Source organism: Hydractinia symbiolongicarpus, chromosome 14 (assembly GCF_029227915.1).
Source record: "Hydractinia symbiolongicarpus strain clone_291-10 chromosome 14, HSymV2.1, whole genome shotgun sequence".
Classification (NCBI taxonomy): domain Eukaryota; kingdom Metazoa; phylum Cnidaria; class Hydrozoa; order Anthoathecata; family Hydractiniidae; genus Hydractinia; species Hydractinia symbiolongicarpus.
The window spans coordinates 21,837,055-21,909,143 of NC_079888.1; positions in this window are offsets into that span (position 1 = coordinate 21,837,055).

Here is a 72,089-nt window from a genome sequence, read left to right on the forward strand (position 1 = left end):
ATACGGGACAAGCCCGGGATTTACGGGAAATCGCGGGTTTTCGTTTGCCGGCGATTAAACCTCTTTCATTAAGCGTCTCATTAAAAATGAAAACATTTTTGAAAACTACAAGTCTCATTCGTTCTAGTGGTGCAGAAATAATTTGAAAAATCGTTCGGGAAATCAGTTTACTCCCTGGGTACTTTTTTTATATACATTCAACTATACGGGCCAAGCCCGGGATATACGGGAAATTGCGGTTATTCGTTTGCCAGCGATTAAACTTCTTTTATTCAGCGTCTCATCAAAAATGAAAACATTTTTAAAAACTACAACTCTCATGGGTTTAGTGGTGAAATAATAATTTAAAAAATCGTTTGGGAAATGAGTTTACTCCCTGGGTACTTTCTTTGTATTTTTTTTACTATACGGGCCAAGCCCGGGACTTACGGGAAATCGCGGGTTTTCGTTTGCCGGCGATTAAACTTCTTTTATTCAGCGTCTCATCAAAAATGAAAAAAATTCGGGAAATCGCGGGTTTTCGTTTGCCGGCGATTAAACCTCTTTCATTAAGCGTCTCATCAAAAATGAAAACATTTTTGAAAACTACAAGTCTCATGCGTTTTAGTGGTGAAAAAATAATTTAAAAAAATCGTTCGGTAAATGAGTTTACTCCCTGTGTACTTTCTTTGTATACATTCGACTATACGGCCAAGCCCGGGATTTACGGGAAATTGCAGGTTTGCGTTTGCCGGCGATTAAACTTCTTTTATTCAGCGTCTCATCAAAAATGAAAACACTTTTGAAAACTACAAGTCTCATGCGTTTTAGTGGTGACAAAATAGTTTAAAAAATTGTTCGGGAAATGAGTTTACTTCCTGGGTACTTTCTTTGTATTTTTTTTACTATACGGGCCAAGCCCGGGACTTACGGGAAATCGCGGGTTTTCGTTTGCCGGCGATTAAACTTCTTTTATTCAGCGTCTCATCAAAAATGAAAAAAATTCGGGAAATCGCGGGTTTTCGTTTGCCGGCGATTAAACCTCTTTCATTAAGCGTCTCATCAAAAATGAAAACATTTTTGAAAACTACAAGTCTCATGGGCTTTAGTGGTGAAATAATAATTTAAAAAATCGTTCGGGAAATGAGTTTACTCCCTGGGTACTTTCTTTGTATACTTTTGACTATACGGGACAAGCCCGGGATTTACGGGAAATCGCGGGTTTTCGTTTGCCGGCGATTAAAGCTCTTTCAATAAGCGTCTCATTAAAAATGAAAACATTTTTGAAAACTACAAGTCTCATTCGTTCTAGTGGTACAGAAATAATTTGAAAAATCGTTCGGGAAATCAGTTTAATCCCTGGGTACTTTCTTTATATACATTCAACTATACGGGCCAAGCCCGGGATATACGGGAAATTGCGGTTTTTCGTTTGCCAGCGATTAAACATCTTTTATTCAGCGTCTCATCAAAAATGAAAATATTTTTAAAAACTACAACTCTCATGGGTTTAGTGGTGAAATAATAATTTAAAAAATGGTTTGGGAAATGAGTTTACTCCCTGGGTACTTTCTTTGTATACTTTTGACTATACGGGCTGAGTCTGGGATTTACGGGAAATCGCGGGTTTTCGTTTGCCGCCGATTAAACTTCTTTTATCCAGCGTCTCATCAAAAATAAAAACATTTTTAAAAACTACAAGTCTCATGCGTTTTAGTGGTGAAAAAATAATTTAAAAAATCGTTCGGGAAATGAGTTTACTCCCTAGGTACTTTCTTTCTATACTTTTGACTATACGGGCCGAGTCCTGGGTTTACGGGAAATGGCGGGTTTTCGTTTGCCGGCGATTAAACTCCCTTTATTCAGCGTCTCATCAAAAATGAAAACATTTTTAAAAACTACAAGTCTCATGGGCTTTAGTGGTGAAATAGTAATTTAAAAAATCGTTCGGGAAATGAGTTTACTCCCTGGGTACTTTCTTTGTATACTTTTGACTATACGGGACAAGCCCGGGATTTACGGGAAATCGCGGGTTTTCGTTTACCGGCGATTAAACCTCTTTCATTAAGCGTCTCATTAAAAATGAAAACATTTTTGAAAACTACAAGTCTCATTCGTTCTAGTGGTGCAGAAATAATTTGAAAAATCGTTCGGGAAATCAGTTTACTCCCTGGGTACTTTCTTTATATACATTCAACTATACGGGCCAAGCCCGGGATATACGGGAAATTGCGGTTATTCGTTTGCCAGCGATTAAACTTCTTTTATTCAGCGTCTCATCAAAAATGAAAACATTTTTAAAAACTACAACTCTCATGGGTTTAGTGGTGAAATAATAATTTAAAAAATCGTTTGGGAAATGAGTTTACTCCCTGGGTACTTTCTTTGTATACTTTTGACTATACGGGCCGAGTCCGGGATTTACGGGAAATCGCGGGTTTTCGTTTGCCGGCGATTAAACTTCTTTTATCCAGCGTCTCATCAAAAATGAAAACATTTTTAAAAACTACAAGTCTCATGGGCTTTAGTGGTGAAATAATAATTTAAAAAATCGTTCGGCAAATGAGTTTACTCCCTGGGTACTTTCTTTGTATACTTTTGACTATACGGGACAAGCCCGGGATTTACGGGAAATCGCGGGTTTTCGTTTACCGGCGATTAAACCTCTTTCATTAAGCGTCTCATTAAAAATGAAAACATTTTTGAAAACTACAAGTCTCATTCGTTCTAGTGGTGCAGAAATAATTTGAAAAATCGTTCGGGAAATCAGTTTACTCCCTGGGTACTTTCTTTATATACATTCAACTATACGGGCCAAGCCCGGGATATACGGGAAATTGCGGTTATTCGTTTGCCAGCGATTAAACTTCTTTTATTCAGCGTCTCATCAAAAATGAAAACATTTTTAAAAACTACAACTCTCATGGGTTTAGTGGTGAAATAATAATTTAAAAAATCGTTTGGGAAATGAGTTTACTCCCTGGGTACTTTCTTTGTATACTTTTGACTATACGGGCCGAGTCCGGGATTTACGGGAAATCGCGGGTTTTCGTTTGCCGGCGATTAAACTTCTTTTATCCAGCGTCTCATCAAAAATGAAAACATTTTTAAAAACTACAAGTCTCATGCGTTTTAGTGGTGAAAAAATAATTTAAAAAATCGTTCGGGAAATGAGTTTACTCCCTAGGTACTTTCTTTCTATACTTTTGACTATACGGGCCGAGTCCTGGGTTTACGGGAAATGGCGGGTTTTCGTTTGCCGGCGATTAAACTCCTTTTATTCAGCGTCTCATCAAAAATGAAAACATTTTTAAAAACTGCAAGTCTCATGGGCTTTAGTGGTGAAATAATAATTTGAAAAATCGTTCGGGAAATCAGTTTACTCCCTGGGTACTTTCTTTATATACATTCAACTATACGGGCCAAGCCCGGGATATACGGGAAATTGCGGTTTTTCGTTTGCCAGCGATTAAACTTCTTTTATTCAGCGTCTCATCAAAAATGAAAATATTTTTAAAAACTACAACTCTCATGGGTTTAATGGTGAAATAATAATTTAAAAAATCGTTTTGGAAATGAGTTTACTCCCTGGGTACTTTCTTTGTATACTTTTGACTATACGGGCCGAGTCTGGGATTTACGGGAAATCGCGGGTTTTCGTTTGCCGGCGATTAAACTTCTTTTATCCAGCGTCTCATCAAAAATGAAAACATTTTTAAAAACTACAAGTCTCATGCGTTTTAGTGGTGAAAAAATAATTTAAAAAATCGTTCGGGGAAATGAGTTTACTCCCTAGGTACTTTCTTTCTATGCTTTTGACTATACGGGCCGAGTCCTGGGTTTACGGGAAATGGCGGGTTTTCGTTTGCCGGCGATTAAACTCCTTTTATTCAGCGTCTCATCAAAAATGAAAACATTTTTAAAAACTACAAGTCTCATGGGCTTTAGTGGTGAAATAATAATTTAAAAAATCGTTCGGGAAATGAGTTTACTCCCTGGGCACTTTCTTTGTTTACTTTTGACTATACGGGACAAGCCCGGGATTTACGGGAAATCGCGGGTTTTCGTTTGCCGGCGATTAAACCTCTTTCATTAAGCGTCTTATTAAAAATGAAAACATTTCTGAAAACTACAAGTCTCATGCGTTTTAGTGGTGAAAAAATAATTTAAAAAATCGTTCGGGAAATGAGTTTACTCCCTGGGTACTTTCTATGTATACTTTTGAATATACGGGCCAAGCCCGGAATTTACGTGAAATCGCAGGTTTTCGTTTGCCGGCGATTAAACTTCTTTTATTCAACGTCTCATCAAAAATGAAAACATTTTTGAAAACTACAAGTCTTATGCGTTTTAGTGGTGGAAAAATAATTTAAAAAATTGTTCTGGAAATGAGTTTACTCCCTGGGTACTTTCTTTGTATACTTTTGACTATACGGGCAGAGTCTGGGGTTTACGGGAAATGGCGGGTTTTCGTTTGCCGGCGATTAAACTTCTTTTATTCAGCGTCTCATCGAAAATGAAAACATTTTTGAAAACTACAAGTCTCATGGGTTTTAGTGGTGAAAAGATAATTTAAAAAATCGTTTTGAAAATAAGTTTACTCCCTGGGTACTTTCTTTGTATACTTTTGACTATACGGGTCAAGCCCGGGATATACGGGAAATTGCGGTTATTCGTTTGCCAGCGATTAAACTTCTTTTATTCAGCGTCTCATCAAAAATGGAAACATTTTTAAAAACTACAACTCTCATGGGTTTAGTGGTGAAATAATAATTTAAAAAATCGTTTGGGAAATGAGTTTACTCCCTGGGTACTTTCTTTGTATTTTTTTTACTATACGGGCCAAGCCCGGGACTTACGGGAAATCGCGGGTTTTCGTTTGCCGGCGATTAAACTTCTTTTATTCAGCGTCTCATCAAAAATGAAAAAAATTCGGGAAATCGCGGGTTTTCGTTTGCCGGCGATTAAACCTCTTTTATTAAGCGTGTCATCAAAAATGAAAACATTTTTGAAAACTACAAGTCTCATGCGTTTTAGTGGTGAAAAAATAATTTAAAAAAATCGTTCGGTAAATGAGTTTACTCCCTGGGTACTTTCTTTGTATACATTCGACTATACGGCCAAGCCCGGGATTTACGGGAAATCGCAGGTTTGCGTTTGCCGGCGATTAAACTTCTTTTATTCAGCGTCTCATCGAAAATGAAAACATTTTTGAAAACTACAAGTCTCATGGGTTTTAGTGGTGAAAAGATAATTTAAAAAATCGTTTTGAAAATGAGTTTACTCCCTGGGTACTTTCTTTGTATACTTTTGACTATACGGGCCAAGCCCGGGATATACGGGAAATTGCGGTTATTCGTTTGCCAGCGATTAAACTTCTTTTATTCAGCGTCTCATCAAAAATGAAAACACTTTTGAAAACTACAAGTCTCATGCGTTTTAGTGGTGACAAAATAGTTTAAAAAATTGTTCGGGAAATGAGTTTACTCCCTGGGTACTTTCTTTGTATTTTTTTTACTATACGGGCCAAGCCCGAGACTTACGGGAAATCGCGGGTTTTCGTTTGCCGGCGATTAAACTTCTTTTCTTCAGCGTCTTATCAAAAATGAAAAAAATTCGGGAAATCGCGGGTTTTCGTTTGCCGGCGATTAAACCTCTTTCATTAAGCGTCTCATCAAAAATGAAAACATTTTTGAAAACTACAAGTCTCATGGGCTTTAGTGGTGAAATAATAATTTAAAAAATCGTTCGGGAAATGAGTTTACTCCCTGGGTACTTTCTTTGTATACTTTTGACTATACGGGACAAGCCCGGGATTTCCGGGAAATCGCGGGTTTTCGTTTGCCGGCGATTAAACCTCTTTCAATAAACGTCTCATTAAAAATGAAAACATTTTTGAAAACTACAAGTCTCATTCGTTCTAGTGGTGCAGAAATAATTTGAAAAATCGTTCGAAAGATCAGTTTAATCCCTGGGTACTTTCTTTATATACATTCAACTATACGGGCCAAGCCCGGGATATACGGGAAATTGCGGTTTTTCGTTTGCCAGCGATTAAACTTCTTTTATTCAGCGTCTCATCAAAAATGAAAATATTTTTAAAAACTACAACTCTCATGGGTTTAGTGGTGAAATAATAATTTAAAAAATCGTTTGGGAAATGAGTTTACTCCCTGGGTACTTTCTTTGTATACTTTTGACTATACGGGCTGAGTCCGGGATTTACGGGAAATCGCGGGTTTTCGTTTGCCGGCGATTAAATTTCTTTTATTCAGCGTCTCATCAAAAATGAAAACATTTTTAAAAACTACAAGTCTCATGCGTTTTAGTGGTGGAAAAATATTTTAAAAAATCGTTCGGGAAATGAGTTTACTCCCTAGGTACTTTCTTTCTATACTTTTGACTATACGGGCCGAGTCCTGGGTTTACGGGAAATGGCGGGTTTTCGTTTGCCGGCGATTAAACTCCCTTTATTCAGCGTCTCATCAAAAATGAAAACATTTTTAAAAACTACAAGTCTCATGGGCTTTAGTGGTGAAATAATAATTTAAAAAATCGTTCGGGAAATGAATTTACTCCCTGGGTACTTTCTTTATATACATTCAACTATACGGGCCAAGCCCGGGATATACGGGAAATTGCGGTTTTTCGTTTGCCGGCGATTAAACCTCTTTCAATAAGCGTCTCATTAAAAATGAAAACATTTTTGAAAACTACAAGTCTCATTCGTTCTAGTGGTGCAGAAATAATTTGAAAAATCGTTCGAAAAATCAGTTTACTCCCTGGGTACTTTCTTTATATACATTCAACTATACGGGCCAAGCCCGGGATTTACGGGAAATTGCGGTTTTTCGTTTGCCAGCGATTAAACTTTTTTTATTCAGCGTCTCATCAAAAATGAAAATATTTTTAAAAACTACAACTCTCATGGGTTTAGTGGTGAAATAATAAGTTAAAAAATCGTTTGGGAATGGAGTTTACTCCCTGGGTACTTTCTTTGTATACTTTTGACTATACGGGCTGAGTCCGGGATTTACGGGAAATCGCGGGTTTTCGTTTGCCGGCGATTAAATTTCTTTTATCCAGCGTCTCATCAAAAATGAAAACATTTTTAAAAACTACAAGTCTCATGCGTTTTAGTGGTGGAAAAATATTTTAAAAAATCGTTCGGGAAATGAGTTTACTCCCTAGGTACTTTCTTTCTATACTTTTGACTATACGGGCCGAGTCCTGGGTTTACGGGAAATGGCGGGTTTTCGTTTGCCGGCAATTAAACTCCCTTTATTCAGCGTCTCATCAAAAATGAAAACATTTTTAAAAACTACAAGTCTCATGGGCTTTAGTGGTGAAATAATAATTTAAAAAATCGTTCGGGAAATGAGTTTACTCCCTGGGTACTTTCTTTGTATACTTTTGACTATACGGGACAAGCCCGGGATTTACGGGAAATCGCGAATTTTTGTTTACCGGCGATTAAACCTCTTTCATTAAGCGTCTCATTAAAAATGAAAACATTTTTGAAAACTACAAGTCTCATTCGTTCTAGTGGTGCAGAAATAATTTGAAAAATCGTTCGGGAAATCAGTTTACTCCCTGGGTACTTTCTTTATATACATTCAACTATACGGGCCAAGCCCGGGATATACGGGAAATTGCGGTTATTCGTTTGCCAGCGATTAAACTTCTTTTATTCAGCGTCTCATCAAAAATGAAAACATTTTTAAAAACTACAACTCTCATGGGTTTAGTGGTGAAATAATAATTTAAAAAATCGTTTGGGAAATGAGTTTACTCCCTGGGTACTTTCTTTGTATACTTTTGACTATACGGGCCGAGTCCGGGATTTACGGGAAATCGCGATTAAACTCCTTTTATTCAGCGTCTCATCCAAAATGAAAACATTTTTAAAAACTACAAGTCTCATGGGCTTTAGTGGTGAAATAATAATTTAAAAAATCGTTTGGGAAAGGAGTTTACTCCCTGGGTACTTTCTTTGTATACTTTTGACTATACGGGCTGAGTCCGGGATTTACGGGAAATTGCGGTTTTTCGTTTGCCAGCGATTAAACTTCTTTTATTCAGCGTCTCATCAAAAATGAAAATATTTTTAAAAACTACAACTCTCATGGGTTTAGTGGTGAAATAATAATTTAAAAAATCGTTTGGGAATGGAGTTTACTCCCTGGGTACTTTCTTTGTATACTTTTGACTATACGGGCTGAGTCCGGGATTTACGGGAAATCGCGGGTTTTCGTTTGCCGGCGATTAAATTTCTTTTATCCAGCGTCTCATCAAAAATGAAAACATTTTTAAAAACTACAAGTCTCATGCGTTTTAGTGGTGGAAAAATATTTTAAAAAATCGTTCGGGAAATGAGTTTACTCCCTAGGTACTTTCTTTCTATACTTTTGACTATACGGGCCGAGTCCTGGGTTTACGGGAAATGGCGGGTTTTCGTTTGCCGGCGATTAAACTCCCTTTATTCAGCGTCTCATCAAAAATGAAAACATTTTTAAAAACTACAAGTCTCATGGGCTTTAGTGGTGAAATAATAATTTAAAAAATCGTTCGGGAAATGAGTTTACTCCCTGGGTACTTTCTTTGTATACTTTTGACTATACGGGACAAGCCCGGGATTTACGGGAAATCGCGAGTTTTCGTTTACCGGCGATTAAACCTCTTTCATTAAGCGTCTCATTAAAAATGAAAACATTTTTGAAAACTACAAGTCTCATTCGTTCTAGTGGTGCAGAAATAATTTGAAAAATCGTTCGGGAAATCAGTTTACTCCCTGGGTACTTTCTTTATATACATTCAACTATACGGGCCAAGCCCGGGATATACGGGAAATTGCGGTTATTCGTTTGCCAGCGATTAAACTTCTTTTATTCAGCGTCTTATCAAAAATGAAAACATTTTTAAAAACTACAACTCTCATGGGTTTAGTGGTGAAATAATAATTTAAAAAATCGTTTGGGAAATGAGTTTACTCCCTGGGTACTTTCTTTGTATACTTTTGACTATACGGGCCGAGTCCGGGATTTACGGGAAATCGCGATCAAACTCCTTTTATTCAGCGTCTCATCCAAAATGAAAACATTTTTAAAAACTACAAGTCTCATGGGCTTTAGTGGTGAAATAATAATTTAAAAAATCGTTTGGGAAAGGAGTTTACTCCCTGGGTACTTTCTTTGTATACTTTTGACTATACGGGCTGAGTCCGGGATTTACGGGAAATCGCGGGTTTTCGTTTGCCGGCGATTAAATTTCTTTTATCCAGCGTCTCATCAAAAATGAAAACATTTTTAAAAACTACAAGTCTCATGCGTTTTAGTGGTGGAAAAATATTTTAAAAAATCGTTCGGGAAATGAGTTTACTCCCTAGGTACTTTCTTTCTATACTTTTGACTATACGGGCCGAGTCCTGGGTTTACGGGAAATGGCGGGTTTTCGTTTGCCGGCGAATAAACTCCCTTTATTCAGCGTCTCATCAAAAATGAAAACATTTTTAAAAACTACAAGTCTCATGGGCTTTAGTGGTGAAATAATAATTTGAAAAATCGTTCGGGAAATCAGTTTACTCCCTGGGTACTTTCTTTATATACATTCAACTATACGCGCCAAGCCCGGGATATACGGGAAATTGCGGTTATTCGTTTGCCAGCGATTAAACTTCTTTTATTCAGCGTCTCATCAAAAATGAAAACATTTTTAAAAACTACAACTCTCATGGGTTTAGTGGTGAAATAATAATTTAAAAAATCGTTTGGGAAATGAGTTTACTCCCTGGGTACTTTCTTTGTATACTTTTGACTATACGGGCCGAGTCCGGGATTTACGGGAAATCGCGATTAAACTCCTTTTATTCAGCGTCTCATCCAAAATGAAAACATTTTTAAAAACTACAAGTCTCATGGGCTTTAGTGGTGAAATAATAATTTAAAAAATCGTTTGGGAAAGGAGTTTACTCCCTGGGTACTTTCTTTGTATACTTTTGACTATACGGGCTGAGTCCGGGATTTACGGGAAATTGCGGTTTTTCGTTTGCCAGCGATTAAACTTCTTTTATTCAGCGTCTCATCAAAAATGAAAATATTTTTAAAAACTGCAACTCTCATGGGTTTAGTGGTGAAATAATAATTTAAAAAATCGTTTGGGAATGGAGTTTACTCCCTGGGTACTTTCTTTGTATACTTTTGACTATACGGGCTGAGTCCGGGATTTACGGGAAATCGCGGGTTTTCGTTTGCCGGCGATTAAATTTCTTTTATCCAGCGTCTCATCAAAAATGAAAACATTTTTAAAAACTACAAGTCTCATGCGTTTTAGTGGTGGAAAAATATTTTAAAAAATCGTTCGGGAAATGAGTTTACTCCCTAGGTACTTTCTTTCTATACTTTTGACTATACGGGCCGAGTCCTGGGTTTACGGGAAATGGCGGGTTTTCGTTTGCCGGCGATTAAACTCCCTTTATTCAGCGTCTCATCAAAAATGAAAACATTTTTAAAAACTACAAGTCTCATGGGCTTTAGTGGTGAAATAATAATTTAAAAAATCGTTCGGGAAATGAGTTTACTCCCTGGGTACTTTCTTTGTATACTTTTGACTATACGGGACAAGCCCGGGATTTACGGGAAATCGCGAGTTTTCGTTTACCGGCGATTAAACCTCTTTCATTAAGCGTCTCATTAAAAATGAAAACATTTTTGAAAACTACAAGTCTCATTCGTTCTAGTGGTGCAGAAATAATTTGAAAAATCGTTCGGGAAATCAGTTTACTCCCTGGGTACTTTCTTTATATACATTCAACTATACGGGCCAAGCCCGGGATATACGGGAAATTGCGGTTATTCGTTTGCCAGCGATTAAACTTCTTTTATTCAGCGTCTTATCAAAAATGAAAACATTTTTAAAAACTACAACTCTCATGGGTTTAGTGGTGAAATAATAATTTAAAAAATCGTTTGGGAAATGAGTTTACTCCCTGGGTACTTTCTTTGTATACTTTTGACTATACGGGCCGAGTCCGGGATTTACGGGAAATCGCGATTAAACTCCTTTTATTCAGCGTCTCATCCAAAATGAAAACATTTTTAAAAACTACAAGTCTCATGGGCTTTAGTGGTGAAATAATAATTTAAAAAATCGTTTGGGAAAGGAGTTTACTCCCTGGGTACTTTCTTTGTATACTTTTGACTATACGGGCTGAGTCCGGGATTTACGGGAAATCGCGGGTTTTCGTTTGCCGGCGATTAAATTTCTTTTATCCAGCGTCTCATCAAAAATGAAAACATTTTTAAAAACTACAAGTCTCATGCGTTTTAGTGGTGGAAAAATATTTTAAAAAATCGTTCGGGAAATGAGTTTACTCCCTAGGTACTTTCTTTCTATACTTTTGACTATACGGGCCGAGTCCTGGGTTTACGGGAAATGGCGGGTTTTCGTTTGCCGGCGATTAAACTCCCTTTATTCAGCGTCTCATCAAAAATGAAAACATTTTTAAAAACTACAAGTCTCATGGGCTTTAGTGGTGAAATAATAATTTAAAAAATCGTTCGGGAAATGAGTTTACTCCCTGGGTACTTTCTTTGTATACTTTTGACTATACGGGACAAGCCCGGGATTTACGGGAAATCGCGAGTTTTCGTTTACCGGCGATTAAACCTCTTTCATTAAGCGTCTCATTAAAAATGAAAACATTTTTGAAAACTACAAGTCTCATTCGTTCTAGTGGTGCAGAAATAATTTGAAAAATCGTTCGGGAAATCAGTTTACTCCCTGGGTACTTTCTTTATATACATTCAACTATACGGGCCAAGCCCGGGATATACGGGAAATTGCGGTTATTCGTTTGCCAGCGATTAAACTTCTTTTATTCAGCGTCTTATCAAAAATGAAAACATTTTTAAAAACTACAACTCTCATGGGTTTAGTGGTGAAATAATAATTTAAAAAATCGTTTGGGAAATGAGTTTACTCCCTGGGTACTTTCTTTGTATACTTTTGACTATACGGGCCGAGTCCGGGATTTACGGGAAATCGCGATTAAACTCCTTTTATTCAGCGTCTCATCCAAAATGAAAACATTTTTAAAAACTACAAGTCTCATGGGCTTTAGTGGTGAAATAATAATTTAAAAAATCGTTTGGGAAAGGAGTTTACTCCCTGGGTACTTTCTTTGTATACTTTTGACTATACGGGCTGAGTCCGGGATTTACGGGAAATCGCGGGTTTTCGTTTGCCGGCGATTAAATTTCTTTTATCCAGCGTCTCATCAAAAATGAAAACATTTTTAAAAACTACAAGTCTCATGCGTTTTAGTGGTGGAAAAATATTTTAAAAAATCGTTCGGGAAATGAGTTTACTCCCTAGGTACTTTCTTTCTATACTTTTGACTATACGGGCCGAGTCCTGGGTTTACGGGAAATGGCGGGTTTTCGTTTGCCGGCGATTAAACTCCCTTTATTCAGCGTCTCATCAAAAATGAAAACATTTTTAAAAACTACAAGTCTCATGGGCTTTAGTGGTGAAATAATAATTTAAAAAATCGTTCGGGAAATGAGTTTACTCCCTGGGTACTTTCTTTGTATACTTTTGACTATACGGGACAAGCCCGGGATTTACGGGAAATCGCGAGTTTTCGTTTACCGGCGATTAAACCTCTTTCATTAAGCGTCTCATTAAAAATGAAAACATTTTTGAAAACTACAAGTCTCATTCGTTCTAGTGGTGCAGAAATAATTTGAAAAATCGTTCGGGAAATCAGTTTACTCCCTGGGTACTTTCTTTATATACATTCAACTATACGGGCCAAGCCCGGGATATACGGGAAATTGCGGTTATTCGTTTGCCAGCGATTAAACTTCTTTTATTCAGCGTCTCATCAAAAATGAAAACATTTTTAAAAACTACAACTCTCATGGGTTTAGTGGTGAAATAATAATTTAAAAAATCGTTTGGGAAATGAGTTTACTCCCTGGGTACTTTCTTTGTATACTTTTGACTATACGGGCCGAGTCCGGGATTTACGGGAAATCGCGATTAAACTCCTTTTATTCAGCGTCTCATCAAAAATGAAAACATTTTTAAAAACTACAAGTCTCATGGGCTTTAGTGGTGAAATAATAATTTAAAAAATCGTTCGGGAAATGAGTTTACTCCCTGGGCACTTTCTTTGTTTACTTTTGACTATACGGGACAAGCCCGGGATTTACGGGAAATCGCGGGTTTTCGTTTGCCGGCGATTAAACCTCTTTCATTAAGCGTCTCATTAAAAATGAAAACATTTCTGAAAACTACAAGTCTCATGCGTTTTAGTGGTGAAAAAATAATTTAAAAAATCGTTCGGGAAATGAGTTTACTCCCTGGGTACTTTCTATGTATACTTTTGACTATACGGGCCAAGCCCGGAATTTACGTGAAATCGCGGGTTTTCGTTTGCCGGCGATTAAACTTCTTTTATTCAACGTCTCATCAAAAATGAAAACATTTTTGAAAACGACAAGTCTTATGCGTTTTAGTGGTGGAAAAATAATTTAAAAAATCGTTCTGGAAATGAGTTTACTCCCTGGGTACTTTCTTTGTATACTTTTCACTATACGGGCAGAGTCTGGGGTTTACGGGAAATGGCGGGTTTTCGTTTGCCGGCGATTAAACTTCTTTTATTCAGCGTCTCATCGAAAATGAAAACATTTTTGAAAACTACAAGTCTCATGGGTTTTAGTGGTGAAAAGATAATTTAAAAAATTGTTTTGAAAATGAGTTTACTCACATGGTACTTTCTTTGTATACATTCGACTATACGGGCCAAGCCCAGGATATAAAGGAAATCGCGGGTTTTCGTTTGCCGGCGATTAAACCACTTTCATTAGGCGTCTCATCAAAAATAAAAAAAAAATCGTTCGGGAAATGAGTTTACACGCTGGGTACTTTCTTTGTATACTTTTAACTATACGGGCTGAGTCCGGGATTTACGTGAAATTGCAGGTTTTTGTTTGAGGGCGATTAAACTTCTTTTATTCAGCGTCTCATCAAAAATGAAAACATTTTTAAAAACTACAAGTCTCATGGGCTTTAGTGGTGAAATAATAATTTGAAAAATCGTTCGGGAAATCAGTTTACTCCCTGGGTACTTTCTTTATATACATTCAACTATACGGGCCAAGCCCGGGATATACGGGAAATTGCGGTTTATCGTTTGCCAGCGATTAAACTTCTTTTATTCAGCGTCTCATCAAAAATGAAAATATTTTTAAAAACTACAACTCTCATGGGTTTAGTGGTGAAATAATAATTTAAAAAATCGTTTTGGAAATGAGTTTACTCACAGGGTACTTTCTTTGTATACATTCGACTATACGGGCCAAGCCCGGGATTTACGGGAAATCGCGGGTTTTCGTTTGCCGGCGATTAAACCACTCTCATTAAGCGTCTCATCAAAAATGAAAACATTTCTAAAAAATACAAGTCTCATGCGTTTTAGTGGTGAAAAAATAACTTAAAAAATCGTTCGGAAAATTAGTTTACTCCCTGGGTATTTCTTTGTATACTTTTGACTATACAGGCCGAGTCCGGGATTTACGGGAAATCGCGGGTTTTCGTTTGCCGGCGATTAAACCACTTTCATTAGGCGTCTCATCAAAAATAAAAAAAAAATCGTTCGGGAAATGAGTTTACACGCTGGGTACTTTCTTTGTATACTTTTAACTATACGGGCTGAGTCCGGGATTTACGTGAAATTGCAGGTTTTTGTTTGAGGGCGATTAAACTTCTTTTATTCAGCGTCTCATCAAAAATGAAAACATTTTTAAAAACTACAAGTCTCATGGGCTTTAGTGGTAAAAAATAATATAAAAAATCGTTCGGGAAATGAGTTTACTCCCTGGGTACTTTCTTTGTATACTTTTGACTATACGGGCCGAGTCCGGGGTTTACGGGAAATGGCGGCTTTTCGTTTGCCGGCGATTAAACGTCTTTTATTCAGCGTCTCATCAAAAATAAAAACATTTTTAAAATCTACTAGTCTCATGCGTTTTAGTGGTGAAAAAATAATTTAAAAAATCGTTTTGAAAATGAGTTTACTCACAGGGTACTTTCTTTGTATACATTCGACTATACGGGCCAAGCCCGGGATTTACGGGAAATCGCGGGTTTTCGTTTGCCGGCGATTAAACCACTCTCATTAAGCGTCTCATCAAAAATGAAAACATTTCTAAAAAATACAAGTCTCATGCGTTTTAGTGGTGAAAAAATAACTTAAAAAATCGTTCGGAAAATTAGTTCACTCCCTGGGTACTTTCTTTGTATACTTTTGACTATACAGGCCGAGTCCGGGATTTACGGGAAATCGCGGGTTTTCGTTTGCCGGCGATTAAATTCTTTTATTCACCGTCTAATAAAAAATGAAAACATTTTTAAAAACTACAAGTCTCATGGGCTTTAGTGGTGAAATAATAATTTAAAAAATCGTTCGGGAAATGAGTTTACTCCCTGGGTATTTTCTTTGTATACTTTTGACTATACGGGCCGAGTCCGGGATTTACGGGAAATCGCGGGTTTTCCTTTGCCGGCGTTTGAAACTCTTTCATTAAGCGTCTCATTAAAAATGAAAACATTTTTGAAAACTACAAGTCTCATTCGATCTACTGGTGCAGAAATAATTTGAAAAATCGTTCGGGAAGTCAGTTTACTCCCTGGGTACTTTCTTTAGATACATTCAACTATACGGGACAAGCCCGGGATTTACGGGAAATCGCGGGTTTTCGTTTTCCGGCGATTAAACTTCTTTTATTCAGCGTCTCGTCAAAAATGAAAATACTTTTGAAAATTACAAGTCATACGCGTTTTAGTGGTGACAAAATAATTTAAAAAATCGTTTGGGAAATGAGTTTAGTCCCTGGGTACTTTCTTTGTATACTTTTGACTATACGGGCCAAGCCCGGGATTCTCGGGAAATCGTGGGTTTTCGTTTGCCGGCGATTAAACTTCTTTTATTTAGCGTCTCATCAAGAATGAAAACATTTTTGAAAACTACAAATCTTATGCGTTTTAGTGGTGAAAAAATAATTTAAAAAATCGCTCTGGAAATGAGTTTACTCACAGGGTACTTTCTTTGTATACATTCGACTATCCGGGCCAAGCCCATGATTTACGGGAAATCGCGGGTTTTCATTTGCCGGCGATTAAACCCTTTTCATTAAGCGTCTTATTAAAAAATGAAAACATTTTTGAAAACTACAAGTCTCATGCGTTTTAGTGGAGATCAAATAATTTCAAAAATCGTTCGGAAATGAGTTTACTCCCTGGGTACTTTCTTTGTATACATTCGACTATACGGGCCAAGCCCGGGATTTACGGGAAATCGCGGGTTCTCGTTTGCCGGCGATTAAACCACTTTAATTAAGCGTCTCATCAAAAATGAAAACATTTCTGAAAACTAAAAGTCTCATGCGTTTTAGTGGTGAAAACGTAATTTAAAAAATCGTTCGGGAAATGAGTTTACTCCCTGGATACTTTCTTTGTATACTTTTGACTATACAGGCCGAGTCCGGGATTTACGGGAAATCGCAGGTTTTCGTTTGCCGGCGATTAAACTTCTTTTATTCACCGTCTCATCAAAAATGAAAACATTTTTAAAAACTACAAGTCTCATGGGTTTTAGTGGTGAAATAATAATTTAAAAAATCGTTCGGGAAATGAGTTTACTCCCTGGGTACTTTCTTTGTATACTTTTGACTATACGGGCCGAGTCTGGGGTTTACGGGAAATGGCGGGTTTTCGTTTGCCGGCGATTAAACTTCTTTTATTCAGCGTCTCATCAAAAATGAAAACATTTTTGAAAACTACAAGTCTCATGCGGTTTAGTGGTGAAAAGATAATTTAAAAAATCGTTTTGGAAATAAGTTTACTCACAGGGTACTTTCTTTGTATACATTCGACTATGCGGGCCAAGCCCGGGATTTACGGGAAATCGCGGGTTTTCGCTTGCCGGCGAGTAAACCACATTCATTAAGCGTCTCATCAAAAATGAAAACATTTCTGAAAACTACAAGTCTCATACGTTCTACTGGTGCAGAAATAATTTGAAAAATCGTTCGGGAAGTCAGTTTACTCCCTGGGTACTTTCTTTAGATACATTCAAATATACGGGCCAAGCCCGGGATTTACGAGAAATCGCGGGTTTTCGTTTGCCGGCGATTAAACTTCTTTTATTCAGCGTCTCATCAAAAATGAAAACACTTTTGAAAACTACAAGTCTCATGCGTTTTAGTGGTGACAAAATAATTTAAAAAATCATTTGGGAAATGAGTTTACTCATTGGGTACTTTCTTTGTATACTTTTGACTATACGGGCTGAGTCCGGGATTTACAAGAAATCGCGGGTTTTCGTTTGCCGGCGATTAAACTTCTTTTATCCAGCGTCTCATCAAAAATGAAAACATTTTTAAAAACTACAAGTCTCATGCGTTTTAGTGGTGAAAAAATAATTTAAAAAATCGTTCGGGAAATGAGTTTACTCCCTAGGTACTTTCTTTCTATACATTTGACTATACGGGCCGAGTCCTGGGTTTACGGGAAATGGCGGGTTTTCGTTTGCCAGCGATTAAACTCCCTTTATTCAACGTCTCATCAAAAATGAAAACATTTTTAAAAACTACAAGTCTCATGGGCTTTAGTGGTGAAATAATAATTTAAAAAATCGTTCGGGAAATGAGTTTACTCCCTGGGTACTTTCTTTGTATACTTTTGACTATACGGGACAAGCCCGGGATTTACGGGAAATCGCGGGTTTTCGTTTGCCGGCGATTAAACCTCTTTCATTAAGCGTCTCATTAAAAATGAAAACATTTTTGAAAACTACAAGTCTCATTCGTTCTAGTGGTGCAGAAATAATTTGAAAAATCGTTCGGGAAATCAGTTTACTCCCTGAGTACTTTCTTTATATACATTCAACTATACGGGCCAAGCCCGGGATATACGGGAAATTGCGGTTATTCGTTTGCCAGCGATTAAACTTCTTTTATTCAGCGTCTCATCAAAAATGAAAACACTTTTGAAAACTACAAGTCTCATGCGTTTTAGTGGTGACAAAATAATTTAAAAAATCATTTGGGAAATGAGTTTACTCCCTGGGTACTTTCTTTGTATACTTTTGACTATACGGGCTGAGTCCGGGATTTACGGGAAATCGCGGGTTTTCGTTTGCCGGCGATTAAACTTCTTTTATCCAGCGTCTCATCAAAAATGAAAACATTTTTAAAAACTACAAGTCTCATGCGTTTTAGTGGTGAAAAAATAATTTAAAAAATCGTTCGGGAAATGAGTTTACTCCCTAGGTACTTTCTTTCTATACATTTGACTATACGGGCCGAGTCCTGGGTTTACGGGAAATGGCGGGTTTTCGTTTGCCGGCGATTAAACTCCCTTTATTCAACGTCTCATCAAAAATGAAAACATTTTTAAAAACTACAAGTCTCATGGGCTTTAGTGGTGAAATAATAATTTAAAAAATCGTTCGGGAAATGAGTTTACTCCCTGGGTACTTTCTTTGTATACTTTTGACTATACGGGACAAGCCCGGGATTTACGGGAAATCGCGGGTTTTCGTTTGCCGGCGATTAAACCTCTTTCATTAAGCGTCTCATTAAAAATGAAAACATTTTTGAAAACTACAAGTCTCATTCGTTCTAGTGGTGCAGAAATAATTTGAAAAATCGTTCGGGAAATCAGTTTACTCCCTGAGTACTTTCTTTATATACATTCAACTATACGGGCCAAGCCCGGGATATACGGGAAATTGCGGTTATTCGTTTGCCAGCGATTAAACTTCTTTTATTCAGCGTCTCATCAAAAATGAAAACATTTTTAAAAACTACAACTCTCACGTGTTTAGTGGTGAAATGATAATTTAAAAAATCGTTTGGGAAATGAGTTTACTCCCTGGGTACTTTCTTTGTATTTTTTTTACTATACGGGCCAAGCCCGGGACTTACGGGAAATCGCGGGTTTTCGTTTGCCGGCGATTAAACTTCTTTTATTCAGCGTCTCATCAAAAATGAAAAAAATTCGGGAAATCGCGGGTTTTCGTTTGCCGGCGATTAAACCTCTTTCATTAAGCGTCTCATCAAAAATGAAAACATTTTTGAAAACTACAAGTCTCATGCGTTTTAGTGGTGAAAAAATAATTTAAAAAAATCGTTCGGTAAATGAGTTTACTCCCTGGGTACTTTCTTTGTATACATTCGACTATACGGCCAAGCCCGGGATTTATGGGAAATTGCAGGTTTGCGTTTGCCGGCGATTAAACTTCTTTTATTCAGCGTCTCATCAAAAATGAAAACACTTTTGAAAACTACAAGTCTCATGCGTTTTAGTGGTGACAAAATAGTTTAAAAAATTGTTCGGGAAATGAGTTTACTCCCTGGGTACTTTCTTTGTATTTTTTTTACTATACGGGCCAAGCCCGGGACTTACGGGAAATCGCGGGTTTTCGTTTGCCGGCGATTAAACTTCTTTTATTCAGCGTCTCATCAAAAATGAAAAAAATTCGGGAAATCGCGGGTTTTCGTTTGCCGGCGATTAAACCTCTTTCATTAAGCGTCTCATCAAAAATGAAAACATTTTTAAAAACTACAAGTCTCATGGGCTTTAGTGGTGAAATAATAATTTAAAAAATCGTTCGGGAAATGAGTTTACTCCCTGGGTACTTTCTTTGTATACTTTTGACTATACGGGACAAGCCCGGGATTTACGGGAAATCGCGGGTTTTTGTTTGCCGGCGATTAAACCTCTTTCAATAAGCGTCTCATTAAAAATGAAAACATTTTTGAAAACTACAAGTCTCATTCGTTCTAGTGGTACAGAAATAATTTGAAAAATCGTTCGGGAAATCAGTTTACTCCCTGGGTACTTTCTTTATATACATTCAACTATACGGGCCAAGCCAGGGATATACGGGAAATTGCGGTTTTTCGTTTGCCAGCGATTAAACTTCTTTTATTCAGCGTCTCATCAAAAATGAAAATATTTTTAAAAACTACAACTCTCATGGGTTTAGTGGTGAAATAATAATTTAAAAAATCGTTTGGGAAATGAGTTTACTCCCTGGGTACTTTCTTTGTATACTTTTGACTATACGGGCTGAGTCCGGGATTTACGGGAAATCGCGGGTTTTCGTTTGCCGGCGATTAAACTTTTTTTATCCAGCGTCTCATCAAAAATGAAAACATTTTTAAAAACTACAAGTCTCATGCGTTTTAGTGGTGAAAAAATAATTTAAAAAATCGTTCGGGAAATGAGTTTACTCCCTGGGTACTTTCTTTGTATACTTTTGACTATACGGGACAAGCCCGGGATTTACGGGAAATCGCGGGTTTTCGTTTACCGGCGATTAAACCTCTTTCATTAAGCGTCTCATTAAAAATGAAAACATTTTTGAAAACTACAAGTCTCATTCGTTCTAGTGGTGCTGAAATAATTTGAAAAATCGTTCGGGAAATCAGTTTACTCCCTGGGTACTTTCTTTATATACATTCAACTATACGGGCCAAGCCCGGGATATACGGGACATTTCAGTTATTCGTTTGCCAGCGATTAAACTTCTTTTATTCAGCGTCTCATCAAAAATGAAAACATTTTTAAAAACTACAACTCTCATGGGTTTAGTGGTGAAATAATAATTTAAAAAATCGTTTGGGAAATGAGTTTACTCCCTGGGTACTTTCTTTGTATACTTTTGACTATACGGGCCGCGTCCGGGATTTACGGGAAATCGCGGGTTTTCGTTTGCCGGCGATTAAACTTCTTTTATCCAGCGTCTCATCAAAAATGAAAACATTTTTAAAAACTACAAGTCTCATGCGTTTTAGTGGTGAAAAAATAATTTAAAAAATCGTTCGGGAAATGAGTTTACTCCCTAGGTACTTTCTTTCTATACTTTTGACTATACGGGCCGAGTTCTGGGTTTACGGGAAATGGCGGGTTTTCGTTTGCCGGCGATTAAACTCCTTCTATTCAGCGTCTCATCAAAAATGAAAACATTTTTAAAAACTACAAGTCTCATGGGCTTTAGTGGTGAAATAATAATTTGAAAAATCGTTCGGGAAATCAGTTTACTCCCTGGGTACTTTCTTTATATACATTCAACTATACGGGCCAAGCCCGGGATATACGGGAACTTGCGGTTTTTCGTTTGCCAGCGATTAAACTTCTTTTATTCAGCGTCTCATCAAAAATGAAAATATTTTTAAAAACTACAACTCTCATGGGTTTAGTGGTGAAATAATAATTTAAAAAATCGTTTGGGAAATGAGTTTACTCCCTGGGTACTTTCTTTGTATACTTTTGACTATACGGGCCGAGTCTGGGGTTTACGGGAAATGGCGGGTTTTCGTTTGCCGGCGATTAAACTTCTTTTATTCAGCGTCTCATCAAAAATGAAAACATTTTTGAAAACTACAAGTCTCATGCGTTTTAGTGGTGAAAAGATAATTTAAAAAATCGTTTTGGAAATAAGTTTACTCACAGGGTACTTTCTTTGTATACATTCGACTATGCGGGCCAAGCCCGGGATTTACGGGAAATCGCGGGTTTTCGCTTGCCGGCGAGTAAACCACATTCATTAAGCGTCTCATCAAAAATGAAAACATTTCTGAAAACTACAAGTCTCATACGTTATACTGGTGCAGAAATAATTTGAAAAATCGTTCTGGAAGTCAGTTTACTCCCTGGGTACTTTCTTTAGATACATTCAAATATACGGGCCAAGCCCGGGATTTACGAGAAATCGCGGGTTTTCGTTTGCCGGCGATTAAACTTCTTTTATTCAGCGTCTCATCAAAAATGAAAACACTTTTGAAAACTACAAGTCTCATGCGTTTTAGTGGTGAAAAAATAATTTAAAAAATCGTTCGGGAAATGAGTTTACTCCCTAGGTACTTTCTTTCTATACATTTGACTATACGGGCCGAGTCCTGGGTTTACGGGAAATGGCGGGTTTTCGTTTGCCGGCAATTAAACTCCCTTTATTCAGCGTCTCATCAAAAATGAAAACATTTTTAAAAACTACAAGTCTCATGGGCTTTAGTGGTGAAATAATAATTTAAAAAATCGTTCGGGAAATGAGTTTACTCCCTGGGTACTTTCTTTGTATACTTTTGACTATACGGGACAAGCCCGGGATTTACGGGAAATCGCGGGTTTTCGTTTGCCGGCGATTAAACCTCTTTCATTAAGCGTCTCATTAAAAATGAAAACATTTTTGAAAACTACAAGTCTCATTCGTTCTAGTGGTGCAGAAATAATTTGAAAAATCGTTCGGGAAATCAGTTTACTCCCTGGGTACTTTCTTTATATACATTCAACTATACGGGCCAAGCCCGGGATATACGGGAAATTGCGGTTATTCGTTTGCCAGCGATTAAACTTCTTTTATTCAGCGTCTCATCAAAAATGAAAACATTTTTAAAAACTACAACTCTCACGGGTTTAGTGGTGAAATAATAATTTAAAAAATCGTTTGGGAAATGAGTTTACTCCCTGGGTACTTTCTTTGTATTTTTTTTACTATACGGGCCAAGCCCGGGACTTACGGGAAATCGCGGGTTTTCGTTTGCCGGCGATTAAACTTCTTTTATTCAGCGTCTCATCAAAAATGAAAAAAATTCGGGAAATCGCGGGTTTTCGTTTGCCGGCGATTAAACCTCTTTCATTAAGCGTCTCATCAAAAATGAAAACATTTTTGAAAACTACAAGTCTCATGGGCTTTAGTGGTGAAATAATAATTTAAAAAATCGTTCGGGAAATGAGTTTACTCCCTGGGTACTTTCTTTGTATACTTTTGACTATACGGGACAAGCCCGGGATTTACGGGAAATCGCGGGTTTTCGTTTGCCGGCGATTAAACCTCTTTCAATAAGCGTCTCATTAAAAATGAAAACATTTTTGAAAACTACAAGTCTCATTCGTTTTAGTGGTACAGAAATAATTTGAAAAATCGTTCGGGAAATCAGTTTACTCCCTGGGTACTTTCTTTATATACATTCAACTATACGGGCCAAGCCCGGGATATACGGGAAATTGCGGTTTTTCGTTTGCCAGCGATTAAACTTCTTTTATTCAGCGTCTCATCAAAAATGAAAATATTTTTAAAAACTACAACTCTCATGGGTTTAGTGGTGAAATAATAATTTAAAAAATCGTTTGGGAAATGAGTTTACTCCCTGGGTACTTTCTTTGTATACTTTTGACTATACGGGCTGAGTCCGGGATTTACGGGAAATCGCGGGTTTTCGTTTGCCGGCGATTAAACTTTTTTTATCCAGCGTCTCATCAAAAATGAAAACATTTTTAAAAACTACAAGTCTCATGCGTTTTAGTGGTGAAAAAATAATTTAAAAAATCGTTCGGGAAATGAGTTTACTCCCTAGGTACTTTCTTTCTATACTTTTGATTATACGGGCAGAGTCCTGGGTTTACGGGAAATGGCGGGTTTTCGTTTGCCGGCGATTAAACTCCCTTTATTCAGCGTCTCATCAAAAATGAAAACATTTATAAAAACTAAAAGTCTCATGGGCTTTAGTGGTGAAATAATAATTTAAAAAATCGTTCGGGAAATGAGTTTACTCCCTGGGTACTTTCTTTGTATACTTTTGACTATACGGGACAAGCCCGGCATTTACGGGAAATCGCGGGTTTTCGTTCACCGGCGATTAAACCTCTTTCATTAAGCGTCTCATTAAAAATGAAAACATTTTTGAAAACTACAAGTCTCATTCGTTCTAGTGGTGCTGAAATAATTTGAAAAATCGTTCGGGAAATCAGTTTACTCCCTGGGTACTTTCTTTATATACATTCAACTATACGGGCCAAGCCCGGGATATACGGGACATTTCAGTTATTCGTTTGCCAGCGATTAAACTTCTTTTATTCAGCGTCTCATCAAAAATGAAAACATTTTTAAAAACTAAAACTCTCATGGGTTTAGTGGTGAAATAATAATTTAAAAAATCGTTTGGGAAATGAGTTTACTCCCTGGGTACTTTCTTTGTATACTTTTGACTATACGGGCCGAGTCCGGGATTTACGGGAAATCGCGGGTTTTCGTTTGCCGGCGATTAAACTTCTTTTATCCAGCGTCTCATCAAAAATGAAAACATTTTTAAAAACTACAAGTCTCATGCGTTTTAGTGGTGAAAAAATAATTTAAAAAATCGTTCGGGAAATGAGTTTACTCCCTAGGTACTTTCTTTCTATACTTTTGACTATACGGGCCGAGTTCTGGGTTTACGGGAAATGGCGGGTTTTCGTTTGCCGGCGATTAAACTCCTTTTATTCAGCGTCTCATCAAAAATGAAAACATTTTTAAAAACTACAAGTCTCATGGGCTTTAGTGGTGAAATAATAATTTGAAAAATCGTTCGGGAAATCAGTTTACTCCCTGGGTACTTTCTTTATATACATTCAACTATACGGGCCAAGCCCGGGATATACGGGAAATTGCGGTTTTTCGTTTGCCAGCGATTAAACTTCTTTTATTCAGCGTCTCATCAAAAATGAAAATATTTTTAAAAACTACAACTCTCATGGGTTTAGTGGTGAAATAATAATTTAAAAAATCGTTTGGGAAATGAGTTTACTCCCTGGGTACTTTCTTTGTATACTTTTGACTATACGGGCCGAGTCCGGGATTTACGGGAAATCGCGGGTTTTCGTTTGCCGGCGATTAAACTTCTTTTATCCAGCGTCTCATCAAAAATGAAAACATTTTTAAAAACTACAAGTCTCATGCGTTTTAGTGGTGAAAAAATAATTTAAAAAATCGTTCGGGAAATGAGTTTACTCCCTAGGTACTTTCTTTCTCTACTTTTGACTATACGGGCCAAGCCCGGGACTTACGGGAAATCGCGGGTTTTCGTTTGCCGGCGATTAAACTTCTTTTATTCAGCGTCTCATCAAAAATGAAAAAAATTCGGGAAATCGCGGGTTTTCGTTTGCCGGCGATTAAACCTCTTTCATTAAGCGTCTCATCAAAAATGAAAACATTTTTAAAAACTACAAGTCTCATGGGCTTTAGTGGTGAAATAATAATTTAAAAAATCGTTCGGGAAATGAGTTTACTCCCTGGGTACTTTCTTTGTATACTTTTGACTATACGGGACAAGCCCGGGATTTACGGGAAATCGCGGGTTTTTGTTTGCCGGCGATTAAACCTCTTTCAATAAGCGTCTCATTAAAAATGAAAACATTTTTGAAAACTACAAGTCTCATTCGTTCTAGTGGTACAGAAATAATTTGAAAAATCGTTCGGGAAATCAGTTTACTCCCTGGGTACTTTCTTTATATACATTCAACTATACGGGCCAAGCCAGGGATATACGGGAAATTGCGGTTTTTCGTTTGCCAGCGATTAAACTTCTTTTATTCAGCGTCTCATCAAAAATGAAAATATTTTTAAAAACTACAACTCTCATGGGTTTAGTGGTGAAATAATAATTTAAAAAATCGTTTGGGAAATGAGTTTACTCCCTGGGTACTTTCTTTGTATACTTTTGACTATACGGGCTGAGTCCGGGATTTACGGGAAATCGCGGGTTTTCGTTTGCCGGCGATTAAACTTTTTTTATCCAGCGTCTCATCAAAAATGAAAACATTTTTAAAAACTACAAGTCTCATGCGTTTTAGTGGTGAAAAAATAATTTAAAAAATCGTTCGGGAAATGAGTTTACTCCCTGGGTACTTTCTTTGTATACTTTTGACTATACGGGACAAGCCCGGGATTTACGGGAAATCGCGGGTTTTCGTTTACCGGCGATTAAACCTCTTTCATTAAGCGTCTCATTAAAAATGAAAACATTTTTGAAAACTACAAGTCTCATTCGTTCTAGTGGTGCTGAAATAATTTGAAAAATCGTTCGGGAAATCAGTTTACTCCCTGGGTACTTTCTTTATATACATTCAACTATACGGGCCAAGCCCGGGATATACGGGACATTTCAGTTATTCGTTTGCCAGCGATTAAACTTCTTTTATTCAGCGTCTCATCAAAAATGAAAACATTTTTAAAAACTACAACTCTCATGGGTTTAGTGGTGAAATAATAATTTAAAAAATCGTTTGGGAAATGAGTTTACTCCCTGGGTACTTTCTTTGTATACTTTTGACTATACGGGCCGCGTCCGGGATTTACGGGAAATCGCGGGTTTTCGTTTGCCGGCGATTAAACTTCTTTTATCCAGCGTCTCATCAAAAATGAAAACATTTTTAAAAACTACAAGTCTCATGCGTTTTAGTGGTGAAAAAATAATTTAAAAAATCGTTCGGGAAATGAGTTTACTCCCTAGGTACTTTCTTTCTATACTTTTGACTATACGGGCCGAGTTCTGGGTTTACGGGAAATGGCGGGTTTTCGTTTGCCGGCGATTAAACTCCTTTTATTCAGCGTCTCATCAAAAATGAAAACATTTTTAAAAACTACAAGTCTCATGGGCTTTAGTGGTGAAATAATAATTTGAAAAATCGTTCGGGAAATCAGTTTACTCCCTGGGTACTTTCTTTATATACATTCAACTATACGGGCCAAGCCCGGGATATACGGGAACTTGCGGTTTTTCGTTTGCCAGCGATTAAACTTCTTTTATTCAGCGTCTCATCAAAAATGAAAATATTTTTAAAAACTACAACTCTCATGGGTTTAGTGGTGAAATAATAATTTAAAAAATCGTTTGGGAAATGAGTTTACTCCCTGGGTACTTTCTTTGTATACTTTTGACTATACGGGCCGAGTCTGGGGTTTACGGGAAATGGCGGGTTTTCGTTTGCCGGCGATTAAACTTCTTTTATTCAGCGTCTCATCAAAAATGAAAACATTTTTGAAAACTACAAGTCTCATGCGTTTTAGTGGTGAAAAGATAATTTAAAAAATCGTTTTGGAAATAAGTTTACTCACAGGGTACTTTCTTTGTATACATTCGACTATGCGGGCCAAGCCCGGGATTTACGGGAAATCGCGGGTTTTCGCTTGCCGGCGAGTAAACCACATTCATTAAGCGTCTCATCAAAAATGAAAACATTTCTGAAAACTACAAGTCTCATACGTTATACTGGTGCAGAAATAATTTGAAAAATCGTTCTGGAAGTCAGTTTACTCCCTGGGTACTTTCTTTAGATACATTCAAATATACGGGCCAAGCCCGGGATTTACGAGAAATCGCGGGTTTTCGTTTGCCGGCGATTAAACTTCTTTTATTCAGCGTCTCATCAAAAATGAAAACACTTTTGAAAACTACAAGTCTCATGCGTTTTAGTGGTGAAAAAATAATTTAAAAAATCGTTCGGGAAATGAGTTTACTCCCTAGGTACTTTCTTTCTATACATTTGACTATACGGGCCGAGTCCTGGGTTTACGGGAAATGGCGGGTTTTCGTTTGCCGGCAATTAAACTCCCTTTATTCAGCGTCTCATCAAAAATGAAAACATTTTTAAAAACTACAAGTCTCATGGGCTTTAGTGGTGAAATAATAATTTAAAAAATCGTTCGGGAAATGAGTTTACTCCCTGGGTACTTTCTTTGTATACTTTTGACTATACGGGACAAGCCCGGGATTTACGGGAAATCGCGGGTTTTCGTTTGCCGGCGATTAAACCTCTTTCATTAAGCGTCTCATTAAAAATGAAAACATTTTTGAAAACTACAAGTCTCATTCGTTCTAGTGGTGCAGAAATAATTTGAAAAATCGTTCGGGAAATCAGTTTACTCCCTGGGTACTTTCTTTATATACATTCAACTATACGGGCCAAGCCCGGGATATACGGGAAATTGCGGTTATTCGTTTGCCAGCGATTAAACTTCTTTTATTCAGCGTCTCATCAAAAATGAAAACATTTTTAAAAACTACAACTCTCACGGGTTTAGTGGTGAAATAATAATTTAAAAAATCGTTTGGGAAATGAGTTTACTCCCTGGGTACTTTCTTTGTATTTTTTTTACTATACGGGCCAAGCCCGGGACTTACGGGAAATCGCGGGTTTTCGTTTGCCGGCGATTAAACTTCTTTTATTCAGCGTCTCATCAAAAATGAAAAAAATTCGGGAAATCGCGGGTTTTCGTTTGCCGGCGATTAAACCTCTTTCATTAAGCGTCTCATCAAAAATGAAAACATTTTTGAAAACTACAAGTCTCATGGGCTTTAGTGGTGAAATAATAATTTAAAAAATCGTTCGGGAAATGAGTTTACTCCCTGGGTACTTTCTTTGTATACTTTTGACTATACGGGACAAGCCCGGGATTTACGGGAAATCGCGGGTTTTCGTTTGCCGGCGATTAAACCTCTTTCAATAAGCGTCTCATTAAAAATGAAAACATTTTTGAAAACTACAAGTCTCATTCGTTTTAGTGGTACAGAAATAATTTGAAAAATCGTTCGGGAAATCAGTTTACTCCCTGGGTACTTTCTTTATATACATTCAACTATACGGGCCAAGCCCGGGATATACGGGAAATTGCGGTTTTTCGTTTGCCAGCGATTAAACTTCTTTTATTCAGCGTCTCATCAAAAATGAAAATATTTTTAAAAACTACAACTCTCATGGGTTTAGTGGTGAAATAATAATTTAAAAAATCGTTTGGGAAATGAGTTTACTCCCTGGGTACTTTCTTTGTATACTTTTGACTATACGGGCTGAGTCCGGGATTTACGGGAAATCGCGGGTTTTCGTTTGCCGGCGATTAAACTTTTTTTATCCAGCGTCTCATCAAAAATGAAAACATTTTTAAAAACTACAAGTCTCATGCGTTTTAGTGGTGAAAAAATAATTTAAAAAATCGTTCGGGAAATGAGTTTACTCCCTAGGTACTTTCTTTCTATACTTTTGATTATACGGGCAGAGTCCTGGGTTTACGGGAAATGGCGGGTTTTCGTTTGCCGGCGATTAAACTCCCTTTATTCAGCGTCTCATCAAAAATGAAAACATTTATAAAAACTAAAAGTCTCATGGGCTTTAGTGGTGAAATAATAATTTAAAAAATCGTTCGGGAAATGAGTTTACTCCCTGGGTACTTTCTTTGTATACTTTTGACTATACGGGACAAGCCCGGCATTTACGGGAAATCGCGGGTTTTCGTTCACCGGCGATTAAACCTCTTTCATTAAGCGTCTCATTAAAAATGAAAACATTTTTGAAAACTACAAGTCTCATTCGTTCTAGTGGTGCTGAAATAATTTGAAAAATCGTTCGGGAAATCAGTTTACTCCCTGGGTACTTTCTTTATATACATTCAACTATACGGGCCAAGCCCGGGATATACGGGACATTTCAGTTATTCGTTTGCCAGCGATTAAACTTCTTTTATTCAGCGTCTCATCAAAAATGAAAACATTTTTAAAAACTAAAACTCTCATGGGTTTAGTGGTGAAATAATAATTTAAAAAATCGTTTGGGAAATGAGTTTACTCCCTGGGTACTTTCTTTGTATACTTTTGACTATACGGGCCGAGTCCGGGATTTACGGGAAATCGCGGGTTTTCGTTTGCCGGCGATTAAACTTCTTTTATCCAGCGTCTCATCAAAAATGAAAACATTTTTAAAAACTACAAGTCTCATGCGTTTTAGTGGTGAAAAAATAATTTAAAAAATCGTTCGGGAAATGAGTTTACTCCCTAGGTACTTTCTTTCTATACTTTTGACTATACGGGCCGAGTTCTGGGTTTACGGGAAATGGCGGGTTTTCGTTTGCCGGCGATTAAACTCCTTTTATTCAGCGTCTCATCAAAAATGAAAACATTTTTAAAAACTACAAGTCTCATGGGCTTTAGTGGTGAAATAATAATTTGAAAAATCGTTCGGGAAATCAGTTTACTCCCTGGGTACTTTCTTTATATACATTCAACTATACGGGCCAAGCCCGGGATATACGGGAAATTGCGGTTTTTCGTTTGCCAGCGATTAAACTTCTTTTATTCAGCGTCTCATCAAAAATGAAAATATTTTTAAAAACTACAACTCTCATGGGTTTAGTGGTGAAATAATAATTTAAAAAATCGTTTGGGAAATGAGTTTACTCCCTGGGTACTTTCTTTGTATACTTTTGACTATACGGGCCGAGTCCGGGATTTACGGGAAATCGCGGGTTTTCGTTTGCCGGCGATTAAACTTCTTTTATCCAGCGTCTCATCAAAAATGAAAACATTTTTAAAAACTACAAGTCTCATGCGTTTTAGTGGTGAAAAAATAATTTAAAAAATCGTTCGGGAAATGAGTTTACTCCCTAGGTACTTTCTTTCTCTACTTTTGACTATACGGGCCGAGTCCTGGGTTTACGGGAAATGGCGGGTTTTCGTTTGCCGGCGATTAAACTCCTTTTATTCAGCGTCTCATCAAAAATGAAAACATTTTTAAAAACTACAAGTCTCATGGGCTTTAGTGGTGAAATAATAATTTGAAAAATCGTTCGGGAAATCAGTTTACTCCCTGGGTACTTTCTTTATATACATTCAACTATACGGGCCAAGCCCGGGATATACGGGAAATTGCGGTTTTTCGTTTGCCAGCGATTAAACTTCTTTTATTCAGCGTCTCATCAAAAATGAAAATATTTTTAAAAACTACAACTCTCATGGGTTTAGTGGTGAAATAATAATTTAAAAAATCGTTTGGGAAATGAGTTTACTCCCTGGGTACTTTCTTTGTATACTTTTGACTATACGGGCCGAGTCCGGGATTTACGGGAAATCGCGGGTTTTCGTTTGCCGGCGATTAAACTTCTTTTATCCAGCGTCTCATCAAAAATGAAAGCATTTTTAAAAACTACAAGTCTCATGCGTTTTAGTGGTGAAAAAATAATTTAAAAAATCGTTCGGGAAATGAGTTTACTCCCTAGGTACTTTCTTTCTCTACTTTTGACTATACGGGCCGAGTCCTGGGTTTACGGGAAATGGCGGGTTTTCGTTTGCCGGCGATTAAACTCCTTTTATTCAGCGTCTCATCAAAAATGAAAACATTTTTAAAAACTACAAGTCTCATGGGCTTTAGTGGTGAAATAATAAATTAAAAAATCGTTCGGGAAATGAGTTTACTCCCTGGGCACTTTCTTTGTTTACTTTTGACTATACGGGACAAACCCGGGATTTACGGGAAATCGCAGGTTTTCGTTTGCCGGCGATTAAACCTCTTTCATTAAGCGTCTCATTAAAAAATGAAAACATTTCTGAAAACTACAAGTCTCATGCGTTTTAGTGGTGAAAAAATAATTTAAAAAATCGTTCGGGAAATGAGTTTACTCCCTGGGTACTTTCTATGTATACTTTTGACTATACGGGCCAAGCCCGGAATTTACGTGAAATCGCGGGTTTTCGTTTGCCGGCGATTAAACTTCTTTTATTCAACGTCTCATCAAAAATGAAAACATTTTTGAAAACTACAAGTCTTATGCGTTTTAGTGATGGAAAAATAATTTAAAAAATCGTTCTGGAAATGAGTTTACTCACTGGGTACTTTCTTTTTATACTTTTGACTATACGGGCAGAGTCTGGGGTTTACGGGAAATGGCGGGTTTTCGTTTGCCGGCGATTAAACTTCTTTTATTCAGCGTCTCATCGAAAATGAAAACATTTTTGAAAACTACAAGTCTCATGGGTTTTAGTGGTGAAAAGATAATTTAAAAAATCGTTTTGAAAATGAGTTTACTCCCTGGGTACTTTCTTTGTATACTTTCGACTATACGGGCCAAGCCTGGGATATACGGGAAATTGCGGTTCTTCGTTTGCCAGCGATTAAACTTCTTTTATTCAGCGTCTCATCAAAAATGAAAACATTTTTAAAAACTACAACTCTCATGGGTTTAGTGGTGAAATAATAATTTAAAAAATCGTTTGGGAAATGAGTTTACTCCCTGGGTACTTTCTTTGTATTTTTTTTACTATACGGGCCAAGCCTGGGACTTACGGGAAATCGCGGGTTTTCGTTTGCCGGCGATTAAACTTCTTTTATTCAGCGTCTCATCAAAAATGAAAAAAATTCGGGAAATCGCGGGTTTTCGTTTGCCGGCGATTAAACCTCTTTCATTAAGCGTCTCATCAAAAATGAAAACATTTTTGAAAACTACAAGTCTCATGCGTTTTAGTGGTGAAAAAATAATTTAAAAAAATCGTTCGGTAAATGAGTTTACTCCCTGGGTACTTTCTTTGTATACATTCGACTATACGGCCAAGCCCGGGATTTACGGAAAATCGCAGGTTTGCGTTTGCCGGCGATTAAACTTCTTTTATTCAGCGTCTCATCAAAAATGAAAACACTTTTGAAAACTACAAATCTCATGCGTTTTAGTGGTGACAAAATAGTTTAAAAAATTGTTCGGGAAATGAGTTTACTCCCTGGGTACTTTCTTTGTATTTTTTTTACTATACGGGCCAAGCCCGGGACTTACGGGAAATCGCGGGTTTTCGTTTGCCGGCGATTAAACTTCTTTTATTCAGCGTCTCATCAAAAATGAAAAAAATTCGGGAAATCGCGGGTTTTCGTTTGCCGGCGATTAAACCTCTTTCATTAAGCGTCTCATCAAAAATGAAAACATTTTTAAAAACTACAGGTCTCATGGGCTTTAGTGGTGAAATAATAATTTAAAAAATCGTTCGGGAAATGAGTTTACTCCCTGGGTACTTTCTTTGTATACTTTTGACTATACGGGACAAGCCCGGGATTTACGGGAAATCGCGGGTTTTCGTTTACCGGCGATTAAACCTCTTTCATTAAGCGTCTCATTAAAAATGAAAACATTTTTGAAAACTACAAGTCTCATTTGTTCTAGTGGTGCAGAAATAATTTGAAAAATCGTTCGGGAAATCAGTTTACTCCCTGGGTACTTTCTTTATATACATTCAACTATACGGGCCAAGCCCGGGATATACGGGAAATTGCGGTTATTCGTTTGCCAGCGATTAAACTTCTTTTATTCAGCGTCTCATCAAAAATGAAAACACTTTTGAAAACTACAAGTCTCATGCGTTTTAGTGGTGACAAAATAGTTTAAAAAATTGTTCGGGAAATGAGTTTACTCCCTGGGTACTTTCTTTGTATTTTTTTTACTATACGGGCCAAGCCCGGGACTTACGGGAAATCGCGGGTTTTCGTTTGCCGGCGATTAAACTTCTTTTATTCAGCGTCTCATCAAAAATGAAAAAAATTCGGGAAATCGCGGGTTTTCGTTTGCCGGCGATTAAACCTCTTTCATTAAGCGTCTCATCAAAAATGAAAACATTTTTGAAAACTACAAGTCTCATTCGTTCTAGTGGTGCAGAAATAATTTGAAAAATCGTTTGAAAAATCAGTTTACTCCCTAGGTACTTTCTTTCTATACTTTTGACTATACGGGCCGAGTTCTGGGTTTACGGGAAATGGCGGGTTTTCGTTTGCCGGCGATTAAACTCCCTTTATTCAGCGTCTCATCAAAAATGAAAACATTTTTAAAAACTACAAGTCTCATGGGCTTTAGTGGTGAAATAATAATTTAAAAAATCGTTCGGGAAATAAGTTTACTCCCTGGGTACTTTCTTTGTATACTTTTGACTATACGGGACAAGCCCGGGATTTACGGGAAATCGCGGGTTTTCGTTTACCGGCGATTAAACCTCTTTCATTAAGCGTCTCATTAAAAATGAAAACATTTTTGAAAACTACAAGTCTCATTCGTTCTAGTGGTGCAGAAATAATTTGAAAAATCGTTCGGGAAATCAGTTTACTCCCTGGGTACTTTCTTTATATACATTCAACTATACGGGCCAAGCCCGGGATATACGGGAAATTGCGGTTATTCGTTTGCCAGCGATTAAACTTCTTTTATTCAGCGTCTCATCAAAAATGAAAACATTTTTAAAAACTACAACTCTCATGGGTTTAGTGGTGAAATAATAATTTAAAAAATCGTTTGGGAAATGAGTTTACTCCCTGGGTACTTTCTTTGTATACTTTTGACTATACGGGCCGAGTCCGGGATTTACGGGAAATCGCGGGTTTTCGTTTGCCGGCGATTAAACTTCTTTTATCCAGCGTCTCATCAAAAATGAAAACATTTTTAAAAACTACAAGTCTCATGCGTTTTAGTGGTGAAAAAATAATTTAAAAAATCGTTCGGGAAATGAGTTTACTCCCTAGGTACTTTCTTTATATACATTCAACTATACGGGCAAAGCCCGGAATATACGGGAAATTGCGGTTTATCGTTTGCCAGCGATTAGACTTCTTTTATTCAGCGTCTCATCAAAAATGAAAATATTTTTAAAAACTACAACTCTCATGGGTTTAGTGGTGAAATAATAATTTAAAAAATCGTTCTGGAAATGAGTTTACTCCCTGGGTACTTTCTTTGTATACTTTTGACTATACGGGCAGAGTCCGGGATTTACGGGAAATCGCGGGTTTTTGTTTGCCGGCGATTAAATTCTTTTATTCACCGTCTAATAAAAAATGAAAACAATTTTAAAAACTACAAGTCTCATGCGTTTTAGTGGTGAAAAAATAATTTAAAAAATCGTTCGGGAAATGAGTTTACTCCCTAGGTACTTTCTTTCTATACTTTTGACTATACGGGCCGTGTCCTGGGTTTACGGGAAATGGCGGGTTTTCGTTTGCCGGCGATTAAACTCCTTTTATTCAGCGTCTCATCAAAAATGAAAACATTTTTAAAAACTACAAGTCTCATGGGCTTTAGTGGGGAAATAATAATTTAAAAAATCGTTCGGGAAATGAGTTTACTCCCTGGGCACTTTCTTTGTTTACTTTTGACTATACGGGACAAGCCCGGGATTTACGGGAAATCGCGGGTTTTCGTTTGCCGGCGATTAAACCTCTTTCATTAAGCGTCTCATTAAAAATGAAAACATTTCTGAAAACTACAAGTCTCATGCGTTTTAGTGGTGAAAAAATAATTTAAAAAATCGTGCGGGAAATGAGTTTACTCCCTGGGTACTTTCTATGTATACTTTTGACTATACGGGCCAAGCCCGGAATTTACGTGAAATCGCGGGTTTTCGTTTGCCGGCGATTAAACTTCTTTTATTCAACGTCTCACCAAAAATGAAAACATTTTTGAAAACTACAAGTCTTATGCGTTTTAGTGGTGGAAAAATAATTTAAAAAATCGTTCTGGAAATGAGTTTACTCCCTGGGTACTTTCTTTGTATACTTTTGACTATACGGGCAGAGTCTGGGGTTTACGGGAAATCGCGGGTTTTCATTTGCCGGCGATTAAACCCCTTTCATTAAGCGTCTCATTAAAAAATGAAAACATTTTTGAAAACTACAAGTCTCATGCGTTTTAGTGGAGATCAAATAATTTCAAAAATCGTTCGGGAAATGAGTTTACTCCCTGGGTACTTTCTTTGTATACATTCGACTATACGGGCCAAGCCCGGGATTTACGGGAAATCGCAGGTTTTCGTTTGCCGGCGATTAAACTTCTTTTATTCAGCGTCTCATCAAAAATGAAAATATTTTTAAAAACTACAAGTCTCATGCGTTTTAGTGGTGAAAACGTAATTTAAAAAATCGTTCGGGAAATGAGTTTACTCCCTGGGTACTTTCTTTGTATACTTTTGACTATACGGGCAGAGTCCGGGATATACGGGAAATCGCGGGTTTTTGTTTGCCGGCGATTAAATTCTTTTATTCACCGTCTAATAAAAAATGAAAACAATTTTAAAAACTACAAGTCTCATGCGTTTTAGTGGTGAAAAAATAATTTAAAAAATCGTTCGGGAAATGAGTTTACTCCCTAGGTACTTTCTTTCTATACTTTTGACTATACGGGCCGTGTCCTGGGTTTACGGGAAATGGCGGGTTTTCGTTTGCCGGCGATTAAACTCCTTTTATTCAGCGTCTCATCAAAAATGAAAACATTTTTAAAAACTACAAGTCTCATGGGCTTTAGTGGGGAAATAATAATTTAAAAAATCGTTCGGGAAATGAGTTTACTCCCTGGGCACTTTCTTTGTTTACTTTTGACTATACGGGACAAGCCCGGGATTTACGGGAAATCGCGGGTTTTCGTTTGCCGGCGATTAAACCTCTTTCATTAAGCGTCTCATTAAAAATGAAAACATTTCTGAAAACTACAAGTCTCATGCGTTTTAGTGGTGAAAAAATAATTTAAAAAATCGTGCGGGAAATGAGTTTACTCCCTGGGTACTTTCTATGTATACTTTTGACTATACGGGCCAAGCCCGGAATTTACGTGAAATCGCGGGTTTTCGTTTGCCGGCGATTAAACTTCTTTTATTCAACGTCTCACCAAAAATGAAAACATTTTTGAAAACTACAAGTCTTATGCGTTTTAGTGGTGGAAAAATAATTTAAAAAATCGTTCTGGAAATGAGTTTACTCCCTGGGTACTTTCTTTGTATACTTTTGACTATACGGGCAGAGTCTGGGGTTTACGGGAAATCGCGGGTTTTCATTTGCCGGCGATTAAACCCCTTTCATTAAGCGTCTCATTAAAAAATGAAAACATTTTTGAAAACTACAAGTCTCATGCGTTTTAGTGGAGATCAAATAATTTCAAAAATCGTTCGGGAAATGAGTTTACTCCCTGGGTACTTTCTTTGTATACATTCGACTATACGGGCCAAGCCCGGGATTTACGGGAAATCGCGGGTTCTCGTTTGCCGGCGATTAAACCACTTTCATTAAGCGTCTCATCAAAAATGAAAACATTTCTGAAAACTACAAGTCTCATGCGTTTTAGTGGTGAAAACGTAATTTAAAAAATCGTTCGGGAAATGAGTTTACTCCCTGGGTACTTTCTTTGTATAATTTTGACTATACAGGCCGAGTCCGGGATTTACGGGAAATCGCAGGTTTTCGTTTGCCGGCGATTAAACTTCTTTTATTCACCGTCTCATCAAAAATGAAAACATTTTTAAAAACTACAAGTCTTATGGGTTTTAGTGGTGAAATAATAAATTAAAAAATCGTTCGGGAAATGAGTTTACTCCCTGGGTACTTTCTTTGTATACTTTTGACTATAAGGGCCGAGTCTGGGGTTTACGGGAAATGGCGGGTTTTCGTTTGCCGGCGATTAAACTTCTTTTATTCAGCGTCTCATCAAAAATGAAAACATTTTTGAAAACTACAAGTCTCATGCGTTTTAGTGGTGAAAAGATAATTTAAAAAATCGTTTTGGAAATAAGTTTACTCACAGGGTACTTTCTTTGTATACATTCGACTATGCGGGCCAAGCCCGGGATTTACGGGAAATCGCGGGTTTTCGCTTGTCGGCGAGTAAACCACATTCATTAAGCGTCTCATCAAAAATGAAAACATTTCTGAAAACTACAAATCTCATACGTTCTACTGGTGCAGAAATAATTTGAAAAATCGTTCGGGAAGTCAGTTTACTCCCTGGGTACTTTCTTTAGATACATTCAAATATACGGGCCAAGCCCGGGATTTACGAGAAATCGCGGGTTTTCGTTTGCCGGCGATTAAACTTCTTTTATTCAGCGTCTCATCAAAAATGAAAACACTTTTGAAAACTACAAGTCTCATGCGTTTTAGTGGTGACAAAATAATTTAAAAAATCATTTGGGAAATGAGTTTACTCCCTGGGTACTTTCTTTTTATACTTTTGACTATACGGGCCAAGCCCGGGATTTTCGGGAAATCGTGGGTTTTCGTTTGCCAGCGATTAAACTTCTTTTATTCAGCGTCTCATCAAAAATGAAAACATTTTTGAAAACTGCAAGTCTTATGCGTTTTAGTGTTGAAAAAATAATTTAAAAAATCCTTCTGGAAATGAGTTTACTCACAGGGTACTTTCTTTGTATACATTCGACTATACGGGCCAAGCCCGTGATTTGCGGGAAACACGGGTTTTCATTTGCCGGCGATTAAACCCCTTTCATTAAGCGTCTCATCAAAAATGAAAACATTTTTGAAAACTACAAATCTCATGCGTTTTAGTGAAGAAAAAATAATTTAAAAAATCGTTCGGGAAATGAGTTTACTCCCTGGGTACTTTCTTTAGATACATTCAACTATACGGGCCTAGCCCGGGATTTACGGGGAATCGCGGGTTTTTGTTTGGCGGCGATTAAACTTGTTTTATTCAGCGTCCCATCAAAAATGAAAACACTTTTGAAAACTAGAAGTCTCATGCGTTTTAGTGGTGACAAAATAATTTAAAAAATCATTTGGGAAATGAGTTTTCTCCCTGGGTACTTTCTTTGTATACTTTTGACTATATGGGCCGAGTCCGGGGTTTTCGGGAAATGGCGGGTTTTCGTTTGCCGGCGATTAAACTTCTTTTATTCAGCTTCTCATCAAAAATGAAAACATTTTTGAAAACTACAAGTCTCATGCGTTTTAGTGGTGAAAAGATAATTTAAAAAATCGATTTGGAAATGAGTTTACTCCCTGGGTACTTTCTTTAGATACATTCAACTATACGGGCCAAGCCCGGGATTTACGGGAAATCCCGGGTTTTCGTTTGCCGGCGATTAAACTTCTTTTATTCAGCGTCCCATCAAAAATGAAAACACTTTTGAAAACTACAAGTCTCATGCGTTTTAGTGGTGACAAAATAATTTAAAAAATCATTTGGGAAATGAGTTTACTCCCTGGGTACTTTCTCTGTATACATTCGACTATACGGGCCAAGCTAGGGATTTACGAGAAATCGCGGGTTTTCGTTTGCCAGCGATTAAACTTCTTTTATTCAGCGTCTCATCAAAAATGAAATCATTTTTGAAAACTACAAGTCTTATGCGTTTTAGTGGTGAAAAAATAATTTAAAACATCGTTCTGGAAATGAGTTTACTCACAGGGTACTTTCTTTGTATATATTCGACTATACGGGCCAAGCCCGGGATTTACGAGAAATCGCGGGTTTTCGTTTGCCGGCAATTAAACCCCTTTCATTAACCGTCTCATCAAAAATGAAAAAAATTTTTGAAAACTATAAGTCTCATGCGTTTTAGTGGTGAAAAAATAATTTAAAAAATCTTTCGTGAAATGAGTTTACTCCCTGGGTACTTTCTTTGTATACATTCGACTATACGGGACAAGCCCGAGATGTACGGGAAATCGCGGGTTTTCGTTTGCCGGCGATTAAACCACTTTCATTAGGCGTCTCATCAAAAATGAAAACATTTCTGAAAACTACAAGTCTAATGCGTTTTAGTGGTGAAAAAATAATTTAAAAAATCGTTCGGGAAATGAGTTTACTCCCTGGGTACTTTCTTTGTATACTTGTGACTATACGGGCTGAGTCCGGGATTTACGGGAAATCGCGGGTTTTCGTTTACCGGCGATTAAACTTCCTTTATTCAGCGTCTCATCAAAAATAAAAACATTTTTAAAAACTATAAGTCTCATGGGCTTTAGTGGTGAAATAATAATTTAAAAAATCGTTCGGGAAATGAGTTTACTCCCTGGGTACTTTCTTTGTATACTTTTGACTATACGGGCCAAGCCCGGGATTTACGAGAAATCGCGGGTTTTCGTTTGCCGGCGATTAAACCCCTTTCATTAACCGTCTCATCAAAAATGAAAAAAATTTTTGAAAACTATAAGTCTCATGCGTTTTAGTGGTGAAAAAATAATTTAAAAAATCTTTCGTGAAATGAGTTTACTCCCTGGGTACTTTCTTTGTATACATTCGACTATACGGGACAAGCCCGAGATGTACGGGAAATCGCGGGTTTTCGTTTGCCGGCGATTAAACCACTTTCATTAGGCGTCTCATCAAAAATGAAAACATTTCTGAAAACTACAAGTCTAATGCGTTTTAGTGGTGAAAAAATAATTTAAAAAATCGTTCGGGAAAGGAGTTTACTCCCTGGGTACTTTCTTTGTATACTTGTGACTATACGGGCTGAGTCCGGGATTTACGGGAAATCGCGGGTTTTCGTTTACCGGCGATTAAACTTCCTTTATTCAGCGTCTCATCAAAAATGAAAACATTTTTAAAAACTATAAGTCTCATGGGCTTTAGTGGTGAAATAATAATTTAAAAAATCGTTCGGGAAATGAGTTTACTCCCTGGGTACTTTCTTTGTATACTTTTGACTATACGGGCCGAGTCCGGGGTTTACGGGAAATGGCGGGTTTTCGTTTGCCGTCGATTAAACTTCTTTTATTCAGCGTCTCATCAAAAATAAAAACATTTTTAAAAACTACAAGTCTCATGCGTTTTAGGGGTGAAAAGATAATTTAAAAAATCGTTCTGGAAATGAGTTTACTCACAGGGTACTTTCTTTCTATACATTCGACTATACGGGCCAAGCCCGGGATTTACGGAAAATCGCGGGTTTTCGTTTGCCGGCGATTAAACCACATTCATTAAGCGTCTCATCAAAAATGAAAACATTTCTGAAAACTACAAGTCTCATACGTTTTAGTGGTGAAAAAATAATTTTAAAAATCGTTCTGGAAATGAGTTTACTCCCTGGGTACTTTCTTTGTATACTTTTGACTATACGGGCCGAGTCCGGGATTTACGGGAAATCGCGGGTTTTCGTTTTCCGGCGATTAAACCTCTTTTATTCAGCGTCTCATCAAAAATGTAAACACTTTTGAAAACTACAAGTCTCATGCGTTTTAGTGGTTACAAAATAATTTAAAAAATCATTTGGGAAATGAGTTTTCTCCCTGGGTACTTTCTTTGTATACTTTTGACTATACGGGCCGAGTCCGGGGTTTACGGGAAATGGCGGGTTTTCGTTTGCCGGCGATTAAACTTCTTTTATTCAGCTTCTCATCAAAAATGAAAACATTTTTGAAAACTACAAGTCTCATGCGTTTTAGTGGTGAAAAGATAATTTAAAAAATCGTTTTGGAAATGAGTTTACTCACAGGGTACTTTCTTTGTATACATTCGACTATGCGGGCCAAGCCCGGGATTTACGGGAAATCGCGGGTTTTCGCTTGCCGGCGATTAAACCACATTCATTAAGCGTCTCATCAAAAATGAAAACATTTCCGAAAACTACAAGTCTCATACGTTTTAGTGGTGAAAAAATAATTTTAAAAATCGTTCGGGAAATGAGTTTACTCCCTGGGTATTTTCTTTGTATACTTTTGACTATACGGGCCAAGTCCGGGATTTACGGGAAATCGCGGTTTTCGTTTGCCGGGGATTAAAACACTTTCATTAAGCGTCTCATTAAAAATGAAAACATTTTTGAAAACTACAAGTCTTATTCGTTCTACTGGTGCAGAAATAATTTGAAAAATCGTTCGGGAAGTCAGTTTACTCCCTGGGTACTTTCTTTAGATACATTCAGCTATACGGGCCAAGCCCGGGATTTACGGGAAATCGCGGGTTTTCGTTTGCCGGCGATTAAACTTCTTTTATTCAGCGTCTCATCAAAAATGAAAACACTTTTGAAAAGTACACGTCTCATGCGTTTTAGTGGTGACAAAATAATTTAAAAAATCATTTGGGAAATGAGTTTACTCACAGGGTACTTTCTTTGTATACATTCGACTATACGGGCCAAGCCCGTGATTTACGGGAAATCGCGGGTTTTCGTTTGCCGGCGATTAAACTTCTTTTATTCAGCGTCTCATCAAAAATGAAAACATTTTTGAAAACTACAAGTCTTATGCGTTTTAGTGGTGAAAATATAATTTAAGAAATCGTTCTGGAAATGAGTTTACTCACAGGGTAGTTTCTTTGTATACATTCGACTATACGGGCCAAGCCCGTGATTTACGGGAAATCGCGGGTTTTCATTTGCCGGCGATTAAACCCCTTTCACTAAGCGTCTCATCAAAAATGAAAACATTTTTGAAAACTACAAATCTCATGCGTTTTAGTGGAGAAAAAATAATTTAAAAAATCGGACGGGAAATGAGTTTACTCCCTGGGTACTTTCTTTAGATACATTCAACTATACGGGCCAAGCCCGGGATTTACGGCAAATCGCGGGTTTTCGTTTGCCGGCGATTAAACTTCTTTTATTCAGCGTCCCATCAAAAATGAAAACACTTTTGAAAACTACAAGTCTCATGCGTTTTAGTGGTGACAAAATAAATTAAAAAATCATTTGGGAAATGAGTTTACTCCCTGGGTACTTTCTCTGTATACATTCGACTATACGGGCCAAGCTAGGGATTTCCAGAAATCGCGGGTTTTCGTTTGCCAGCGATTAAACTTCTTTTATTCAGCGTCTCATCAAAAATGAAATCATTTTTAAAAACTACAAGTCTTATGCGTTTTAGTGGTGAAAAAATAATTTAAAACATCGTTCTGGAAATGAGTTTACTCCCTGGGTACTTTCTTTGTATACATTCGACTATACGGGACAAGCCCGAGATGTACGGGAAATCGCGGGTTTTCGTTTGCCGGCGATTAAACCACTTTTATTAAGCGTCTCATCAAAAATGTAAACACTTTTAAAAACTACATGTCTCATGGGCTTTAGTGGTGAAATAATAATTTAAAAAATCGTTCGGGAAATGAGTTTACTCCCTGGGTACTTTCTTTGTATACTTTTGACTATACGGGCCGAGTCCGGGGTTTACGGGAAATGGCGGGTTTTCGTTTGCCGTCGATTAAACTTCTTTTATTCAGCGTCTCATCAAAAATAAAAACATTTTTAAAAACTACAAGTCTCATGCGTTTTAGGGGTGAAAAGATAATGAAAAAAATCGTTCTGGAAATGAGTTTACTCACAGGGTACTTTCTTTCTATACATTCGACTATACGGGCCAAGCCCGGGATTTACGGAAAATCGCGGGTTTTCGTTTGCTGGCGATTAAACCACATTCAATAAGCGTCTCATCAAAAATGAAAACATTTCTGAAAACTACAAGTCTCATACGTTTCAGTGGTGAAAAAATAATTTTAAAAATCGTTCTGGAAATGAGTTTACTCCCTGGGTACTTTCTTTGTATACATTTGACTATACGGGCCAAGTCCGGGATTTACGGGAAATCGCGGGTTTTCGTTTTCCGGCGATTAAACCTCTTTTATTAAGCGTCTCATCAAAAATGTAAACACTTTTGAAAACTACAAGTCTCATGCGTTTTAGTGGTTACAAAATAATTTAAAAAACCGTTTGGAAAATGAGTTCACTCCCTGGGTACTTTCTTTGTATACTTTCGACTATACGGGCCAAGCCCGGGATTTACGGGAAATCGCGTGTTTTCGTTTTCCCGCGATTAAACCTCTTTCATTAAGCGTCTCATCAAAAATGAAAACATTTTTGAAAACTACAAGACTTATGCGTTTTAGTGGTGAAAAAATAATTTGAAAAATCGTTCTGGAAATGAGTTTACTTACAGGGTACTTTCTTTGTATACATTCGACTATACAGGCCATGCCCGGGATTTACGGGAAATCGAGGGTTTTCGTTTGCCGGCGATTAAACCCCTTTCATTAAGCGTCTCATCAAAAATGAAAATATTTTTGAAAACTACATGTCTCATGCGTTTTAGTGGTGAAAAAATAATTTAAAAAATCGTTCGGGAAATGAGTTTACTCCCTGGGTACTTTCTTTGTATACATACGACTATACAAGCCAAGCCCGGGATTTACATGAAATCGCGGGTTTTCGTTTGCCGGCGATTAAACCACTTTCATTAAATGTCTCATCAAAAATGAAAACATTTCTGAAAACTACAAGTCTCATGCGTTTCAGTGGTGAAAAAATAATTTAAAAAATCGTTCGGGAAATGAGTTTACTCCCTGGGTACTTTATTTGCATACTTTTGACTATACGGGCTGAGTCCGGGATTTACGGGAAATCGCGGGTTTTCGTTTACCGGCGATTAAACTTCCTTTATTCAGCGTCTCATCAAAAATGAAAACATTTTTAAAAACTACAAGTCTCATGGGCTTTAGTGGTGAAATAATAATTTAAAAAATCGTTCGGGAAATGAGTTTACTCCCTGGGTACTTTCTTTGTATACTTTGACTATACGGGCCGAGTCCGGGGTTTACGGGAAATGGCGGGTTTTCGTTTGACATCGATTAAGCTTCTTTTATTCAGCGTCTCATCAAAAATGAAAACATTTTTAAAAACTACAAGTCTCATGCGTTTTAGTGGTGAAAAGATAATATAAAAAATCGTTTTGGAAATGAGTTTACTCACAGGGTACTTTCTTTGTATACATTCGACTATACGGGCCAAGCCCGGGATTTACGGAAAATCGCGGGTTTTCGTTTGCCGGCGATTCAACCACATTCATTAAGCGTCTCATCAAAAATGAAAACATTTCTGAAAACTACAAGTTTCATACGTTTTAGTGGTGAAAAAATAGTTTTAAAAATCGTTCGGGAAATGAGTTTACTCACAGGGTACTTTCTTTCTATACATTCGACTATACGGGCCAAGCCCGGAATTTACGGAAAATCGCGGGTTTTCGTTTGCCGGCGATTAAACCACATTCATTAAGCGTCTCATCAAAAATGAAAACATTTCTGAAAACTACAAGTCTCATACGTTTTAGTGGTGAAAAAATAATTTTAAAAATCGTTCAGGAAATGAGTTTACTCCCTGGGTACTTTCTTTGTATACTTTTGACTATACGGGCCAAGCTAGGGATTTACGGGAAATCGCGGGTTTTCGTTTGCCGGCGATTAAACTTCTTTTTTTCAGCGTCTCATCAAAAATGAAAACAATTTTGAAAACTACAAGTCTTATGCGTTTTAGTGGTGAAAAAATAATTTAAAAAATCGTTCGGGAAATGAGTTTACTCCCTGGGTACTTTCTTTGTATACATTCGACTATACGGGCCAAGCCCGGGATTTACGGGAAATCGCGGGTTTTCGTTTGCCGGCGATTAAACCACTTTCATTAAATGTCTCTTCAAAAATGAAAACATTTCTGAAAACTACAAGTCTCATGCGTTTTAGTGGTGAAAAGATAATTTAAAAAATCGTTCTGGAAATGAGTTTACTCCCTGGGTACTTTCTTTGTATACTTTTGACTATACGGGCCGAGTCCGGGGTTTACGGGAAATGGCGGGTTTTCGTTTGCCGTCGATTAAACTTCTTTTATTCAGCGTCTCATCAAAAATAAAAACATTTTTAAAAACTACAAGTCTCATGCGTTTTAGTGGTGAAAAGATAATTTAAAAAATCGTTCTGGAAATGAGTTTACTCCCTGGGTACTTCCTTTGTATAATTTTGACTATACGGGCCGAGTCCGGGATTTACGGGAAATCGCGGGTTCTCGTTTGTCCGCGTATAAACCTCTTTCATTAAGCGTCTCATCAAAAATGAAAACATTTTTAAAAACTACAAGTCTCATGGGCTTTAGTGGTGAAATAATAATTCAAAAAATCGTTCGGGAAATGAGTTTACTCCCTGGGTACTTCCTTTGTATACTTTTGACTATACGGGCCAAGCTAGGGATTTACGGGAAATCGCGGGTTTTCGTTTGCCGGCGATTAAACTTCTTTTATTCAGCGTCTCATCAAAAATGAAAACAATTTTGAAAACTACAAGACTTATGCGTTTTAGTGGTGAAAAAATAATTTAAAAAATCGTTCGAGAAATGAGTTTACTCCCTGGGTACTTTCTTTGTATACATTCGACTATACGGGCCAAGCCCGGGATTTACGGGAAATCGCGGGTTTTCGTTTGCCGGCGATTAAACCACTTTCATTAAACGTCTCTTTAAAAATGAAAACATTTCTGAAAACTACAAGTCTCATGCGTTTCAGTGGTGAAAAGATAATTTAAAAAATCGTTCTGGAAATGAGTTTACTCCCTGGGTACTTTCTTTGTATACTTTTGACTATACGGGCCGAGTCCGGGGTTTACGGGAAATGGCGGGTTTTCGTTTGCCGTCGATTAAACTTCTTTTATTCAGCGTCTCATCAAAAATAAAAACATTTTTAAAAACTACAAGTCGCTTGCGTTTTAGTGGTGAAAAGATAATTTAAAAAATCGTTCTGGAAATGAGTTTACTCACAGGGTACTTTCTTTCTATACATTCGACTATACGGGCCAAGCCCGGGATTTACGGAAAATCGCGGGTTTTCGTTTGCCGGCGATTAAACCACATTCATTAAGCGTCTCATCAAAAATGAAAACATTTCTGAAAACTACAAGTCTCATGCGTCTTAGTGGTAAAAAAATAATTTTAAAAATCGTTCTGGAAATGAGTTTACTCTCTGGGTACTTCCTTTGTATACTTTTGACTATACGGGCCGAGTCCGGGATTTACGGGAAATCGCGGGTTCTCGTTTGCCCGCGATTAAACCTCTTTCATTAAGCGTCTCATCAAAAATGAAAACATTTTTAAAAACTACAAGTCTCATGGGCTTTAGTGGTGAAATAATAATTCAAAAAATCGTTCGGGAAATAAGTTTAGTCCCTGGGTACTTTCTTTGTATACTTTTGACTATACGGGCCAAGCTAGGGATTTACGGGAAATCGCGGGTTTTCGTTTGCCGGCGATTAAACTTCTTTTATTCAGCGTCTCATCAAAAATGAAAACAATTTTGAAAACTACAAGTCTTATGCGTTTTAGTGGTGAAAAAATAATTTAAAAAATCGTTCGGGAAATGAGTTTACTCCCTGGGTACTTTCTTTGTATACATTCGACTATACGGGCCAAGCCCGGGATTTACGGGAAATCGCGGGTTTTCGTTTGCCGGCGATTAAACCACTTTCATTAAACGTCTCTTCAAAAATGAAAACATTTCTGAAAACTACAAGTCTCATGCGTTTTAGTGGTGAAAAGATAATTTAAAAAATCGTTCTGGAAATGAGTTTACTCCCTGGGTACTTTCTTTGTATACTTTTGACTATACGGGCCGAGTCCGGGGTTTACGGGAAATGGCGGGTTTTCGTTTGCCGTCGATTAAACTTCTTTTATTCAGCGTCTCATTAAAAATAAAAACATTTTTAAAAACTACAAGTCTCATGCGTTTTAGTGGTGAAAAGATAATTTAAAAAATCGTTCTGGAAATGAGTTTACTCACAGGGTTCTTTCTTTCTATACATTCGACTATACGGGCGAAGCCCGGGATTTACGGAAAATCGCGGGTTTTCGTTTGCCGGCGATTAAACCACATTCATTAAGCGTTTCATCAAAAATGAAAACATTTCTGAAAACTACAAGTCTCATGCGATTTAGTTGTAAAAAAATAATTTTAAAAATCGTTCTGGAAATGAGTTTACTCCCTTGGTACTTCCTTTGTATACTTTTGACTATACGGGCCGAGTCCGGGATTTACGGGAAATCGCGGGTTTTCGTTTGCCGACGATTACACCTCTTTTATTAAGCATCTCTTCAAAAATGAAAACATTTTTAAAAACTACAAGTCTCATGGGCTTTAGTGGTGAAATAATAATTTAAAAAATCGTTCGGGAAATGAGTTTACTCGCTGGGTACTTTCTTTGTATACTTTTGACTATACGGGCCGAGTGCGGGGTTTACGGGAATTGGCGGGTTTTCGTTTGCCATCGATTAAACTTCTTTTATTCAGCGTCTAATCAAAAATGAAAACATTTTTGAAAACTACAAGTCTCATGCGTTTTAGTGGTGAAAAGATAATATAAAAAATCGTTTTGGAAATGAGTTTACTGACAGGGTACTTTCTTTGTATACATTCGACTATACGGGCCAAGCCCGGGATTTACGGAAAATCGCGGGTTTTCGTTTGACGGCGATTAAACCACATTCATTAAGCGTCTCATCAAAAATGAAAACATTTCTGAAAACTACAAGTCTCATACGTTTTAGTGGTGAAAAAATAATTTTAAAAATCGTTTGGGAAATGAATTTACTCACAGGGTACTTTCTTTCTATACATTCGACTATACAGGCCAAGCCCGGGATTTACTGAAAATCGCGGGTTTTCGTTTGCCGGCGATTAAACCACATTCATTAAGCGTCTCATCAAAAATGAAAACATTTCTGAAAACTACAAGTCTCATAGGTTTTAGTGGTGAAAAAATAATTTTAAAAATCGTTCGGGAAATGAGTTTACTCCCTGGGTACTTTCCTTGTATACTTTTGACTATACGGGCCAAGCTAAGGATTTACGGGAAATCGCGGGTTTTCGTTTGCCGGCGATTAAACTTCTTTTATTCAGCGTCTCATCAAAAATGAAAACATTTCTGAAAACTACAAGTCTCATGCGTTTTAGTGGTGAAAAGATATATTAAAAAATCGTTCTGGAAATGAGTTTACTCCCTGGGTACTTTCTTTGTATACTTTTGACTATACGGGCCGAGTCCGGGGTTTACGGGAAATGGCGGGTTTTCGTTTGTCGTCGATTAAACTTCTTTTATTCAGCGTCTCATCAAAAATAAAAACATTTTTAAAAACTACAAGTCTCATGCGTTTTAGTGGTGAAAAGATAATTTAAAAAATCGTTCTGGAAATGAGTTTACTCACAGGGTACTTTCTTTCTATACATTCGACTATACGGGCCAAGCCCGGGATTTACGGAAAATCGCGGGTTTTCGTTTGCCGGCGATTAAACCGCATTCATTAAGCGTCTCATCAAAAATGAAAACATTTCTGAAAACTACAAGTCTCATGCGTTTTAGTGGTGAAAAAATAATTTTAAAAATCGTTCTGGAAATGAGTTTACTCCCTGGGTACTGCCTTTGTATACTTTTGAATACACGGGCCGAGTCCGGGATTTACGAGAAATCGCGGGTTTTCGTTTGCCGGCGATTAAACCTCTTTTATTTAGCGTCTCATCAAAAATGTAAACAATTGTGAAAACTACAAGTCTCATGCGTTTTAGTGGTGTCAAAATAATTTAAAAAATCGTTTGGAAATGAGTTTACTCCCTGGGTACTTTCTTTGTATACTTTTGACTATACGGGGCAAAGTTAGGGATTTACGGGAAATCGAGGGTTTTCGTTTGCCGGCGATTAAACTTCTTTTATTCAGCGTCTCATCAATAATGAAAACAATTTTGAAAACTACAAGTCTTATGCGTTTTAGTGGTGAAAAAATAATTTAAAAAATCGCTCGGGAAATGAGTTTACTCCCTGGGTACTTTCTTCGTATACATTCGACTATACGGGCCAAGCCCGGGATTTACGGGAAATCGCGGGTTTTCGTTTGCCGGCGATTAAACTACTTTCATTAAACGTCTCTTCAAAAATGAAAACATTTCTGAAAACTACAAGTCTCATACGTTTTAGTGGTGAAAAAATAATTTTAAAAATCGTTCTGGAAATGAGTTTACTCCCTGGGTACTTTCTTTGTATACTTTTGACTATACGGGCCGAGTCCGGGATTTACGGGAAATCGCAGGTTTTCAGTTGCCGGCGATTAAACCTCTTTTATTCAGCGTCTCATCAAAAATGTAAACACTTTTGAAAGCTACAAGTCTCATGCGTTTTAGTGGTGAAAAAATAATTTTAAAAATCGTTCGGGAAATGAGTTTACTCCCTGGGTACTTTCTTTGTATACATTCGACTATACGGGCCAAGCCCGGGATTTACGGGAAATCGCGGGTTTTCGTTTGCCGGCGATTAAACCTCTTTTATTCAGCGTCTCATCAAAAATGTAAAAACTTTTGAAAACTACAAGTCTCATGCGTTTTAGTGGTGTCAAAATAATTTAAAAATTCGTTTGGAAAATGAGTTTACTCCCTGGGTACTTTCTTTGTATACTTTCGACTATACGGGCCAAGCCCGGGATTTACGGGAAATCGCGGGTTTTCGTTTGCCCGCGATTAAACCTCTTTCATTAAGCGTCTCATCAAAAATGAAAACATTTTTGAAAACTACAAGACTTATGCGTTTTAGTGGTGAAAAAATAATTTAAAAAATCGTTCTGGAAATGAGTTTACTTACAGGGTACTTTCTTTGTATACATTCGACTATACAGGCCGAGTCCGGGGTTTACGGGAAATGGCGGGTTTTCGTTTGCCATCGATTAAACTTCTTTTATTCAGCGTCTCATCAAAAATGAAAACAATTTCAAAAACTACAAGTCTCGTGCGTTTTAGTGGTGAAAAGATAATATAAAAAATCGTTTTGGAAATGAGTTTACTCACAGGGTACTTTCTTTGTATACATTCGATTATAAGGGCCAAGCCCGGGATTTACGGAAAATCGCGGGTTTTCGTTTGCCGGCGATTAAACCACATTCATTAAGCGTCTCATCAAAAATGAAAACATTTCTGAAAACTACAAGTCTCATACGTTTTAGTTGTGAAAAAATAATATAAAAAATCGTTTTGGAAATGAGTTTACTTACAGGGTACTTTCTTTGTATACATTCGACTATACAGGCCGAGTCCGGGGTTTACGGAAAATCGCGGGTTTTCGTTTGCCGGCGATTAAACCACATTCATTAAGCGTCTCATCAAAAATGAAAACATTTCTGAAAACTACAAGTCTCATACGTTTTAGTGGTGAAAAAATAAATTTTAAAAATCGTTCGGGAAATGAGTTTACTCCCTGGGCACTTTCTTTGTACACTTTTGACTATACGGGCCAAGCTAGGGATTTACGGGAAATCGCGGGTTTTCGTTTGCCGGCGATTAAACTTCTTTTATTCAGCGTCTCATCAAAAATGAAAACAATTTTAAAAACTACAAGTCTTATGCGTTTTAGTGGTGAAAAAATAATTTAAAAAATCGTTCGGGAAATGAGTTTACTCCCTGGGTACTTTCTTTGTATACATTCGACTATACGGGCCAAGCCCGGAATTACGGGAAATCGCGGGTTTTCGTTTGCCGGCGATTAAACTACTTTCATTAAACGTCTCTTCAAAAATGAAAACATTTCTGAAAACTACAAGTCTCATACGTTTTAGTGGTGAAAAAATAATTTTAAAAATCGTTCTGGAAATGAGTTTACTCCCTGGGTACTTTCTTTGTATACTTTTGACTATACGGGCCGAGTCCGGGATTTACGGGAAATCGCAGGTTTTCGTTTGCCGGCGATTAAACCTCTTTTATTCAGCGTCTCATCAAAAATGTAAACACTTTTGAAAGCTACAAGTCTCATGCGTTTTAGTGGTGAAAAAATAATTTTAAAAATCGTTCTGGAAATGAGTTTACTCCCTGGGTACTTCCTTTGTATACTTTTGACTATACGGGCCGAGTCCGGGATTTACGAGAAATCGCGGGTTTTCGTTTGCCGGCGATTAAACCTCTTTTATTCAGCGTCTCATCAAAAATGTAAACACTTTTGAAAACTACAAGTCTCATGCGTTTTAGTGGTGTCAAAATAATTTAAAAATTCGTTTGGAAAATGAGTTTACTCCCTGGGTACTTTCTTTGTATACTTTCGACTATACGGGCCAAGCCCGGGATTTACGGGAAATCGCGGGTTTTCGTTTGCCCGCGATTAAACCTCTTTCATTAAGCGTCTCATCAAAAATGAAAACATTTTTGAAAACTACAAGACTTATGCGTTTTAGTGGTGAAAAAATAATTTAAAAAATCGTTCTGGAAATGAGTTTACTTACAGGGTACTTTCTTTGTATACATTCGACTATACAGGCCGAGTCCGGGGTTTACGGGAAATGGCGGGTTTTCGTTTGCCATCGATTAAACTTCTTTTATTCAGCGTCTCATCAAAAATGAAAACATTTTCAAAAACTACAAGTCTCGTGCGTTTTAGTGGTGAAAAGATAATATAAAAAATCGTTTTGGAAATGAGTTTACTCACAGGGTACTTTCTTTGTATACATTCGATTATAAGGGCCAAGCCCGGGATTTACGGAAAATCGCGGGTTTTCGTTTGCCGGCGATTAAACCACATTCATTAAGCGTCTCATCAAAAATGAAAACATTTCTGAAAACTACAAGTCTCATACGTTTTAGTGGTGAAAAAATAATTTTAAAAATCGTTCGGGAAATGAGTTTACTCCCTGGGTACTTTCTTTGTACACTTTTGACTATACGGGCCAAGCCAGGGATTTACGGGAAATCGCGGGTTTTCGTTTGCCGGCGATTAAACTTCTTTTATTCAGCGTCTCATCAAAAATGAAAACAATTTTGAAAACTACAAGTCTTATGCGTTTTAGTGGTGAAAAAATAATTTAAAAAATCGTTCGGGAAATGAGTTTACTCCCTGGGTACTTTCTTTGTATACATTCGACTATACGGGCCAAGCCCGGGATTTACGGGAAATCGCGGGTTTTCGTTTGCCGGCGATTAAACCACTTTCATTAAACGTCTCTTCAAAAATGAAAACAATTCTAAAAACTACAAGTCTAATGCGTTTTAGTGGTGAAAAAATAATTTAAAAAATCGTTCGGGAAATGTGTTTACTCCCTGGGTACTTTCTTTGTATACTTTTCACTATACGGACCGAGTCCGGGGTTTACGGGAAATGGAGGGTTTCGTTTGCCGACGATTAAACTTTTTTTTTTCAGCGTCTCATCAAAAATAAAAACATTTTTAAAAACTACAAGTCTCATGCGTTTTAGTGGTGAAAAGATAATTTAAAAAATCGTTCTGGAAATGAGTTTACTCACAGGGTACTTTCTTTCTATACATTCGACTATACGGGCTAAGCCCGGGATTTACGGAAAATCGCGGGTTTTCGTTTGCCGGCGATTAAACCACATTCATTAAGCGTCTCATCAAAAATGTAAACACTTTTGAAAGCTACAAGTCTCATGCGTTTTAGTGGTGAAAAAATAATTTTAAAAATCGTTCTGGAAATGAGTTTACTCCCTGGGTACTTCCTTTGATAACTTTTGACTATACGGGCCGAGTCCGGGATTTACAAGAAATCGCGGGTTTTCGTTTGCCGGCGATTAAACCTCTTTTATTCAGCGTCTCATCAAAAATGTAAACACTTTTGAAAGCTACAAGTCTCATGCGTTTTAGTGGTGAAAAAATAATTTTAAAAATCGTTCTGGAAATGAGTTTACTCCCTGGGTACTTCCTTTGTATACTTTTGACTATACGGGCCGAGTCCGGGATTTACAAGAAATCGCGGGTTTTCGTTTGCCGGCGATTAAACCTCTTTTATTCAGCGTCTCATGAAAAATGTAAACACTTTTGAAAACTACAAGTCTCATGCGTTTTAGTGGTGTCAAAATAATTTAAAAAATCGTTTGGAAAATGAGTTTACTCCCTGGGTACTTTCTTTGTATACTTTCGACTATACGGGCCAAGCCCAGGATTTACGGGAAATCGCGGGTTTTCGTTTGCCCGCGATTAAACCTCTTTCATTAAGCGTCTCATCAAAAATGAAAACATTTTTGAAAACTACAAGACTTATGCGTTTTAGTGGTGAAAAAATAATTTAAAAAATCGTTCTGGAAATGAGTTTACTTACAGGGTACTTTCTTTGTATACATTCGACTATAAAGGCCGAGTCCGGGGTTTACGGGAAATGGCGGGTTTTCGTTTGCCATCGATTAAACTTCTTTTATTCAGCGTCTCATCAAAAATGAAAACATTTTCAAAAACTACAAGTCTCATGCGTTTTAGTGGTGAAAAGATAATATAAAAAATCGTTTTGGAAATGAGTTTAATCCACAGGGTACTTTCTTTGTATACATTCGACTATAAGGGCCAAGCCCGGGATTTACGGAAAATCGCGGGTTTTCGTTTGCCGGCGATTAAACTTCTTTTATTCAGCGTCTCATCAAAAATGAAAACAATTTTGAAAACTACAAGTCTTATGCGTTTTAGTGGTGAAAAAATAATTTAAAAAATCGTTCGGGAAATGAGTTTACTCCCTGGGTACTTTCTTTGTATACATTCGACTATACGGGCCAAGCCCGGGATTTACGGGAAATCGCGGGTTTTCGTTTGCCGGCAATTAAACCACTTTCATTAAACGTCTCTTCAAAAATGAAAACAATTCTGAAAACTACAAGTCTAATGCGTTTTAGTGGTGAAAAAATAATTTAAAAAATCGTTCGGGAAATGTGTTTACTCCCTGGGTACTTTCTTTGTATACTTTTGACTATACGGACCGAGTCCGGGGTTTACGGGAAATGGAGGGTTTCGTTTGCCGACGATTAAACTTTTTTTTTTCAGCGTCTCATCAAAAATAAAAACATTTTTAAAAACTACAAGTCTCATGCGTTTTAGTGGTGAAAAGATAATTTAAAAAATCGTTCTGGAAATGAGTTTACTCACAGGGTACTTTCTTTCTATACATTCGACTATACGGCCCAAGCCCGGGATTTACGGAAAATCGCGGGTTTTCGTTTGCCGGCGATTAAACCACATTCATTAAGCGTCTCATCAAAAACGAAAACATTTCTGAAAACTACAAGTCTCATACGTTTTAGTGGTGAAAAAATAATTTTAAAAATCGTTCTGGAAATGAGTTTACTCCCTGGGTACTTTCTTTGTATACTTTTGACTATACGGGCCAAGCTAGGGATTTACGGGAAATCGCGGGTTTTCGTTTGCCGGCGATTAAACTTCTTTTATTCAGCGTCTCATCAAAAATGAAAACAATTTTGAAAACTACAAGTCTTATGCGTTTTAGTGGTGAAAAAATAATTTAAAAAATCGTTCGGGAAATGAGTTTACTCCCTGGGTACTTTCTTTGTATACATTCGACTATACGGGCCAAGCCCTGGATTTACGGGAAATCGCGGGTTTTCGTTTGCCGGCGATTAAACCAATTTCATTGAACGTCTCTTCAAAAATGAAAACATTTCTGAAAACTACAAGTCTCATACGTTTTAGTGGTGAAAAAATAATTTTAAAAATCGTTCTGGAAATGAGTTTACTCCCTGGGTACTTTCTTTGTATACTTTTGACTATACGGGCCGAGTCCGGGATTTACGGGAAATCGTGGGTTTTCGTTTGCCGGCGATTAAACCTCTTTCATTAAGCGTCTCATCAAAAATGAAAAAATTTCTGAAAACTACAAGTCTCATACGTTTTAGTGGTGAAAAAATAATTTTAAAAATCGTTCGGGAAATGAGTTTACTCCCTGGGTACTTTCTTTGTACACTTTTGACTATACGGGCCAAGCTAGGGATTTACGGGAAATCGCGGGTTTTCGTTTGCCGGCGATTAAACTTCTTTTATTCAGCGTCTCATCAAAAATGAAAACAATTTTGAAAACTACAAGTCTTATGCGTTTTAGTGGTGAAAAAATAATTTAAAAAATCGTTCGGGAAATGAGTTTACTCCATGGGTACTTTCTTTGTATACATTCGACTATACGGGCCAAGCCCGGGATTTACGGGAAATCGCGGGTTTTCGTTTGCCGGCGATTAAACCACTTTCATTAAACGTCTCTTCAAAAATGAAAAAATTTCTGAAAACTACAAGGCTAATGCGTTTTAGTGGTGAAAAAATAATTTAAAAAATCGTTCGGGAAATGAGTTTATTCCCTGGGTACTTTCTTTGTATACTTTTGACTATACGGGCCGAGTCCGGGGTTTACGGGAAATGGCGGGTTTCGTTTGCCGTCGATTAAACTTCTTTTATTCAGCGTCTCATCAAAAATAAAAACATTTTTAAAAACTACAAGTCTCATGCGTTTTAGTGGTGAAAAGATAATTTAAAAAATAGTTCTGGAAATGAGTTTACTCACAGGGTACTTTCTTTCTATACATTCGACTATACGGGCCAAGCCCGGGATTTACGGAAAATCGCGGGTTTTCGTTTGCCGGCGATTAAACCACATTCATTAAGCGTCTCATCAAAAACGAAAACATTTCTGAAAACTACAAGTCTCATACGTTTTAGTGGTGAAAAAATAATTTTAAAAATCGTTCTGGAAATGAGTTTACTCCCTGGGTACTTTCTTTGTATACTTTTGACTATACGGGCCAAGCTAGGGATTTACGGGAAATCGCGGGTTTTCGTTTGCCGGCGATTAAACTTCTTTTATTCAGCGTCTCATCAAAAATGAAAACAATTTTGAAAACTACAAGTCTTATGCGTTTTAGTGGTGAAAAAATAATTTAAAAAATCGTTCGGGAAATGAGTTTACTCCCTGGGTACTTTCTTTGTATACATTCGACTATACGGGCCAAGCCCGGGATTTACGGGAAATCGCGGGTTTTCGTTTGCCCGCGATTAAACCTCTTTTATTCAGCGTCTCATCAAAAATGTAAACACTTTTGAAAGCTACAAGTTTCATGCGTTTTAGTGGTGTCAAAATAATTTAAAAAATCGTTTGGAAAATGAGTTTACTCCCTGGGTACTTTCTTTGTATACTTTCGACTATACGGGCCAAGCCGGGATTTACGGGAAATCGCGGGTTTTCGTTTGCCCGCGATTAAACCTTTTTCATTAAGCGTCTCATCAAAAACGAAAACATTTCTGAAAACCACAAGTCTCATACGTTTTAGTGGTGAAAAAATAATTTTAAAAATCGTTCGGGAAATGAGTTTACTCCCTGGGTACTTTCTTTGTATACATTCGACTATACGGGCCAAGCCCGGGATTTACGGGAAATCGCGGGTTTTCGTTTGCCGGCGATTAAACCACTTTCATTAAACGTCTCTTCAAAAATGAAAAAATTTCTGAAAACTACAAGTCTAATGCGTTTTAGTGGTGAAAAAATAATTTAAAAATCGTTCGGGAAATGAGCTTACTCCCTGGGTACTTTTTTTGTATACTTTTGACTGTACGGGCCGAGTCCGGGGTTTACGGGAAATGGCGGGTTTCGTTTGCCGTCGATTAAACTTCTTTTATTCAGCGTCTCATCAAAAATAAAAACATTTTTAAAAACTACAAGTCTCATGCGTTTTAGTGGTGAAAAGATAATTTAAAAAATCGTTCTGGAAATGAGTTTACTCACAGGGTACTTTCTTTCTATACATTCGACTATACGGGCCAAGCCCGGGATTTACGGAAAATCGTTGGTTTTCGTTTGCCGGCGATTAAACCACATTCATTAAGCGTCTCATCAAAAACGAAAACATTTCTGAAAACTACAAGTCTCATACGTTTTAGTGGTGAAAAAATAATTTTAAAAATCGTTCTGGAAATGAGTTTACTCCCTTGGTATTTCTTTGTATACTTTTGACTATACGGGCCAAGCTAGGGATTAACGGGAAATCGCGGGTTTTCGTTTGCCGGCGATTAAACTTCTTTTATTCAGCGTCTCATCAAAAATGAAAACAATTTTAAAAACTACAAGTCTTATGCGTTTTAGTGGTGAAAAAATAATTTAAAAAATCGTTCGGGAAATGAGTTTACTCCCTGGGTACTTTCTTTGTATACATTCGACTATACGGGCCAAGCCCGGGATTTACGGGAAATCGCGGGTTTTCGTTTGCCCGCGATTAAACCTCTTTCATTAAGCGTCTCATCAAAAATGATAACATTTTCAAAAACTACAAGACTTATGCGTTTTAGTGGTGAAAAATAATTTAAAAAATTGTTCTGGAAATGAGTTTACTTACAGGGTACTTTCTTTGTATACATTCGACTATACAGGCCAAGCCCGGGATTTACGGGAAATCGAGGGTTTTCGTTTGCCGGCGATTAAACCCCTTTCATTAAGCGTCTCATCAAAAATGAAAACATTTCTGAAAACTACAAGTCTCATACGTTTTAGTGGTGAAAAAATAATTTTAAAAATCGTTCGGGAAATGAGTTTACTCCCTGGGTACTTTCTTTGTATACTTTTGACTATACGGGCCAAGCTAGGGATTTACGGGAAATCGCGGGTTTTCGTTAGCCGGCGATTAATCTTCTTTTATTCAGCGTCTCATCAAAAATAAAAACATTTTTAAAAACTACAAGTCTCATGCGTTTTAGTGGTGAAAAGATAATTTAAAAAATCGTTCTGGAAATGAGTTTACTCACAGGGTACTTTCTTTCTATATATTCGACTATACGGGCCAAGCCCGGGATTTACGGGAAATCGCGGGTTTTCGTTTGCCCGCGATTAAACCTTTTTCATTAAGCGTCTCATCAAAAACGAAAACATTTCTGAAAACCACAAGTCTCATACGTTTTAGTGGTGAAAAAATAATTTTAAAAATCGTTCGGGAAATGAGTTTACTCCCTGGGTACTTTCTTTGTATACATTCGACTATACGGGCCAAGCCCGGGATTTACGGGAAATCGCGGGTTTTCGTTTGCCCGCGATTAAACCTCTTTCATTAAGCGTCTCATCAAAAATGATAACATTTTCAAAAACTACAAGACTTATGCGTTTTAGTGGTGAAAAAATAATTTTAAAAATCGTTCGGGAAATGAGTTTACTCCCTGGGTACTTTCTTTGTATACTTTTGACTATACGGGCCAAGCTAGGGATTTACGGGAAATCGCGGGTTTTCGTTAGCCGGCGATTAATCTTCTTTTATTCAGCGTCTCATCAAAAATAAAAACATTTTTAAAAACTACAAGTCTCATGCGTTTTAGTGGTGAAAAGATAATTTAAAAAATCGTTCTGGAAATGAGTTTACTCACAGGGTACTTTCTTTCTATATATTCGACTATACGGGCCAAGCCCGGGATTTACGGGAAATCGCGGGTTTTCGTTTGCCCGCGATTAAACCTTTTTCATTAAGCGTCTCATCAAAAACGAAAACATTTCTGAAAACCACAAGTCTCATACGTTTTAGTGGTGAAAAAATAATTTTAAAAATCGTTCGGGAAATGAGTTTACTCCCTGGGTACTTTCTTTGTATACATTCGACTATACGGGCCAAGCCCGGGATTTACGGGAAATCGCGGGTTTTCGTTTGCCGGCGATTAAACCACTTTCATTAAACGTCTCTTCAAAAATGAAAAAATTTCTGAAAACTACAAGTCTAATGCGTTTTAGTGGTGAAAAAATAATTTAAAAATCGTTCGGGAAATGAGCTTACTCCCTGGGTACTTTTTTTGTATACTTTTGACTGTACGGGCCGAGTCCGGGGTTTACGGGAAATGGCGGGTTTCGTTTGCCGTCGATTAAACTTCTTTTATTCAGCGTCTCATCAAAAATAAAAACATTTTTAAAAACTACAAGTCTCATGCGTTTTAGTGGTGAAAAGATAATTTAAAAAATCGTTCTGGAAATGAGTTTACTCACAGGGTACTTTCTTTCTATACATTCGACTATACGGGCCAAGCCCGGGATTTACGGAAAATCGTTGGTTTTCGTTTGCCGGCGATTAAACCACATTCATTAAGCGTCTCATCAAAAACGAAAACATTTCTGAAAACTACAAGTCTCATACGTTTTAGTGGTGAAAAAATAATTTTAAAAATCGTTCTGGAAATGAGTTTACTCCCTTGGTATTTCTTTGTATACTTTTGACTATACGGGCCAAGCTAGGGATTAACGGGAAATCGCGGGTTTTCGTTTGCCGGCGATTAAACTTCTTTTATTCAGCGTCTCATCAAAAATGAAAACAATTTTAAAAACTACAAGTCTTATGCGTTTTAGTGGTGAAAAAATAATTTAAAAAATCGTTCGGGAAATGAGTTTACTCCCTGGGTACTTTCTTTGTATACATTCGACTATACGGGCCAAGCCCGGGATTTACGGGAAATCGCGGGTTTTCGTTTGCCCGCGATTAAACCTCTTTCATTAAGCGTCTCATCAAAAATGATAACATTTTCAAAAACTACAAGACTTATGCGTTTTAGTGGTGAAAAATAATTTAAAAAATTGTTCTGGAAATGAGTTTACTTACAGGGTACTTTCTTTGTATACATTCGACTATACAGGCCAAGCCCGGGATTTACGGGAAATCGAGGGTTTTCGTTTGCCGGCGATTAAACCCCTTTCATTAAGCGTCTCATCAAAAATGAAAACATTTCTGAAAACTACAAGTCTCATACGTTTTAGTGGTGAAAAAATAATTTTAAAAATCGTTCGGGAAATGAGTTTACTCCCTGGGTACTTTCTTTGTATACTTTTGACTATACGGGCCAAGCTAGGGATTTACGGGAAATCGCGGGTTTTCGTTAGCCGGCGATTAATCTTCTTTTATTCAGCGTCTCATCAAAAATAAAAACATTTTTAAAAACTACAAGTCTCATGCGTTTTAGTGGTGAAAAGATAATTTAAAAAATCGTTCTGGAAATGAGTTTACTCACAGGGTACTTTCTTTCTATATATTCGACTATACGGGCCAAGCCCGGGATTTACGGAAAATCGCGGGTTTTCGTTTGCCGGCGATTAAACCACATTCATTAAGCGTCTCATCAAAAACGAAAACATTTCTGAAAACTACAAGTCTCATACGTTTTAGTGGTGAAAAAATAATTTTAAAAATCGTTCTGGAAATGAGTTTACTCCCTGGGTACTTTCTTTGTATACTTTTGACTATACGGGCCAAGCTAGGGATTTACGGGAAATCGCGGGTTTTCGTTTGCCGGCGATTAAACTTCTTTTATTCAGCGTCTCATCAAAAATAAAAACATTTTTAAAAACTACAACTCTCATGCGTTTTAGTGGTGAAAAGATAATTTTAAAAATCGTTCGGGAAATGAGTTTACTCCCTGGGTACTTTCTTTGTATACTTTTGACTATACGGGCCAAGCTAGGGATTTAAGGGAAATCGCGGGTTTTCGTTAGCTGGCGATTAAACTTCTTTTATTCAGCGTCTCATCAAAAATAAAAACATTTTTAAAAACTACAAGTCTCATGCGTTTTAGTGGTGAAAAGATAATTTAAAAAATCGTTCTGGAAATGAGTTTACTCACAGGGTACTTTCTTTCTATATATTCGACTATACGGGCCAAGCCCGGGATTTACGGAAAATCGCGGGTTTTCGTTTGCCGGCGATTAAACCACATTCATTAAGCGTCTCATCAAAAACGAAAACATTTCTGAAAACTACAAGTCTCATACGTTTTAGTGGTGAAAAAATAATTTTAAAAATCGTTCTGGAAATGAGTTTACTCCCTGGGTACTTTCTTTGTATACTTTTGACTATACGGGCCAAGCTAGGGATTTACGGGAAATCGCGGGTTTTCGTTTGCCGGCGATTAAACTTCTTTTATTCAGCGTCTCATCAAAAATAAAAACATTTTTAAAAACTACAAGTCTCATGCGTTTTAGTGGTGAAAAGATAATTTAAAAAATCGTTCGGGAAATGAGTTTACTCCCTGGGTACTTTCTTTGTATACATTCGACTATACGGGCCAAGCCCGGGATTTACGGGAAATCGCGGGTTTTCGTTTGCCGGCGATTAAACCACTTTCATTAAACGTCTCTTCAAAAATGAAAACATTTTTAGAAACTACAAGTCTCATGGGCTTTAGTGGTGAAATAATAATTTAAAAAATCGTTCGGGAAATGAGTTTACTCCCTGGGTACTTCCTTTGTATACTTTTGACTATACGGGCCGAGTCCGGGATTTACGGGAAATCGCAGGTTTTCGTTTGCCGGCGATTAAACCTCTTTTATTCAGCGTCTCATCAAAAATGTAAACACTTTTGAAAGCTACAAGTCTCATGCGTTTTAGTGGTGAAAAAATAATTTTAAAAATCGTTCTGGAAATGAGTTTACTCCCTGGGTACTTCCTATGTATACTTTTGACTATACGGGCCGAGTCCGGGATTTACAAGAAATCGCGGGTTTTCGTTTGCCGGCGATTAAACCTCTTTTATTCAGCGTCTCATCAAAAATGTAAACAGTTTTGAAAACTACAAGTCTCATGCGTTTTAGTGGTGTCAAAATAATTTTAAAAATCGTTCTGGAAATGAGTTTACTCCCTGGGTACTTTCTTTGTATACTTTTGACTATACGGGCCAAGCTAGGGATTTACGGGAAATCGCGGGTTTTCGTTTGCCGGCGATTAAACTTCTTTTATTCAGCGTCTCATCAAAAATAAAAACATTTTTAAAAACTACAAGTCTCATGCGTTTTAGTGGTGAAAAGATAATTTAAAAAATCGTTCGGGAAATGAGTTTACTCCCTGGGTACTTTCTTTGTATACATTCGACTATACGGGCCAAGCCCAGGATTTACGGGAAATCGCGGGTTTTCGTTTGCCGGCGATTAAACCACTTTCATTAAACGTCTCTTCAAAAATGAAAACATTTTTAGAAACTACAAGTCTCATGGGCTTTAGTGGTGAAATAATAATTTAAAAAATCGTTCGGGAAATGAGTTTACTCCCTGGGTACTTCCTTTGTATACTTTTGACTATACGGGCCGAGTCCGGGATTTACGGGAAATCGCAGGTTTTCGTTTGCCGGCGATTAAACCTCTTTTATTCAGCGTCTCATCAAAAATGTAAACACTTTTGAAAGCTACAAGTCTCATGCGTTTTAGTGGTGAAAAAATAATTTTAAAAATCGTTCTGGAAATGAGTTTACTCCCTGGGTACTTCCTTTGTATACTTTTGACTATACAGGCCAAGCCCGGGATTTACGGGAAATCGAGGGTTTTCGTTTGCCGGCGATTAAACCCCTTTCATTAAGCGTCTCATCAAAAATGAAAACATTTCTGAAAACTACAAGTCTCATACGTTTTAGTGGTGAAAAAATAATTTTAAAAATCGTTCGGGAAATGAGTTTACTCCCTGGGTACTTTCTTTGTATACTTTTGACTATACGGGCCAAGCTAGGGATTTACGGGAAATCGCGGGTTTTCGTTAGCCGGCGATTAATCTTCTTTTATTCAGCGTCTCATCAAAAATAAAAACATTTTTAAAAACTACAAGTCTCATGCGTTTTAGTGGTGAAAAGATAATTTAAAAAATCGTTCTGGAAATGAGTTTACTCACAGGGTACTTTCTTTCTATATATTCGACTATACGGGCCAAGCCCGGGATTTACGGAAAATCGCGGGTTTTCGTTTGCCGGCGATTAAACCACATTCATTAAGCGTCTCATCAAAAACGAAAACATTTCTGAAAACTACAAGTCTCATACGTTTTAGTGGTGAAAAAATAATTTTAAAAATCGTTCTGGAAATGAGTTTACTCCCTGGGTACTTTCTTTGTATACTTTTGACTATACGGGCCAAGCTAGGGATTTACGGGAAATCGCGGGTTTTCGTTTGCCGGCGATTAAACTTCTTTTATTCAGCGTCTCATCAAAAATAAAAACATTTTTAAAAACTACAACTCTCATGCGTTTTAGTGGTGAAAAGATAATTTTAAAAATCGTTCGGGAAATGAGTTTACTCCCTGGGTACTTTCTTTGTATACTTTTGACTATACGGGCCAAGCTAGGGATTTAAGGGAAATCGCGGGTTTTCGTTAGCTGGCGATTAAACTTCTTTTATTCAGCGTCTCATCAAAAATAAAAACATTTTTAAAAACTACAAGTCTCATGCGTTTTAGTGGTGAAAAGATAATTTAAAAAATCGTTCTGGAAATGAGTTTACTCACAGGGTACTTTCTTTCTATATATTCGACTATACGGGCCAAGCCCGGGATTTACGGAAAATCGCGGGTTTTCGTTTGCCGGCGATTAAACCACATTCATTAAGCGTCTCATCAAAAACGAAAACATTTCTGAAAACTACAAGTCTCATACGTTTTAGTGGTGAAAAAATAATTTTAAAAATCGTTCTGGAAATGAGTTTACTCCCTGGGTACTTTCTTTGTATACTTTTGACTATACGGGCCAAGCTAGGGATTTACGGGAAATCGCGGGTTTTCGTTTGCCGGCGATTAAACTTCTTTTATTCAGCGTCTCATCAAAAATAAAAACATTTTTAAAAACTACAAGTCTCATGCGTTTTAGTGGTGAAAAGATAATTTAAAAAATCGTTCGGGAAATGAGTTTACTCCCTGGGTACTTTCTTTGTATACATTCGACTATACGGGCCAAGCCCGGGATTTACGGGAAATCGCGGGTTTTCGTTTGCCGGCGATTAAACCACTTTCATTAAACGTCTCTTCAAAAATGAAAACATTTTTAGAAACTACAAGTCTCATGGGCTTTAGTGGTGAAATAATAATTTAAAAAATCGTTCGGGAAATGAGTTTACTCCCTGGGTACTTCCTTTGTATACTTTTGACTATACGGGCCGAGTCCGGGATTTACGGGAAATCGCAGGTTTTCGTTTGCCGGCGATTAAACCTCTTTTATTCAGCGTCTCATCAAAAATGTAAACACTTTTGAAAGCTACAAGTCTCATGCGTTTTAGTGGTGAAAAAATAATTTTAAAAATCGTTCTGGAAATGAGTTTACTCCCTGGGTACTTCCTATGTATACTTTTGACTATACGGGCCGAGTCCGGGATTTACAAGAAATCGCGGGTTTTCGTTTGCCGGCGATTAAACCTCTTTTATTCAGCGTCTCATCAAAAATGTAAACAGTTTTGAAAACTACAAGTCTCATGCGTTTTAGTGGTGTCAAAATAATTTTAAAAATCGTTCTGGAAATGAGTTTACTCCCTGGGTACTTTCTTTGTATACTTTTGACTATACGGGCCAAGCTAGGGATTTACGGGAAATCGCGGGTTTTCGTTTGCCGGCGATTAAACTTCTTTTATTCAGCGTCTCATCAAAAATAAAAACATTTTTAAAAACTACAAGTCTCATGCGTTTTAGTGGTGAAAAGATAATTTAAAAAATCGTTCGGGAAATGAGTTTACTCCCTGGGTACTTTCTTTGTATACATTCGACTATACGGGCCAAGCCCAGGATTTACGGGAAATCGCGGGTTTTCGTTTGCCGGCGATTAAACCACTTTCATTAAACGTCTCTTCAAAAATGAAAACATTTTTAGAAACTACAAGTCTCATGGGCTTTAGTGGTGAAATAATAATTTAAAAAATCGTTCGGGAAATGAGTTTACTCCCTGGGTACTTCCTTTGTATACTTTTGACTATACGGGCCGAGTCCGGGATTTACGGGAAATCGCAGGTTTTCGTTTGCCGGCGATTAAACCTCTTTTATTCAGCGTCTCATCAAAAATGTAAACACTTTTGAAAGCTACAAGTCTCATGCGTTTTAGTGGTGAAAAAATAATTTTAAAAATCGTTCTGGAAATGAGTTTACTCCCTGGGTACTTCCTTTGTATACTTTTGACTATACGGGCCGAGTCCGGGATTTACAAGAAATCGCGGGTTTTCGTTTGCCGGCGATTAAACCTCTTTTATTCAGCGTCTCATCAAAAATGTAAACAGTTTTGAAAACTACAAGTCTCATGCGTTTTAGTGGTGTCAAAATAATTTAAAAAATCGTTTGGAAAATGAGTTTACTCCCTGGGTACTTTCTTTGTATACTTTCGACTATACGGGCCAAGCCCGGGATTTACGGGAAATCGCGGGTTTTCGTTTGCCCGCGATTAAACCTCTTTCATTAAGCGTCTCATCAAAAATGAAAACATTTTTGAAAACTACAAGACTTATGCGTTTTAGTGGTGAAAAATTAATTTAAAAAATCGTTCTGGAAATGAGTTTACTTACAGGGTACTTTCTTTGTATACATTCGACTATACAGGCCGAGTCCGGGGTTTACGGGAAATGGCGGGTTTTCGTTTGCCATCGATTAAACTTCTTTTATTCAGCGTCTCATCAAAAATGAAAACATTTTCAAAAACTACAAGTCTCATGCGTTTTAGTGGTGAAAAGATAATATAAAAAATCGTTTTGGAAATGAGTTTAATCCACAGGGTACTTTCTTTGTATACATTCGACTATAAGGGCCAAGCCCGGGATTTACGGAAAATCGCGGGTTTTCGTTTGCCGGCGATTAAACCACATTCATTAAGCGTCTCATTAAAAATGAAAACATTTCTGAAAACTACAAGTCTCATACGTTTTAGTGGTGAAAAAATAATTTTAAAAATCGTTCGGGAAATGAGTTTACTCCCTGGGTACTTTCTTTGTACACTTTTGACTATACGGGCCAAGCTAGGGATTTACGGGAAATCGCGGGTTTTCGTTTGCCGGCGATTAAACTTCTTTTATTCAGCGTCTCATCAAAAATGTAAACAATTTTGAAAACTACAAGTCTTATGCGTTTTAGTGGTGAAAAAATAATTTAAAAAATCGTTCGGGAAATGAGTTTACTCCCTGGGTACTTTCTTTGTATACATTCGACTATACGGGCCAAGCCCGGGATTTACGGGAAATCGCGGGTTTTCGTTTGCCGGCGATTAAACCACTTTCATTAAACGTCTCTTCAAAAATGAAAACAATTCTGAAAACTACAAGTCTAATGCGTTTTAGTGGTAAAAAAATAATTTAAAAAATCGTTCGGGAAATGTGTTTACTCCCTGGGTACTTTCTTTGTATACTTTTGACTATACGGACCGAGTCCAGGGTTTACGGGAAATGGAGGGTTTCGTTTGCCGACGATTAAACTTTTTTTTTTCAGCGTCTCATCAAAAATAAAAACATTTTTAAAAACTACAAGTCTCATGCGTTTTAGTGGTGAAAAGATAATTTAAAAAATCGTTCTGGAAATGAGTTTACTCACAGGGTACTTTCTTTCTATACATTCGACTATACGGCCCAAGCCCGGGATTTACGGAAAATCGCGGGTTTTCGTTTGCCGGCGATTAAACCACATTCATTAAGCGTCTCATCAAAAACGAAAACATTTCTGAAAACTACAAGTCTCATACGTTTTAGTGGTGAAAAAATAATTTTAAAAATCGTTCTGGAAATGAGTTTACTCCCTGGGTACTTTCTTTGTATACTTTTGACTATACGGGCCAAGCTAGGGATTTACGGGAAATCGCGGGTTTTCGTTTGCCGGCGATTAAACTTCTTTTATTCAGCGTCTCATCAAAAATGAAAACAATTTTGAAAACTACAAGTCTTATGCGTTTTAGTGGTGAAAAAATAATTTAAAAAATCGTTCGGGAAATGAGTTTACTCCCTGGGTACTTTCTTTGTATACATTCGACTATACGGGCCAAGCCCGGGATTTACGGGAAATCGCGGGTTTTCGTTTGCCGGCGATTAAACCACTTTCATTGAACGTCTCTTCAAAAATGAAAACATTTCTGAAAACTACAAGTCTCATACGTTTTAGTGGTGAAAAAATAATTTTAAAAATCGTTCTGGAAATGAGTTTACTCCCTGGGTACTTTCTTTGTATACATTCGACTATACGGGCCAAGCCCGGGATTTACGGGAAATCGCAGGTTTTCGTTTGCCGGCGATGAAACCACTTTCATTAAACGTCTCTTCAAAAATGAAAACAATTCTGAAAACTACAAGTCTAATGCGTTTTAGTGGTGAAAAAATAATTTAAAAAATCGTTCGGGAAATGTGTTTACTAACCTGGGTACTTTCTTTGTATACTTTTGACTATACGGACCGAGTCCAGGGTTTACGGGAAATGGAGGGTTTCGTTTGCCGACGATTAAACTTTTTTTTTTCAGCGTCTCATCAAAAATAAAAACATTTTTAAAAGCTACAAGTCTCATGCGTTTTAGTGGTGAAAAGATAATTTAAAAAATCGTTCTGGAAATGAGTTTACTCACAGGGTACTTTCTTTCTATACATTCGACTATACGGCCCAAGCCCGGGATTTACGGAAAATCGCGGGTTTTCGTTTGCCGGCGATTAAACCACATTCATTAAGCGTCTCATCAAAAACGAAAACATTTCTGAAAACTACAAGTCTCATACGTTTTAGTGGTGAAAAAATAATTTTAAAAATCGTTCTGGAAATGAGTTTACTCCCTGGGTACTTTCTTTGTATACTTTTGACTATACTGGCCAAGCTAGGGATTTACGGGAAATCGCGGGTTTTCGTTTGCCGGCGATTAAACTTCTTTTATTCAGCGTCTCATCAAAAATGAAAACAATTTTGAAAACTACAAGTCTTATGCGTTTTAGTGGTGAAAAAATAATTTAAAAAATCGTTCGGGAAATGAGTTTACTCCCTGGGTACTTTCTTGGTATACATTCGACTATACGGGCCAAGCCCGGGATTTACGGGAAATCGCGGGTTTTCGTTTGCCGGCGATTAAACCACATTCATTAAGCGTCTCATTAAAAATGAAAACATTTCTGAAAACTACAAGTCTCATACGTTTTAGTGGTGAAAAAATAATTTTAAAAATCGTTCGGGAAATGAGTTTACTCCCTGGGTACTTTCTTTGTACACTTTTGACTATACGGGCCAAGCTAGGGATTTACGGGAAATCGCGGGTTTTCGTTTGCCGGCGATTAAACTTCTTTTATTCAGCGTCTCATCAAAAATGTAAACAATTTTGAAAACTACAAGTCTTATGCGTTTTAGTGGTGAAAAAATAATTTAAAAAATCGTTCGGGAAATGAGTTTACTCCCTGGGTACTTTCTTTGTATACATTCGACTATACGGGCCAAGCCCGGGATTTACGGGAAATCGCGGGTTTTCGTTTGCCGGCGATTAAACCACTTTCATTAAACGTCTCTTCAAAAATGAAAACAATTCTGAAAACTACAAGTCTAATGCGTTTTAGTGGTGAAAAAATAATTTAAAAAATCGTTCGGGAAATGTGTTTACTCCCTGGGTACTTTCTTTGTATACTTTTGACTATACGGACCGAGTCCAGGGTTTACGGGAAATGGAGGGTTTCGTTTGCCGACGATTAAACTTTTTTTTTTCAGCGTCTCATCAAAAATAAAAACATTTTTAAAAACTACAAGTCTCATGCGTTTTAGTGGTGAAAAGATAATTTAAAAAATCGTTCTGGAAATGAGTTTACTCACAGGGTACTTTCTTTCTATACATTCGACTATACGGCCCAAGCCCGGGATTTACGGAAAATCGCGGGTTTTCGTTTGCCGGCGATTAAACCACATTCATTAAGCGTCTCATCAAAAACGAAAACATTTCTGAAAACTACAAGTCTCATACGTTTTAGTGGTGAAAAAATAATTTTAAAAATCGTTCTGGAAATGAGTTTACTCCCTGGGTACTTTCTTTGTATACTTTTGACTATACGGGCCAAGCTAGGGATTTACGGGAAATCGCGGGTTTTCGTTTGCCGGCGATTAAACTTCTTTTATTCAGCGTCTCATCAAAAATGAAAACAATTTTGAAAACTACAAGTCTTATGCGTTTTAGTGGTGAAAAAATAATTTAAAAAATCGTTCGGGAAATGAGTTTACTCCCTGGGTACTTTCTTTGTATACATTCGACTATACGGGCCAAGCCCGGGATTTACGGGAAATCGCGGGTTTTCGTTTGCCGGCGATTAAACCACTTTCATTGAACGTCTCTTCAAAAATGAAAACATTTCTGAAAACTACAAGTCTCATACGTTTTAGTGGTGAAAAAATAATTTTAAAAATCGTTCTGGAAATGAGTTTACTCCCTGGGTACTTTCTTTGTATACATTCGACTATACAGGCCAAGCCCGGGATTTACGGGAAATCGCAGGTTTTCGTTTGCCGGCGATTAAACCACTTTCATTAAACGTCTCTTCAAAAATGAAAACAATTCTGAAAACTACAAGTCTAATGCGTTTTAGTGGTGAAAAAATAATTTAAAAAATCGTTCGGGAAATGTGTTTACTAACCTGGGTACTTTCTTTGTATACTTTTGACTATACGGACCGAGTCCAGGGTTTACGGGAAATGGAGGGTTTCGTTTGCCGACGATTAAACTTTTTTTTTTCAGCGTCTCATCAAAAATAAAAACATTTTTAAAAGCTACAAGTCTCATGCGTTTTAGTGGTGAAAAGATAATTTAAAAAATCGTTCTGGAAATGAGTTTACTCACAGGGTACTTTCTTTCTATACATTCGACTATACGGCCCAAGCCCGGGATTTACGGAAAATCGCGGGTTTTCGTTTGCCGGCGATTAAACCACATTCATTAAGCGTCTCATCAAAAACGAAAACATTTCTGAAAACTACAAGTCTCATACGTTTTAGTGGTGAAAAAATAATTTTAAAAATCGTTCTGGAAATGAGTTTACTCCCTGGGTACTTTCTTTGTATACTTTTGACTATACGGGCCAAGCTAGGGATTTACGGGAAATCGCGGGTTTTCGTTTGCCGGCGATTAAACTTCTTTTATTCAGCGTCTCATCAAAAATGAAAACAATTTTGAAAACTACAAGTCTTATGCGTTTTAGTGGTGAAAAAATAATTTAAAAAATCGTTCGGGAAATGAGTTTACTCCCTGGGTACTTTCTTTGTATACATTCGACTATACGGGCCAAGCCTGGGATTTACGGGAAATCGCGGGTTTTCGTTTGCCGGCGATTAAACCACTTTCATTGAACGTCTCTTCAAAAATGAAAACATTTCTGAAAACTACAAGTCTCATACGTTTTAGTGGTGAAAAAATAATTTTAAAAATCGTTCTGGAAATGAGTTTACTCCCTGGGTACTTTCTTTGTATACATTCGACTATACGGGCCAAGCCCGGGATTTACGGGAAATCGCAGGTTTTCGTTTGCCGGCGATTAAACCACTTTCATTAAACGTCTCTTCAAAAATGAAAACAATTCTGAAAACTACAAGTCTAATGCGTTTTAGTGGTGAAAAAATAATTTAAAAAATCGTTCGGGAAATGTGTTTACTCCCTGGGTACTTTCTTTGTATACTTTTGACTATACGGACCGAGTCCAGGGTTTACGGGAAATGGAGGGTTTCGTTTGCCGACGATTAAACTTTTTTTTTTCAGCGTCTCATCAAAAATAAAAACATTTTTAAAAACTACAAGTCTCATGCGTTTTAGTGGTGAAAAGATAATTTAAAAAATCGTTCTGGAAATGAGTTTACTCACAGGGTACTTTCTTTGTATACATTCGACTATACGGGCCAAGCCCGGGATTTACGGGAAATCGCGGGTTTTCGTTTGCCGGCGATTAAACCACTTTCATTAAACGTCTCTTCAAAAATGAAAACAATTCTGAAAACTACAAGTCTAATGCGTTTTAGTGGTGAAAAAATAATTTAAAAAATCGTTCGGGAAATGTGTTTACTCCCTGGGTACTTTCTTTGTATACTTTTGACTCTACGGACCGAGTCCAGGGTTTACGGGAAATGGAGGGTTTCGTTTGCCGACGATTAAACTTTTTTTTTTCAGCGTCTCATCAAAAATAAAAATATTTTTAAAAACCACAAGTCTCATGCGTTTTAGTGGTGAAAAGATAATTTAAAAAATCGTTCTGGAAATGAGTTTACTCACAGGGTACTTTCTTTCTATACATTCGACTATACGGCCCAAGCCCGGGATTTACGGAAAATCGCGGGTTTTCGTTTGCCGGCGATTAAACCACATTCATTAAGCGTCTCATCAAAAACGAAAACATTTCTGAAAACTACAAGTCTCATACGTTTTAGTGGTGAAAAAATAATTTTAAAAATCGTTCTGGAAATGAGTTTACTCCCTGGGTACTTTCTTTGTATACTTTTGACTATACGGGCCGAGTCCGGGATTTACGGGAAATCGCAGGTTTTCGTTTGCCGGCGATTAAACCTCTTTTATTCAGCGTCTCATCAAAAATGTAAACACTTTTGAAAGCTACAAGTTTCATGCGTTTTAGTGGTGTCAAAATAATTTAAAAAATCGTTTGGAAAATGAGTTTACTCCCTGGGTACTTTCTTTGTATACTTTCGACTATACGGGCCAAGCCGGGATTTACGGGAAATCGCGGGTTTTCGTTTGCCGGCGATTAAACCTCTTTCATTAAGCGTCTCATCAAAAATGAAAACATTTCTGAAAACTACAAGTCTCATACGTTTTAGTGGTGAAAAAATAATTTTAAAAATCGTTCTGGAAATGAGTTTACTCCCTGGGTACTTTCTTTGTATACTTTTGACTATACGGGCCAAGCTAGGGATTTACGGGAAATCGCGGGTTTTCGTTTGCCGGCGATTAAACTTCTTTTATTCAGCGTCTCATCAAAAATGAAAACAATTTTGAAAACTACAAGTCTTATGCGTTTTAGTGGTGAAAAAATAATTTAAAAAATCGTTCGGGAAATGAGTTTACTCCCTGGGTACTTTCTTTGTATACATTCGACTATACGGGCCAAGCCCGGGATTTACGGGAAATCGCGGGTTTTCGTTTGCCGGCGATTAAACCACTTTCATTGAACGTCTCTTCAAAAATGAAAACATTTCTGAAAACTACAAGTCTCATACGTTTTAGTGGTGAAAAAATAATTTTAAAAATCGTTCTGGAAATGAGTTTACTCCCTGGGTACTTTCTTTGTATACATTCGACTATACAGGCCAAGCCCGGGATTTACGGGAAATCGCAGGTTTTCGTTTGCCGGCGATTAAACCACTTTCATTAAACGTCTCTTCAAAAATGAAAACAATTCTGAAAACTACAAGTCTAATGCGTTTTAGTGGTGAAAAAATAATTTAAAAAATCGTTCGGGAAATGTGTTTACTAACCTGGGTACTTTCTTTGTATACTTTTGA